Here is a 72,089-nt window from a genome sequence, read left to right as displayed (position 1 = left end):
TATTTTATTACTCAAACTTGAGGTGATCCAGATAATTAGAACGGAATAGAACAACCAGTATAACAAAAATCAACTAAAGCTTTTATCTTTAATGAAGCAAATTTTGTATTTTGTATTTCGTATAAACTCAACAATCAGTTGTTTTATTTCTCCACCAGATAACTCAAAGTCTTAGAAGATCTCAGAAGTTGTTTTATTTCTAAACATGTAGCACAAGATGCAAAAACAATATATTTTTCTTTTTGAATAAATTTAAGGGCTTATTTGTCCACTAGCCATATTTCGGTAACAAATTAAGAATATTGCGTTGATTTTGACGTTATTAGATCTCATAGCATTTAGGTAATATTTTTCCCGTTTTGTCTTTTTTTTGAACCGGTTGCCAGTAAAATTATTTCTTCCTCCAGTCATCCCAATTTATCTTAGAATAAAACGACGTTGATGATTATTGCGGCAGTAGTGGCTATCGCGCCGCTGGCGGTGGTGGTGATTACAAACATGGTGGCTACAATAGAAGTAATTAAGGATGAAACAGAGCTCGTCAAATCTAAAACAAGCAGAAGAAGATAAACAATAAATAGAATAAAACATTTTAAATAGTATAGTTCATATTAATAAAATTATAAATAGTTTAATAATAGTGGAGGTAATGTTTACCAAAACATCTACCCAAATCTTTCATAAACTAAATCTAAAACACTAATCATTAAATCTTAAAAAGAAATATAAACTTTAATCTAAATTTTAAATCTGTATATAGTGCATAATATGAAATATTGTCAAAATAGAATAATAACAAAAGAAATAGCATAGTACATAGTAACAAATGAAATAGTAATATTAATCACTAAACTTTAAAAAGAAATATAAACCCAAAAAACACTAATCATTAAACCCCAAAAAGAAATATAAACCTTAACACAAATATCAAATCTGCACATAATACATAATATGAATCATTATCAAAATAGAGTAGTAACAAACCAAATAGTAAAGAAGGTAATGATTACCCTAAAGTTAACCCAAACCTTCCATAAACTAAATCTAAAACACTAGTCACTAAACCCTAAAAAAAGTAAAGCCAAGACCCTAATCACTAAACCCTAAAAAGAAATATAAACTCTACACCAAATATCAAATTTTCACATGGTATATAATGTGAAGCATTATCAAAATAGAATAGTAACAAACAAAATATCATAGTATATATATTATTATTAATGTTCAAATTTTGACATATATATATGATTGCAGGGAAAATGATTATCCCAAAGTCAACTCAAATCTTCTATAAACTAAACTCAAAACACAAATCACTAAATCCTAAAAAAAAATATAAACCCTACTCCAAATATCAAAATATGGACGCATTATATAATATGAAACATTATTGAAATATAATAGTAACAAACGAAATAACATAGTATATATTGTTTAAATAGTATATAGTACAACCTGAAACTTATATCATAAATGAAAACGCTTCAACCATATCGTGATCTGTAAAATTCAGAAGCTTATATGATTTATGTAGCAGATATTATAGATTTGGAGATGCTTATGGTGACTATAGAGTTAGTGATGACGGAAGAAAGTGATGGAGATGGAAGAAGAGTGTGGTAGTTGATAATCGAAGAAGAAGAAAAAGAAAAAGTAGTTTCTCTTTCATTAACCGGAAGAGTAAAGGTAATATAGTATATAATACAGAAATAATGGAAGTGTTTTTTTTTGTTAGATATTTAATTATGGTTTATTTCGTAGCTATATAACCTAATTCCCCTAAATTTAACGTATATTCAAAAAAAAATGTAAAAGGTACGGTCCTTACGTATTCGAAGTAGAATACGTTCTATGTTATTTTGTGAAAATAAAAGATATAAAATAAATAAGAAGAGAATTGGTCAAACCAATTAATCTTGCTTAATTAGATTTTTTCTGTTATTATTTTTCGTTTTTGGATTTCCTTATGGTCGTTGCTTAAGTACTTTGACCAGATGTCGACTCAACAAAACGTGATGGATGGAGGAGATTTATAGATTGGAGACGCCTTTAGAAAATGGAGTATAAAAACAAAAGATAGTTCTAGTCTCCTTGATTAAATTCCATAATCACGAGCATCCCCACAAAGATGATAAACCTTCAAAGACTTTTCCACTCTCTTCTTCACACCATAAATTGTATACATCATTCTACTATTTCAACAAACTAAAAAAATATCTAAAAACAACAAACAATAAAATACAAAGTAGAGTCAAGAAGAAGCCATGTTCTTCAAGCTCCTCACCATCTTCTTCTTCAGCCTCCTCTTTCAATCCTCGTCTAAAACACTCAACTTCACTTACGATGGCTTTCCTCAACGGAGCTACATATCCATTCAAGGGATCGCTGCTGTCACACCCAACGGTCTGTTGAGGCTAACCAATACGACCGTTCAGCAAACAGGTCACGCCTTCTATAACAAATCAATCCGGTTAAAGAATTCGCCAAACGGCACCGTTTCATCCTTCTCCACAACCTTCGTCTTCGCAATTCACCCTCGTATCCCAGGATTAAGCGGCCATGGCATTGCTTTCGTCATCGCTCCTAACACACGTCTCCCTTACGCAACGCCAAGCCAATACATGGGTCTCTTCAACATCACAAGCAACGGTAATAAAACGAATCATGTGTTCGCTATCGAATTGGATACTATACGGAGTACAGAGTTCAATGATATCAACGATAACCATGTCGGAATTGATATCAATAGTTTGACGTCGGTGAAAAGTTCACCAGCTGGATGGTGGGACAAGAAAGGCCAGTTCAATAACCTTACTTTGATTGGTAGTAAACCGATGCAGGTTTGGATCGATTACAATGGTCGTACACATAAAATCAATGTGATGATGGGTCCACTGAACGAGGAGAAACCTAAAAAACCGCTTGTTTCCGTTGTCAGAGATCTTTCTTTTGTTATTCTCCAAGATATGTTCGTGGGTTTCTCCTCCGCCACTGGTACTGTTCCCGCGGAACACTACGTTCTTGGGTGGAGCTTCGGGGTCAACCGCGAGGCTCCACCATTGGATTTATCAAAACTCCCGAAGCTTCCTCTGCTCCATCCCACGAGAATCTCGTATTTTTGCAGGTTCGGGATACCGTCCATTTCCATCATTTTGATTTTCTCGTGTATCTTCCTTGTCTGGTTTATCGCAAGGAGGAGAAGAATGTTCCAAGAGGAGCTCGACGACTGGGAAACAGAGTTGGGGAACAACAGATTAAGGTTCAAAGATTTGTACTATGCGACCAAAGGTTTCAAGGAGAAAGATCTTCTTGGATCTGGCGGGTTTGGAAGAGTTTACAAAGGTGTGATGCTTGAGACGAATTTGGAGATTGCTGTGAAAAAAGTTTCGCATGATTCTCGACAAGGGCTTAAAGAATTCGTGTCGGAGATTGTGAGTATTGGTCGGATGAGACACCCGAATTTAGTTCCTCTCTTGGGTTATTGCCGCCGGAGAGGCGAACTTCTTCTGGTGTATGAGTACATGCCTAATGGAAGCCTAGACAAGTACTTGTACAACACTCCGGAGGTAACACTTGATTGGAAACAGAGGAGTAAAGTCATTTTAGATGTTGCCTCTGGATTATTCTACCTCCATGAGGATTGGGAACAAGTGGTGATACATAGAGACGTCAAAGCCAGCAATGTCTTGTTAGATGGAGAACTAAACGGGAGACTTGGCGATTTTGGTTTGGCTCGGTCTTACGATCACGGGGCTGATCCTCAAACAACCAACGTCGTAGGGACATTGGGATACTTGGCCCCTGAACACACCCGAACTGGACGTGCCACTACCGCTACTGATGTTTTTGCGTTTGGGGCGTTCTTACTAGAAGTCGTGTGTGGTAGACGTCCTATTGAGATCCAACATGAGAGTGATGAAGTTTTCTTGCTCGTGGATTGGGTTTTCAGGTTATGGAACAGCGGTAACATCTTGGATGCTGTAGATCCGAATATCGGTTCCCAGTATAACGAAAGAGAGGTCGAAATGATTTTAAAGATTGGTCTGTTGTGCTCTCACTCTGACCCACGGGCTAGACCCAGTATGAGACAAGTGCTACATTATCTAAGAGGAGATGCAAAGCTATCAGATTTGTCTCCATTGGATTTGTCCAGGAGTGGGATGATGTTTGGGGTCCAAGACGGATTTAGTGAACTAAGGATGTTGTATGCTTCCTCTGTCTGTAAAAGATTTACTAGTGGATCTTCCATTGCTGATTCTTTACTCTCCGGTGGGAGGTGAACGCTTTTAAATATTAGATCGTTGGAAATGCAAATATCCGTTGTCCAAAAATGGGTGTACAGAACTGGTTGAATCAATAAATCAAAGCTATAAATCTTTGCTTAGCCTCCATAAACTTTTAGAATGCTAAAACTGAAACAGATTAATGACTTAATTCAGTACACGTAACTTCGCATGACTGATGAAGTGACTGTTCTTTGGCAGTGTGGACTTAATATTTCATTGCTTTTATTTGTTTGACACATGATCATAGAAATATCTGTGGCATAATATTTGCATAGTCTTAAAATATATGATCAAAGGAAGTCATACTTGGTTTGCATGTTGCTAACTATGTTTAACTTGCTTAGCATAATTGAGAAAAAGGAAAACAGTACTAACGCTACTGACGCTTTTTTGCCGAAAATCTCACCAGGGCCACCTTTGAATAGTTCGCGGACCTCGAAGAAAACTCAATCGACAACTTCACCCAGTTGGTGTCTAGTTTCCTCAAACAATACTCGGTTTTCATAGAAACGAGAGTTACCAAGGCAGACCTCTGGAATCTCAAACAAGCGCCTTTCGACCCATTAAAGGAGTACATAAACAAGTTCAGGAAAATCAAAGCCAAAATCTCACACCCAAACAAAGTCGTGGCCCTGGCGGGTTAAAGAACGGCGTCTGGTTCTCATTCAAATTCAGGAAAGAAATGGCGGTGCAGGCACCAATCTCGGTGGACGATGCCCTACACCCAGCCTCATACTTCACAACCCATGAAGAGGAGGTCGCAGCTTTAAAAGAACAGTACAGCACAAACAAAAATAACGTCGCCAAAAAAAATAATACTCCTAAAGAACCAGCAACTAAAAGACAACACTCCTATGCGATAAACAATCCGCCGCAAAACAAATCATCGACGTACGACCCCAACAAACACTGCTCCTTCCATGACCGAAAAGGTCATTCGACCGAGGAATGCCGAGCGGCACTTCGCAATCAAAACGAAAATAAAAAGACCAGCGAGGATACCGAAGAAGAAGAGGAAGAGACATCGACTCCAAAATCTAATCAAAAAAATAAAGGTTCTTCGAATAAAAGAAGCAGGGAAACCGTGCCAGAATCGCCTAGCTCTCCACCCCCAGCATCGAAGAAAAGAGTCGACATGATCTCGTGGGGGTCAGAAAACCATACACCTAACAGAATCAAGGGACAGACCAAAGGAAGAGTATGCATCGACATTACAGTAATAGTCTGAACACTGTGAATGGAGTTCTCCTTGTTTCCTCAATGACCATATCTATGTCTAGAGCGGAGCTCGTCGCCATATGCACAATGGCGTGTATTCCTTTGAGCTCGACATTGTTTCTTTTGATATAATTCTAGAACGTTCCGATTTCGGCCGGGATCCCCAGATCTTCTTTTTGAGGATCCGCATCGATAGGTCTGCGGGGGTCGTAACCACGAGCTTGCCCTATTGGATCATTGAAACCCGTTTGCTGGGCGGTTCTCGCCGCAGAAGGAGTTCGATTATCGGAGGTTAAATTTCCCAGCGGTGGCATTCAGTTTCTAGGCTCCCCGGTTCTTTCCATATATATGTTTTGCGATTGGATCGGAGTACTTCTTTGGGCTTGTAGTCTGGTGTCTATTTCGTCCAACCCGCTGTAACTCAGGCTTCGCTGCGGCATGATCTGCTGCGGAGGTCATTGCGAGTTCTCTCTCGTGTAGCGTCCGGATCGAGCTCTCGGGATTTCTGGAGTACCGAAGGCTCCGGCGTTTTGAGGATTTAATGTTTCTCTTAATGGGTCACGCGGCGGTTGGTTTCTCTCTCGGGCGTTAGCTCGGTGCTCCACAAATTCCCGTTCAGCTTGATCCAGTCGGTTAGCAATGGCACGATAGGTGGCCTTTTGGTTGCAAGCTTCGTCGATTACTGAAGAGACCATTCTTCGAAGCTCGGTCACTTCTTCCCGAGTCTATGCTGGCGGGTCGGAGATATCAGCCTAGACGATTGAGGTCGGATTAGGTCGTCAGTGGCCTGTCTTTCTCCGGGGTGATTCCAGACTCGAGCTCCGGTTCGATCGGGGATTGAGGTCCTTTCCGGAACCGAAGTGCGATCTGGTGGTGAAGATCGATCGTGGACTGATGATCGCTCCTGGTTCGAGGTTCCGATTGGAGGGATTTGTTGTGTATGGGTCGTTCCGGTTGTCCCGTCGTTGCCCGTTGGTCCAACGTGTAAGGTTTCAGTTCTCGAGTTGGATCTGGCAGGATCGACGTTGTCGATTCCTGATGGTGTGGTTCTGATAGTTTGATTGGGATCCATAGTCGCGCTTAGGAAACTTAGATCGGTTTCTTAGCAAAGTTGTTTTTCGTTTATCTTCCCCACAGTCGGCGCCAAAATGTAGATCATAAAATCTACACTAAGAATTTGTTAGTGATTGGGAGTTTAATCAAAGGAAGATAAATGATGTAGGCAACGATATCTTTAGAACACAATGATGTAATCAGTTTCCAGTAGACAAAAATGGAGTTTTATTGATGAATAAGATTGAATATGATGAGTAAAACAAGATCGAACTTTACAACGAGATCATTAAGAGAAAAGATCTAAAGATGGATGTAAACAAGGTCAAAGTATGGGTGTTGCTCTCTCTAGGGTTTTCAACGTGTATTTTCCTTATTCGTCGATCTCTTTTTATAACGGGCTGCTCCCGTGATGCTCGCAACCGTTCCGCGATCTCCGTAACTTTTCCTTGATCTCTAGATCTTCGAAGTCTCTGTCTGTAGCTCGAGTGTTCACTATGGGCTTTAACTCTTTGCGGCCCATTTACTTGATTGTGGCCCATTAACGTATTGACTAAAATTGGGTCCAACAGATATGTTTTGTAGAAATTTGGGGATTATGAAGCATTTTGAAGCTTACAGATGAGAAAATTCGTAACTGTTTCAAGAAATTGAAGCCAGTGCCAAAATTTAGAAAATACGTCGACCGACACTGCACCCTTAGTGTGCTCGACACTGATGCACGTAGAAGGGTCCACATGTTTCAAGACCGACTCAAGCCTAGAAGATCCACATATTACCATATTACCTTTGGTCGACTTTATACCTAGTATTTATAATATTTATCATTGTTTTAGGCAAGGGAGAGGAGCCCATCACAAAACACCTTACACCATATTTACTTAGGCTTTTATTAGTAATTTTTTGAAGAGAAGATCAAGAACTCCTTCAGAGATCTTGTATTGGTACTCCAGTTTTTCTACCTTATTCTATTTATTCATTATATATATCCAGATTATTGATTTCTTTTGCATGATCATGCATGAGTAGTTCTCTTTGTTATTTGGGGTTTACTATGGTTTCGATGAATTATTGATAACATAGAATTGCTAGGGTGAATTATTAGGATCCTTCAACAAAATTGATCTTATTGCTTGTGTTGTAAAGTAGCTAACTAGAACCCTAAATTTAGGATATAGACAATTATGAAAGTAGGTTTATTACCTAATAATAATTATGATGAGCTAGGTTGATACGCGCATGCGAGAGCTGGTCTAAACATCTAGTGAACTTATCGATTATGACGTTAATGCTTGCCTAAGGAAGTATCGATCGACACTCTATAGTGTTGATTGACACTCTGTAGTATCGATTAACACTCACTTCTTGTTCGCATGCGAGCTCTGGAGCAAAGACTTAATCATCCAATTAGACTCGCAGTGAAAGCTGAATATCTTATTATGCATTCGAGTTCTAGGACGTTTATTACACACCTTTAGCTATACATCATAATTTTGGTTTCCTGAAACCCTAAGTCTAGCTATTTTTTTCATATAAGTTTACAACCAACTGATTACTTGTTTTATGCTATTTACTGATTTTATATTGATTTCCTAAATTAATCTTGATTTCTATAGTTCATTGTGTCTTCACGCTCCATGTGGATTGAGTCCATAAATACTACAATTGACCTTCTTATTTGAGAGAGCAAATTGCTCTACTGTAATTTGAGAAATATCAAAGGACCCAGAATAATCTTCAAGTGGAAGTGCAGTCTATGGAAGGACCCTCTCCGAGTAATCAAATGAAACGTAAATAATGGATCCATATTCGCGTACCCACATAATAGAATGTTGTGGAGTGCCTTCGAACCCAGATTGTTTAAAACCAAAATCTCGCCTACTACTAAGGGCCTGACTGGTGTAACCGCAGCGATTGCGGTTGTGGGAGTTTGTGGATGCGGGTGGTTGCGGTTTTACGCAGTTTTAAGAGATTTGTACCACTGGTATTGCGGTTAGAAATTGGTGTGTTTGACTGGTAAACCGCCAAATACAACATCGATTAAATAATAAATTAATAATTTTTACATTTTACATAATTATAAAAATATCAAACAACATAATATTATAATAAATATAAAAATTGTATTAATAAAATTATATTTTTAAATTTTAAAAAGTTAGAATATATTTTTATTTTAAAATTTTATAATATAAATTAAAATATAATAGATATATTTTAGTATTTCTATTATTTCAATTTAATTTTTTTTGTATTTATATTGTTAAAAAAAACAAATTTTATAGTTTGTGAGTTTAAGAAGTTTAGAGTGATCTGAAACAGTTTAGAATGGTTTGAGTGATTGTTGCGAAATGTTAACAACCGCAATTAACCGCAAAAGCTGCATTTATGGGTGGTAGTGGAGAAACAAGTCATGCTTTAAATACCGTCATTAAATAACTTGTTACCGGATTAATAAGTAAACTTGTTACCGGATTATTACGTAAACGGTTAACCTGAAGCTCAAACAGTCAAACCCAGAATAATTATCACTTCTTCATACTAGTTTTGTGTAGAATGAGCAGACCCTCTCCTTGTCGTTTTCGTTCTTTCTTTTATATCAAGATGAATTTCAACTTGTTTGTTGCATCCGTTTTCCTACTAGCTTTTTGAATGTTAACGTGAGGTGATGAGGTAGGGACGTCATTACTTCGTCAATAACGTTGTTGACCCGCCGGTTATGACCTGCTTTGGTAGAGTAGTTGAATTTTCTCGAGGTGGTGGGGTCCATTATTTTCTTGCCATTTCTATAATCTCTGTTTCTTTTGGGGCCTTTTATCATTTTCCCTTTTAGACGTTTTGCGAGCATAATTACGACAGAGCAAAATATTCGTAAATTTTTATTTGATTCGTTATCTATTTCTATTAAAAACGAAAAATTTGATCTATAACAATACGAAACAAAACAAATAATAATATAAAATATCTATAAAAAACGAAACAATCCACAAATACTAATATTTTTGCTAACGGATATTCGAAACGATCCGTTATATGCATATATATATATATAAGTTATACAAACATTATATTTTATATAAGTTTTATGGAATTTTTATTTACTAAATTTACTATATTAGTTACTAGGGCGGGTCCGCCCGTAGGCGGGATGTGTATATTTGTGTTATGATAATTTGTTTTGTTGGTTTTGGGATTTTAAATATATGGCTGTTTATGCATATGGTACATAGACTTTTTCGGAGTTTTTGGTTTTTTTTAACTAATGACTCTAGGAGAATGGTTCTGTGTTTATGGTGTTTTTTCTTAAAGAAATGTAGTTTATGTATTGTATTTTGATGTATTTATGTACTTAGATATTATCTGATGTGTTGAGTTTAATATTGTCACTATATTGAAACGTTTAGATGTTATGGTTTAGGAGGGTTGTATTATGTTTGTGTGTTGCTATTGAAACGCATTTGTTGTATATGAATCATATGATTTGAGTTACGTGGAATTTTTTGTTGCTATGAAATTATAGTTGAATAATATATTATAATTTTAAATAATATATTGTTTGATGGTAAATACTAAATTTTTTTTAAATGATATGTATCTGTAAAGAAATTTTTTTATTTTAGAATATAATAAAATGTGAAACTATATATTTATATACATTATTGTTCTATGTTTAAATTAACACTCAATTTACTCTTTATATTGTTGGATCGGAAGTTATTATAATATAATTCATGTGGTGCATATAATATTTTTTTAGTATATTACTACTCATAGATTAAATATTTAGAAAACTAAATCTTAAAAATTTATTGACTATAGACGTGAACCTTCTTTTAGTTAACATATTTTTTTATATCTACTAGGAAACAAACCCGCGCATTCGCGCGGATCTATTAAATTCTTTACGAAAAATTTAAATTGTTTAATATTAAAAATGTATACACAACAAATTTATTTATAAATACTTTATAAAAATTAGTTATTTATTTTTATTATTTATTAAATATTTTTTTGTTATACACAAGTTAAGTCTACATTATACTCGCCGCTATTACGGGAATCACTTTTGTTTTGTTTTCTTTTATTTCAAAATACCGATCAATCAAGGGATTTATGAAAAAGATAAAATATCGAGTGTTAACTCAAAAGAAGAACAAACAAATTTGAAGAGGTGTTCTATTGATCTACAAATTGTTTTTAGAAAAAATAGAAACTTGTAAACAAATCCGTTGACAATTACAAATAAAAGAATCAATGTTCACCTTAAAATTACCGGAAAAAGATTTTTAGATATGTAATTTTCTTATTACAACATATATTTTTATGGAGGTAAAAATATATGTTGTAATAAGATTTATCGAAGATTAAACAGCAGAAGACGGTTACAGAGATATAATGTTAAACAGCAGAAGACGGTTGCATAGATTTATCTAAATATATATTTGTAAGAATTGGGTATTATAGAATAATCAAAAGAATAAAGTAATCGTAAGAAATGCAACTATTTCAATAAAAGTATGCCTTCTTTTTTTTTCCAATATGAACCCTACATAAATTATGCACACTTATTATATTAATCTAAACCATTAAATTATATTTTCTTAAGAACCACGAAAGTATTGACACCGATAGAAGTACAACTTAAAGATGACAAAAATAGAAGTACAACTTACAATTTGTTAATTCTAAATGCATTTTTGGTTTCAATTTAGAGATATGTTTTTTATGTAATAACTCAAATTTTGTATTTTATTGTTAATTTTAAGCTATATTATTTTCATTAACATTACCGCATTTCGTCAGATAACCAATTATATTGTATTATAAAATTTAAGAAATATATACCAAACTTCACAATTGTTAGATAAAGTATCTTAGATATTCAAACAGAAGTAGAATAAACTATTTAAAGAAGCATATATTTAAAAAATTAAAACACTATTTAAAAGCAATTTTTCACACTCACATTATCGCACTATTTTATCAATTTTTGTTGGATCAAGATTATCATATTATATTATGTTTCTTTTACTTTTAGTTTTTGTTTTGTATTTTGAAAAGAAAAAAAAAGTTTATTTATAAAATCTTATAACAACATAATGCTCCATCCAAAAAAAAATCTACTATATTTTGGAAATATAACCTCAGACAATTTGTTCATGATTGTGGTCACGTAATTTGAATAATGTTTGAACTGCATGATTTGAAGATTTGAATTACACTAAATCCAGTTGTATGATAAGAAAATCAAAGTGTTCTTCTTTTCTTAAATTAAGATACAAGACTAACAAATATTTTTTTTTTTGTGTTTATACTTGTTTTTTCATAGATCTTTTAAGATTTTTGAACAACGAATCATTCTCTCTTTCTAACAATTAGATTCTAATATTTTTTTACATATGCTAATGTCTTACAACTTTTTATATAGAGAGTTCAAAATCGCAACCAACAGGGGCAATAGTTATTCTAAACTTATAATAGTTAGCACCAATAGTTGCAATGGTAACACCAATAGTTGTGATGGTTAATCAAGAACTATAATTATTAACAACAATAATTATAATGGTTAGCAAAGAGTTATGTCACCAAAGATTGCAATCGTTTATATAGTTGCAATTGTTTGGTTGCTGTAAATTATTACAACAATTCATTTAAATTTTAGCAATATAGAATTCTTACTGAATGGTATTTTGTCTGATTATAATACTTAATGTGTCACACTCTTTGGTGAATGGTTATATATTTAAGTGAATGCTGACGAATGAGAATGCGAGAGTGACGAACAATAGGTACATTCGTGAAAAGTTCCAATTCCCAAAAGACAACTGACTGTGGTGGTGAAGTTGCAGTGTCAGATAAGAATAAAGAGAACCAGGACGATGATGCTTGCCTTGAAACAGTGATTTGGCATGATCAAACTTTCTTATAACTTTTTGCAGGAGGCTGGATGGGACACCATGGAAATAACAACACTTGTGAATCATATTCGGGAGACTCGGGTTGTTTTTCAAACTCTGAGTGAGGTTGACATACTGTATGATGGTTATATGTGGCCCAAGTATGGGCAGAAAGTCGTAAGGGGAAACCAAATCCCAGGTTCGTATAACCACAAACCTCTTTCTTCTCAAGTGAACATACACAAGCAAAACTTGTATAACCACAAACCTCTTTCTTCTTAAAGTCTTGATTCCCTTTGGAACTGGGTTTGGAATATGGGAGATATCATCCTTTGTAATGTTCCTTTGGCTTTTTGGAGGAGCTACTACAAGTGCACATTCCCTGGATGCCCAGTGACAAAACACGTGGAGAGGCATCAGATGATCCAAAAGCTGTAATAACAACATACGACGGTAACCACAATCACGATGACCCCACTTTGAAGTCTAGCAGCGATCATGACACCAAGCCTCGGTTCAGACCAGATGAAACAGACACCATCAGCCTCAATCTTGGTGTTGGAATCTCGTCTGATGGACCTGACCACAGCCACAACACGTAAATATTCTCGTCAAAATAGTGAAAGAGTGATAAAGAGAAACCGAGATCACATGGATAATTTGTTTAAGCGTTCAACTTCACACCTCATATGTTAAAATCTAAACTGTTCGAGTAAGCCCGAGAAAAAGGCAGAGATATACCAAAACTCCGAACCAATGAATTTGTGAAAGAGAGACAGATAGGAATAGAGACAGGGCAACGAAAACAGCAAAATCAAATTCAATCCGGAAATAAACAGATACGATGACTAAAGAGTAATTCTCAAATAATCAAACACAATAATGGTTCTCAATACCACAAAAATCATACGGTAAGGCAATTAACTTTTAACACAAAAAAAAATCAAAAGTTTCAGAAGATTTACCTTCATAAACAAAGCTCCAATGATCGAGAATGTCAAATAATCAAACACAATAATTGTGAATGGTGGATGACGGGAGATACAATTTCTATAATATAAAAAACGAATCAAGAATCAGGACTAGTGAAAAAGGAGGAATAGCAAATTGGTTATCAAATATAAACAGAGGAAGAGCTTCGAACCCTGGGTCACAACTTCATTAACAGACACAATGTTTCACTACGGACGCAAAGCTTCGTTAGCGTCGGTTACAAAAGGTAAGTCTAATCTCGACCCGTGGATTTAAGGGTATGCTAATCTCAGCCATTGGATTAAATTCTGTTTTAAATAGATGGCATCACCTAGAAAGAACATGATCCTTGGATTAGATACCGAATCAATCTGAACCGTTAAACCTTCATTTTATTTTCCTATAAAAAAATGCTGAGATCAGAGGGAACAAAAAATGGGTTTGCTATTATATATAGATGTTTAAGTGTTAAGTTAGTGGAGTGAAAAATTTATATCATTTTTCTATTATGCAGTTGGCTTTTTTTTTTTGTAACAACAGCTTGCTAAAGATTTTATAATCAAACATCTAAATCTATTGATAGACTTGAGAAAAAACGTTTGATAAAAAAAAATTTGTAATGTGATCAGTGTAATCAAAAGCGATGACCATATCTTAAGAATTTTATTGGTTTTATTATGACAATTTTTTTCAGACGGAGACACTACCATCTACCAACCACAAAAGTTTCATTAACTTATTAGTAAGATAGTGTCTTCAGAATTCCTAATTGAAACAATGTGTTGAACCATGTACCAGGATCCACGGGTCCAAGAATAATTATTTTTTGTCACTTTTGGGTTCAAATTTTTGAGTAAACAGAAAGGCCAAACATGAAGCCCAAATATATTATGAACAATGAACGGACATGAAAATTCTCCAACCGATTACAGTGTAAACAAAACAAGAGGTGCCTATGGCGCAGATGTTCACAAGACAGACCATAATTATGATCGTGTGGACTGATCATTTGTGCAAATCTCAAGAAGTTTCAAATGTCACATGATTGACCAGGACACTGATCACGCGTGAAATCTTAATGTGACACACGGATGTTCACACGGTTGGCCAAATGACTGATTATGCGTGCATTTATATTACTTTCTTTTTGACCTAGTTCTCATGGGCCAAACGGGATTGTTTCTTAAACTATACAAAATACAATTATAAGCACACTAAAACCTTAATTTTAGTTTTCCTAAGTTTGAATATAGGTTTAAAACATCTCATAGTTTGAAATACAATTATGCAGTTATGCATAGTTTGTTGTCTTTGTTTGCTTTGGTTTTGCATTCCATGTGCTTGTAGTTGTCGTTGGTATATATGGATTGGAGTTTTAGAATATTAGGATGGTTTGATTAGTGATTGATTGTATTATGGTTAGATCCTTAGAGAATCTTTTGACTTGATATAAAATATTTTCATGTCTGAAAGTTATATGATAATGTTTGAAACAATCCCAAATTAGTTTCTCTTCTGTAACAATTTGATGTGAATTCTCATTGGTTGTCTAATTAACAAATAGATTAGCGTAATTGGATAACTAGTAAAGTGACAAGGGTTATGATTGTTCTTCCATCATTAATTATTTGTCACTAAACATGCGATATATAGCTCACCTTTATCAGTTCCAGAAGCTTTGCAAAACCATCAAGTTTGGACGACAGGTCTTCCCAATGGTAGAAGAAAATAGCTTCATAATGCAAAAAATGGTTTCTCACCAAATTTTCTTTAAGAAAAGGATCACCAAGCAAAGAGACGACAACACTAGTTTCTAAAAATGTTTCTACCTAATCAGTAATCACTATCTGGTTTTCTAGCCTCCTAAAGTGTTATTTCTGCAGCTTCTAACATGGGGATTATTACTCTTTATGGAACTCATCGTTTCGCTGTACTAGTTTATAAACGATAAGGGACGAAATTCAATTATTTGATACAGAAAATGAGTGAAACTGAGGTGGAAAGGTTAAATATTAAAAGATAGGTGGGCTACGGTCACTTAAAAAGATTGGTTATTAACGCCGTTAAAATCATTTAGAAAAGAGTAATTTAACTTCTTGAGAATTCATTTTGAGAAACTCAAAATTTAAACATCAGATAATGCATCACAAATAAAACTAAATTTAGTGTTATTGCTCATTCCTAAAATTTCAAGGATTTTAGACTTGTGTAAAAGAAACAACCACTTCCAAAATACTGTAAATAAAAGATGTATCAGATAACAGCCTTGAGCACACACCAACACTTTCATAACTAGCGTAGAATTAACAGCTTACATACAAAAGGGTAAACTTCTAACACTAGTCATCTCCCAAAATCCTAACAGATCACACACCTCACATCTTTGGGCTTTCTCCAGAACTTTTAACTCTTGTAATGTAAACCTGACAGAACAACAATATCAAAACATCAGTTTTTAGTATTTCTTGCCTATGGGTAGTAAAAGACCTAAGGCGTTTTACAAACCTTGAAGACGGTAGGACGAACTAACTCGAAGACAAGTGCATCACCATATACTAGGTTGTGAGAAACCGCAAAACCCAACCATCCCCCACTAAGTCCAGTCCTTTTCGCTAAGTACACGGTCTCAAACTCCTCGCCTTCTTCATCAATCAGTGTTATGACACCATCTTGTTTCTGCAGTTCAGATCTGCAGAAATGAACTGGAAGACCCTGTTTTGTAACAAAAAAAATGATTTTTATTTGTTGGGGGTTAGATTATGACATTCAAATGTACATAATAAACCAAAAGAATGCATATAAAAAGATTTGGTGTGTATCAAAGGCTGTTTTACCAGCCAGAATCCACCAGAAACATGTGACTGAAGCATGGATTTTACAAAACTTGGGAAGCGGTTCCGCAAATCAGCCTGCAACTTCTCAGCTTTTGAAAAGGCCTCTTCTCTTATTTCTTCAGAAACATAAACTCGATTCGACAAATCTCTCCCCTTGGACACCCTAAAAGGAATCAAAGTTATTGCTTATATCTTACAGTTTTACGACAAGAAGAAAGTGAGTTCGGTAATTTCACCTTCTGGGTAGATGCACTCGTTGAACAACAACCTTTTGATTGGAGAACAAAACAAAAATCAAAAACCCTAAATTAATAAGACAAACTAAAACCCTTTTAAAAAAAAAACAATCAAGATACTTGCTTCTTTGTAAACAGGAGAAGAAGAAGAAGCATTTGAGATACGGCTAGATCGACGAACAACCACGAGCTGTTTCTCTCTTGCCAGATTTGATTTTTTCATCTACCAGATTTGTATACAAACACCCAAATATTCAATCAATCAATCAATCAATCAATCATTTAAAAAAAGGGGAAAAGACAGGGATCAAAACCGGAGAAGTTTTGACAGAAGTTAAACGGAGAGTTTGGCAGAGATTTGGCAGATTCAGAGCTTCCATTCGTTTTTTGTTCTCTTCCACTCTTCTAAGTCGAAACTCTTCGTAAGGAGACTGTTTGGCGACAACCATTTTTCCGTCAGAAGACAAACTTATATTTTTGTTTCGTTTTGGATTGTGTAATCTGTAATGAAGGAAACTAGCCGACCGTTGGCAGATTATGATTTGAATCGTGGCACGGAGCTCCATGAAACTTTAAAAGCCCAACCGAACTCAAGTCTCTGGTCCATATTCAAGTATTAGTGCGCTAAAATATAAAATAAACAGTTTAGAATCTTTTTTTGGGCCCGTAAAGTGAATCTCGCTTAGTTGAATTGATACGTGATTAAGATATTGAGATGGACTTTACCGGTTGTAATCGCTTCCAATCGCGGGTCGAACCAGTAAATCCGGTGATCCAGAAAAAATCCGGTTTGGATTTTTTTAAAAATCCAATATTTAAAAACCCACAAAAATCTAGTAAAACCTAAAATCTGATACCAGTTGAACCAATAAACCCGCAAAAACCCAGTATATTTCATGATTCCAATATATATCGAGACATAATAAGACCAGAGCCGGCTCAAGTAATTTATGGGCCCTTGGGCAAAAAGAAATTTCAAAAAAAAATTACACATATTTTATGGATAATTTAAAATTTTTGGGCCCCTTTTCTTAATTTTTTTCTTCAAAATCGGGCCCTATTTTAACACTAATTATGCAAAAAAAAAATTGGACCTTGGGCCCACGCCCTCCTTGCCCTAGTACCTAAGCCGGCCCTGAATAAGACATTTAAAGTTTATTTTATTATCACATTAGACATTTAAATATTTATAAATTTATGTCTTGATTTTTTTAGATGTATGTCAAGTGAAAAAAAAATATAAAAACTAAAGTTAAGTATTTTCTAAATGCTTTTAAACATAAAATATATACATATCCAAACTATTATTTTATGTTTTAAAAAACATTTAGAAAATATCAAACTTTAATTTTTATATTTTTATTTACGTTGCTAATATATTATTATATAATAAAATTAATTTATTTATCAATCCGCGGTTCATTCGCGGTTGACCCAATAACCCAGCAACCCGGTAAATCGTTTGGTTCAGTGTCTGGATCGGGTTTAAAAACATTGGTTCCAAAATATTACGAGATGCTCCGCTCCTAGTAATTTTTAACCGGGCGGTTATTCTTCCTACTAAATTGATGATTCAAGGTTGGTTTGGTGGTTTATATCAATCAGTCAACATTTGGTTCGATAATAGTGCTTAAAAACTCCATGAGTTTTATGGAAGCACCGTGGCCAAGTAATCAAGGTTTAAAGGCTTCTACACTTAGGTGTGGGGTAAGAATCCTAGGCAACACAATTTCTACAGGAAGAGGTCTAGGTTTAGGCGAATTATGCAGAAAATTAGAAAAAATACTTGGCGCAAAAAGTACCGTCAGAAATGAATCTCATAGGACTCTACTCAAGGTGATGCAGTCTGGCGTGAATCCTCATAAGATAGGTGAAATTGTTGGCTGTAATATCGTAATAGCATAATTAACCAGACGAAAGAAAACCCAATCAGTTCCGTAATTTTGCAACTATATGCAACCTACCATAATCAATGAAACAATATATAATGTGTTTAATCGTAGATATTTTGGGCAGACTTTGATTGAGCAGTTGGCTATATGTATTTTGGATCTTACGTTCAATGAATGACAGATATAAAATTCTAGATTATGTTTGTTTTTATGGCATCAGAGTTAAATTTTAAAATATGTAACAATCCGCGCTCTAGTAAAACTTAAATTTATACAATTACAATAGTTGATCTTTAAACATCATCAGAATGAATCAAATCAAAGCAATTCTCATATATAGTAATTGATCTTTGAAACACAGTCTTACAATACTTTCTCAAAATACAAGCTTCACACTCATTGTTTTTAAATATGATACGTGGTAACATTAAGCTTAAGGTTCTAAAATGTGGATGTCCTAGCCTATAATGCCACAATGCACCCTTATTCAACATAGAACTAAACAAGCAACTAGAAATAGAAACAGGGGAAATGTCTTCAAGCATATAAAGATCTCCTTTGGTTACTCCTTGCCCAATCAACTTACTGCTCTCAATATCCTGAAACTTTACATCATTAGAACTAAAGATAACATTGCATTGAAGATCAGTAGTACATCTCTTAACAGATAATAAGTTTGAAGTAAACTCAGGCATGTAAAAAGCTTTAGATTCCTTATCAAACCGGTTAAAGTTTTCTATTCTTCTAATAGAAATTCTATCACCATTTGCAATCATTACATGTCCATGAGCAGGTTCTATGTTATTAATGAGACTATTATCACTAACCATGTGATTAGATGCACTAGAGTCAACAATCAATGGTTTTATCTTATTTTGAGCAATATAGGTTCTAGGAGATTCATTTCTAAGTTTTAACTCATCAATGATATTTAATAACCTATCATCATTTCTAGGCATCATATGAGTAGTGTATGAATAACCAAGAGCGTTTCGAATGTACCATAATCCTTAAGACCTTTGATGAGCTCATCAATGTCGGATTCCCTGATCACCTCATGTTCCAAGCTCTTTCCAGCCGTGTAATGAGAGGCCATTTCTCTTCCTGCACTTTCACCCGCTTGTACACTTGAACCAGCTCCTGATGGACCAGCTTCAATTGCTTCAGCAGACAGGTTAGCTCTTGCCTCTCGATCCTTTTTGAATTTGGCTGGCTTGAGATGAGGGTGTAGTATCCAACACTAGCTCCTCTTGTGTCATGGCTTCTTGCAATGATCATAATTGCCTCCAAACCTTCTATCCTCGCCATACTTCCTCTTATCAGATTTGTAGGCAGCCTTGTTAGCTTGCACAACTTCCTCGGCCTTGTTAGCCATTGATAAGTCTCCTTTGCCATAAAAGACACCAAGCGACCGTTCCTTTTTCTGAATCTGAGAACACAATTCCTCATGAATGGAAGGTTTGATGACCTTAGAATGTGCTTGATCACATCACTGAAGGCCGGATTTAGAGTCAAAAACAGCCCAAACACCTGATCTTGCTCACGCCTCTCCATGAGTATCTCTTGATCAGTTGTATTAGGCCTTAAAATTTCAAGCTCGGTCCATAAAGACCTATACTTTCCCAAGTGTTTGGTAAACTCCTCCTCCTCTTGCATCAGTGTGTTGATGGCTCTCAACTCAAACACACGGCTCAGATTGGTGATGTTTCCAAATGTCTTCTAGAGTGTCTCCCACATGTGTTTAGGAGTCTCGCAATAGCTTTAAGCTTCTAGTAGATTGACTTCAAGGGATCCTTTTAGCATGGATAGAACCATTAGATCTTCTTGAACCCATTTATTTTCTTCAACAACTGCAAGCTCTCTTCCACCTTCACCTTCAATAGCCACTGGTTTTGGAGCTTCATCGGTAATGTGGCTCCACAACCCTAGCCTCCCAATGGCTGTCTTCACAAGCCTAAACCACAAAAGGTTTCCCCCACCTTTGAGGGCAATCGGAACCGAGACAATCTTTTTTCCTTCCATCTTGTCTTGCTTGAACTTCACCTAGAACACAAAAAAACACAAACTTGAACGAAGCTGAAGAACACTAGATCTCAATACCAAAGCCAACCTTGCTCTGATACAATATGATTTTAGAGAAAGAGAATAGGTATTGACAGATTAATAGAGATTAAGTGAGATTAAGAGAGATTTATGTATAAGTGTTTGAGAAAACCATGATAAACTAAACGAGATTCAGAAAACTCGTGTATGTTTCATTAAGAGAGAGGTTACAACTTAAATAGAGAGTTTACAAGGAAAAGAATCAAAGTAGAGAAAATATAAGCATGTGAAGTCAAAGAGGAGTGGAGCACCCAATTCAAACTGGCCAATAAGAGTCCTCAAATTCTTTAGCATCTAAGAATCTTGGACTAAGATGCTTTTCCTTTCCAGCCCTTGACAGCCTGTCTAGAAGCGCCTCCCTTATCCTCTCCAACAGTCAGAACCAAAGCTGATGACCAAGGTAACTTCTCATGCCTTAACTACTTACCAAGGTGACAAATTTTCACTTTTGGTAGATGTTTGGTCGATCCAAACTGTACGGCCGGTACGGCCTAGACGGCCTGTATGGTTTGGTCGACCCAAACTCACCATCCTTCAATTCTCTTCTACTCTTCATTTCCTCATCTTTATCAAGCTCCAATCTCCTCATAACTCAACAGAGATGAAGGTGAGTCAATTAATCATTTCATGTGCCCGGCAGCTAGGAGGGTGTGGACGCAATCAAACTTCCCTTTCCCTCGCAGAGGTTTTGAAACATGTTGATTCTGAAAAAAATTAATTATCTCCTGAGTCCTCCAAAAGAGTTAAAGATCCCTGACGAGATAGGCCGGTTATTTCCATGGATATTGTGGATGTTATGGAAGAACAGAAATATGTTTCTCACTTAAGGAAAAGAGTTTGCAGCTGAAGATACTGTTTTGAAAGTGGTAGAAGATTCAAAAGAATGGTTTGATGCCCAGAAGCTAGCTCTTTCAGAAGATGAAGCTCTGCATTAAAACGTTGGGACTGCTGTTGGATGGGAAATCCCATTTGAGGGGGTTGTCAAGTTCAATGTGGCGATCTCGTGGTCAAGAAAAAAAAGAAGCTACTGGGAGCATCTTGGATTGTACGTAATGACCAAGGTGACTTCTTATTGCATGGCAGAAGAGCTTTTCGAAACATAAACTCAATTATGGATGCAAAATTCTTGGGGATGATGTGGGCTGTAGAATCCATGGTTAGTCACCATGTCCATAAAATTATCCTTAAAACGGAGGCGCTGTCATTTTAAAAAAGTCAAAATATAATATATAATAAAAAATCTAATTTTTTATTATATAGTTAATGTGATTGTTTAATTTTTTAATAATATAAAATTAAACAAAAATGAAGAAGGATGCAAAAATTATTATCAAATCTTTATTATTCAAGTCATTAGTTGTCATATATATGTTAATCATATTAGGTAATTTTGTAGCTTTTATTTAATGAAAAATACATGCTTCTTATATTTTGGGTTCATATAATGTTTCCTAGTAATTAAATTTAGACCAATATTTTTTAACTGATTCTTAAGCTGACACGTAAGCTAAATTGATATCATAATTGAGTGACACCTAAGCATGGTCTCTTATTAATTAGTACAAAACTAAGGTTACAACTTTTTAAAGGATCATCAATTAATATATAGGAGATTTCTAATAATTTTAACCAGAATAAATTAGATTAAAATAATGTATTAGTTGTTAGTTTCATTACATTTTTAACATTGTAGTATCAAAGTGTATTACTGAAAACTATACATGCTTAATTGTGCTTTAGAAGTTTCATATTAAACATTAGGATTAATAACTTTAATAAATAAATATGTATATTTTATTAAATATATCAAAACTTATATGGGATTTATTTAAGTAAAATTTTTGTGAAAATATATTAAACACATTGGCCTATCTAAAATCAATTGATAGCTTTTTAAGATCATTTTCGTTTATGGAATAGGCCCATTAAATCAACACATTTTATATTTGTTCATAAACAAAATTAGGCCCTTAACTATAACAGTTTTTTTTTCCGGGAACAATTTCGAATAAAAATAGTTGATGAGAAGTAATTTATAAACATATATTTAGGTTTTCTTTATAACATCATAATTTTATTGATATCAAATCAATGTAACATATTACATGAAACATAAATTACACTAAACATGTTGTTAGACATTATTGACATGATGCTTCATACCGCATTCGTAAGACAAGTTGATTTGCTAGGGTTCTAGGTTTTCGACAAGTCAATGTTCAAAGCACCAAAAGAAAAATCAAACTGCCATTTTTCAGCGACATCAAACTTCATCAATTGAATCGCGAATAAGAAAAGTACTTTGAATGTTCAACTAATTTGATAGATGGATTAAGTCTAACAAAAGGGTGAAATCACCTAGTATATTCCATGATTCCAATATATATCGAGACATAATAAGATCAGGGCCGGCTCAAATAATTTATGGGCCCTTGGGTAAAAAGAAATTTCAAAAAAAAAAATTACACATACTTTATGGATAATCTAAAATTTTTTGGGCCCCTTTTCTTAATTTTTTTCTTCAAAATTGGGCCCCATTTTAACACTAAAATTGGGCCTTGGGCCCACGCCCCCCTTGCCCTAGTGCCTAAGCCGGCCCTGAATAAGACAAACTCTGTTTTGATGAAGATTAGAAACAACCTTTACCTATCTGAAGGCTTTATCACAAACTGTATAGACTATAAAATTGACTAAAAGAACAGAGCTAGAGGTATAACATCTGGTAGAATTACAATTACATATGATATTTAGATGATGAATGTATATAGACTCAAAAGAACATAGATATCTGATATTGTTAATTGTAATAATCGTTTTTGTGTGTATCTCAGTAATATTATGGTTTTAATGTGTATCTTGATGTATCCAGCAAAGCTAATGATGCTCTGAATTAGTAGAAGTTGTCAATACCAGAGAAGAAATATCCACTTTTAGAATTAGATTCAACAAACATTCATAGCTAAGTCTTGCATTGTTATTTATTTTTTTGTTCTGATCTATATATATATATATATATATATATGTGAATGTAACTAATTGGTCATGTATTCTCTTTCAGAGAATGTTCTGTCACATTTGGATGTATCGAAGAAACAGAGACGCAGGTTAATTCACTAAAAAATATATTTAACTTAAAGGTTAGTTATCCTTTGTTGCACAATGTTTAAGGAATGGTTTGCAAATCTATAAATGTATTTTCAGTGCTTGATTCTCGGTTGCTGTATCTGTTTATTTATTCTTGTTTCTGTATTTGTGTGTCAGTTTAGTTGTTGATTCTCTATTTTTATATCTACTTCTTGATTTTCTGTTTTTCCTTTGGCTATGTTTTATGTTTGTAGTTCTTCTTGATTCTCTGGTTATTCTTCTTGCTCTGTTTCTGTTTGTTAGTTCTTCTTTATCATCCAAAAGACAAAATTGATTTCACTGACTATAAATAATTTATGGTTGGAACTCCCAAAACCCAAAATGATTTTACAGTTTATGCTTTGGTTACATGTCTGTTCGTTTTCTGATACTAATTATAACTGGACTTTAAAACCCTTTTGGAAAATATTTTAAAGTTTATGTGTAGTACTGTAAAATATTTTCTTTTACTTGAATGTTACAATTAGTATCAGAAAACGAGCAGACATGTAACCAACATGTTCTGGTTACCGTGGAGAGAAGATGTAGGAACCTTATTTTACTACCATAGAACAATTGATATTTGTAAAGAATAATAAGAACATAAACTAAAAATTCCAATACCGAAATATAAAAAATAAAGAAGAATTGCAGAGTCGAGATAATTAATCTATTTCCTTAAATCTTTAAACGCCCCGTAGTGTGACGGTTTTATGGCGCTCAGATTCCCAAGATACAACTGCAGCATTGTTTCTGTTTACCATCACCGAAAAACAAAATCTATCGAACCTTTTTTTTTTGTGATGTACTCTCAGACTCAAAATAAAAAATATACTAGCATAACTATTCTGAGTAGAGGAATGTGTTGGTGTGTGTGTTTTCTAAATGGCTCACAAGCCTTTATATAGAAAAATAATGAGAAGCACAAGTTTCATTTTTCAACACAAAAATAAAACATCCATGGTGCACTAATGGAGTTTATAATTCTTGTCATTATTATGTAAATTTATTCCACATTTTGACCAAGAAATTAAAGAATAAAATTATTATTGTTTTGACCAATTCAAACAAAATAGTATACTTTAAAATGGATTTCTTTTTTTTATTTTATCAATATAAAACATTAACATATATTTCATTTAAGTTAATGAACATGAAGTCCAACTAACAAATCAAAACTCAAATCCAAGTTCAAATATCCAATGAGTGTATTTGCTACTTTATATAAGTTTCTCAAATCACACACATTAGACCTCCATTTCTCATTCAAATAAAACTTCATTTTTGACATATGAATACACTATTCATAATGTTCAAAAAATAGTTCCAACAATCCCCCACATGAATAGAAATGACTCTAGACACTAGACAACTCCACAGACTTTCTAGACAAGACTGAACTTCCTAGACAAGACTCGACAAGACCTAACTAAGGACTTTTGAGAGTACAAACAAAAAATCCACTGCATGATGAGTTGGTAGCAATTTTTCAGCCTTGAACCAGTCATTGTTAATAGCTATCGGATTTACTCGGCCAGGAGGTGGCCATGATGTCTTGAACCCCCCGGGGTTTGGTGTAAACCTAGACAATAGCTATAACACAGCTTCATTCTCTCACAGAACTAGGTTCTCTATTGTGTTCAGTTTGGCCGTGAACAGTCCTGGTTAATCATGAGTGAACTTGGAGAATATAACATTTCCTTCATTCTCCTAGAAACGGCCCCATTTCACACTCACAAGGTGATTTGCCATTAGCTTTGTTTAGAGGAGTATCATGTACTACTCCATTCATATCTCAAAGCTATGGACACAAATCATTAAAAGCTAATGCTTATCCTATATTCCTTACATGTAGCACTGTTTAATCATCATAGGAACTGAGTATAGACCGAAGTCTTACAGTGCTTTTGGCAGATTTAGTTTGACTTAGTTGTCTCCTTTAACCAACTTCTTGGGATCTCCAGTCAGTTAGGTAGAGTTACCGCCAAACCTCATCTTAATTCACAGGCGACCCATTCCTTTAGATTATATTACAATTTGATCCATGACACACCTTTAATTTAAAGGATCCTAGGTTGTCATCACAGTGAACATAATCTCTTGAGATTAGTCGAGATCAATTTGTTTAATGATTTTTGTCATCTTTTATTCAAGATACAATTAACCATTATATACAAAACTCAATGCATGACACTAGTTTTTTTTTTTAATCATATTGGGATAACTATCACTAAGTTCATTTGACCTCTTGCCAACAACTTTATATGGTAAGCAAAGCTTCCCCCACATTTCTTGAAATAACTCAGAATATGCACATTTGCATTTAACATCTCTTAAGAGTTTAGAAAGTTAATCTACAACTCCTTTAGATTTAAATGAATAAAAAGCAATTTCGAAAAATTATTACAATTTTCTTGAAAAATGTGTTTCATTCTTATCAGGACACATTTTATATACAACTATTTTCATAGTTCTCTCAAGTTGATTTATAAATCTAACTTGTATGTTTTGGATCTTTTCCAAACACATATTTTGCTTCTTCTTTTTTTTTTTTAGCAAATATACATATCATTACAAGATATTATTTTTGCCATCAAAACCAATTTTATATGATTATTCTCAACCATATTGACTTTAAAAACTACAATACACATGTCAGTTTTAGTCATGTTAGTCTGAAAATTCTCATTGTTTTTGCATGATCAATCTTTTTACAAATTGCATTTAAGCATTGATGAAATATAAATGTTTGATCAATATCAACAAACATTTTATTTCCTATGGCAAATGATTTATATGTGGTAAACCTCTCCCAAATTTATTTTGGGGCGTCGACTCACTAAATCCATTTCCATCCATACAACTTGATCTCTCAAAGATCAAAATGCTTTTTATAACTATGGTATCACCATACTTGAAACTTGAATTCTTTTTCATTTCTCATGGTCACACATTTACTTAATAATTAAATTAAGTTATTCCAAGAAAAGAAATCTGAAACAAGAAATCAAAACGTTAAGCATTCCTGATAATTAAAGCAAATTAACACCATCAACCCAGTCAAAGCACACATTTTGACCAATATTAAAAAAACAAAAAAAACTGATTAAATAACCATTCAGTCAATCAATTAATTATTATGAAAATTAAGAGTTGGCAAACCCCATTCCAAAACGTTACCAAAGACGTTCAGAAAATGGTTTTCATTGTCGCCATTAAAGGTCTTGATGATATGATCGCTTAAGTTTCAAATTCCTTTTTCCGTTTGACGGAAAGATGAAACCTGTTCTTATGAAGAATAAAAGATATCAAATTCATTAGCTCCAAAATATTAATTATTTTAATCAATCTAACAAAAAAAAAAAATCTCAAATAATCAAGTTTCAGAAATCAGAAGAGATAATTTCCCAACACCAAGAATTCTCTAATTCTTGTTTTTCATAACCTGTTCTCAAAAAATAACTTTTAACAAATATCAGTATTGTTAGTGCAGAAGCATAAACAATATTTAAAGATTTAAGAGTGTAGGAACCTTATTTTAGTACCATAGGACAACTGATATTTGTAAAGAATAATAAGAACATAAACTAAAAATTTCAATACCGAAATATAAAAAATAAAGACGAATTGCAGAGTCGAGATAGTTAATCTCTTTCCTTAAATCTTTAAACGCCTTGTAGTGTGACGGTTTTATGGTGCTCAGATTCCCAAGATACAACTGCAGCATTATTTCTGTTTACCATCACCGAAAAACAGAATCTACCGAACCTTTTTTTTTTGTGATGTACTCTCAGACTCAAAAAAAAATATACTAGCATAATTATTCTGAGTAGAGGAATGTGTTGGTGTGTGTGTTTTCTAAATGGCTCACAAGCCTTTATATAAAAAAATAATGAGAAGCACAAGTTTCATTTTTCAACCCAAAAATGAAACCTCCATAGTGCACTAATGGAGTTTTTAATTCTTGTCATTATTATGTGAATTTATTCCACATTTTGACCAAGAAATTAAAAAATAAAATTATTATTGTTTTGACCAATTCAAACAAAATAATATACTTTAAAATGGATTTCTTTTTTATATTTTATCAATATAAAAGATCAACATATATTTGATTTAAGTTAATGAACATGAAGTCCAACTAACAAATTAAAACCCAAATCCAAGTTCAAATATCCAATGAGTGTATTTGCTACTTTATATAAGTTTCTCAAATCACACACATTAGACCTCCATTTCTCATTCAAATAAAACTTCATTTTTGACGTATGAATACACTATTCATAATGTTCAAAAAATAGTTCCAACAGAAGAAGGCTCTTGGCACAGGAGTTTCAGGAAGGAGCAGACAAGGTCTCAACATCAAGAGGAACGTGCTCGGATCCCCGTAGCCCCAAGAAGTGAAAGAGTTTCCTGCAGTGAAACTAGGATGGAAGTGGCAGATGAAGGTGAGATTCAGGTGCCGGTGAACCAACAAGTGGAGGACGAAAGAACACAGGACCAGAAACTCCCATCCCCGACTTTTCTTGTTGAGTTAAAGGATGAAGGTGAGATTCAGGTTTTGGCACTCTCAAGAGTTACATTGAACCCATACACTTTTCCAACGCAGTCACTTTATGCGAACATGGATTACCTATTTTTGGAGGCTTTGTCCATAATTGGAAGATCACCAGTTTGCTTGGATTTTATGGTATATATGGAAAGGGCAAAACAACAAAGTCTTCAGTAACTTGGATATTGATCCCATAGATACTCTTAAACTGGCGGAAACGGAGTCCTTACTTTGGGCCGAGGCGCATAACTCACTTACACGAGAAATCGACCAAACTCGTTCACCAGTAGAGGCGATTATATCGGTTATTCCAGGTCGATGGTGTTTTACGGATGGGTCATGGAAAAAATCAGGACACATTTTCGGGACAAGGGTGGTACAACACACTGGAAGGTTTTGTTGGTTTAATGGGAGCGAGAAATACAAGAGCAAGTCAGTCGCCACTTCATTCGGAGATGGAGGCTCTTATATGGGCAATGGAGTGTATGAGGAATCTACGACAATTTAATGTTACTTTGCAACGGATTGTTCTCAGTTGGTGAAGATAGTTTCAGAACCAGAAGAATGGCCCGCATTTACATGTTATCTAGAAGATATCAAGATCCTGAAAAGAATTTTTCACAGCTCAGAGCTCATCCATATACCAAGGACGCATAATTCAAGGGCGGACAGTTTAGCATGCAGTGCAAGAAAGCAACCCGCATTTGTTCACCATATGGATGCGGAGTTACCGGTTTGGTTTACAGAGTCTATATGAGTTTGTTTGTTGCTGACAAAAAAAAATGTAACCAACACATAAACTGTTTCATGTAACAGTTTATGTGTTGGTTACACTTCCTCCGTTTTCCTTTACTTGATGAAAGTTATTCCAATGTCTAGTCTATCCTTCTTTAATTGTGGTAATATGTAATTTACTTTCAATCGTAAATCATTAATTAGTCAAATGCAAGGTTAAATGAAGTCCAAAGTCATTATATTATGCATAGGATTTTGGAAAGCGTCATATATTTTGACACAAAATAAAAGTTCTAAAACGTCATATATAACAAAACAGAGGGAGTATATATTAAGAAATGAAACAGAACTCAAAATAAATTGAAGAAAAAACATTGACTATTTGTTTTGGAGGAAAAATGACATAGAAGACGTGAGTTGGATAAAGATCCATATCCCTGGATTATATGGTATATTTGGAAAGCAAAGAATGATAAATTTTTCAGAAAAATAGATAGAGACCCCTTGGAAACTGTCTGACATGCTGAATTCGAAGCAAACAACAAGTAAGGGGAACAAACAGTTAGAATAACCCCCATAGCACATAACAAATTCAGAAAGATGTCTAATAGATGGTTTATGGACACATGACGCATTCTTTAGTGGTTATGGATGGACATGGAAAACCTCAGGAGGAACAACTCAGCTATTGGGAGCAAGAAACCAACGCCAAAGAATCTCACCACTTTATTCGGAGCTTGAGGCTCTTTTATGGGGGATGGAGTGCATGCTTCAATTATCGACGTGTCAGTCTTTTGGCACCGATTTTAAGGATCTCGTCTCAATGATTCGATTGTTTTTATTCCTCGAACTGAAAATATATCATATGATTCATTAGCTAAGATAGTGAGATCCTTTCATAGGAATATATATTACATTGGTTGTTCTATTCCGGTTTGTTCCTCAGAACACTTCAAGTTTGAGTAATAGATCAGCCGTTCGATATAAAAAAAAAATAATAAATTGAAGAAAAAACTTATGGTTTTGGAAAATATTCTTTCATGAAAAAAGAACAAAAGCAGAATAAAAAACAAAAACGAAAGATTGAATCTCTATAGCAGCTTCAAGACAAAAACAAGAAATTGATGATGTAGCTTATTCTTAACGAGTAATGGTGTAGTTATGTTGTGAAAGTAGTGGTTATACCTAAATCACTAATCTAACTTTAAAACCCTTTGACGTTTGTTAAGAAAAAACAGGTAGAAACTCCTCTTGTATCTCTTCTCCTCCATCATGCTAACTAGAATCATTTTCCTCATCGCCGTCTCTACTTCTGTTATCGTCGTCCTTCTACTTGCTTTATTCTCGCCCGTTCCTGATTATGACCCACCAGAATCACTATTCTCCTTCTCTCTCTATGTTCAGCAAACTCAAATCCCGTCCTCCTCCTATATCTCTCGCAGGTCAAGTCAGCGCATGGCCGAGACCCACCGCAGAGGAGGCGGAGGAGGAGGAGCATTGATTTTCCGGCGTACTCTCACTGAGGGACCCGATAACAATTCTCGGATAGTGGGGAAAGCTGAGGGATTTATAATCCCGCATGAAGACTTTGCTAATTCGAATTTTAACGTTATATATTTGACGTTGGAGAGTCCTGAGTACACGGGGAGTGTTAGTATTAGAAGCAGAGACATGGCACATAAATTGGAAGAGGTTATGGAGGTTGTAGGAGGGACAGGAGCTTTTGCCTTTGCTCGTGGAATTGCCATGTTCGCTGAAGTTGGTGCTGAGGAAGAAGCTGTAACCACTTACCGTGTTAAACTTCTGCTTAGATTTCCACATACTTCTAAAATCGATCCACAATGATGGACACTTTTTGTTTTTACATATTAATAAATTTATATACGCATTAAATACTTATTCTGTAAGAACATTAGCATTGGTGAACCCCCTTTGTTATTTTTTCGTGGGCCCATGAACAGTTATGAACTCGGATATGCTGTTTTCTGTATTAGTGAACCCGAAGAAGTAGTTCATAGGAATAAAATAATAATATTAATTTAAAAAAAAAAGAAATTTAAAATATTCAAAAAAGATGAATAAAATATTAAAACATATTATTAAAATTATGAAAAAATTTTATTCAATACATTAAAAATACATTACATAAATTGAGAAATTTTTCTAACATACATAACTTATTTATTCATCTTCATCACCAAACATTTGCAAAATATTTTCCACTAAATCAGCTTTCAAACGATGATGCTTGTTGCCATCTCGAACTTCTCTCCGCATGGCTAACATATCAGGGGTGACATTTACACTATCTCTGCTTCTCGCCTGCGAACTTCTGCTAGACTGTCCTGTCTCAAACTCAGATGTATCAATTGGAGCGTATCCGTCTCGTTCGTCCTCTACTATCATATTGTGCAATATGACACAAGCTATCATTACTTTTCCTATCCTTTCCTTGTCCCATTGTAGAGCTGGGTTCCTAACATTTGCAAACCTCGATTGCAATACTCCAAAAGCCCGTTCGACATCTTTTCTGGCGGATTCTTGCATTTCTGCAAATTTCTGTGCTTTACGACCTTGAGGAAGTGGGATGGATTGGATAAATGTTGCCCATGGAGGATAAATGCCGTCGGTAAGATAGTAGGCCATACGATAAGTGTGGTTGTTGACCTTGAACTTCACTTTAGGGGCTCGACCATGTAAGATGTCATCAAAAACTGGAGACCGATCAAGAACATTGATATCGTTTAGGATACCTGGTAAGCCGAAAAAAAGTGTGCCAAATCCAAAGATCTTGTGATGCCACGGCTTCTAAGACAATTGTCGGCTTTCCCGAACCACGTGTGAACTGACCTTTCCAAGCTGTTGGGCAGTTTTTCCACTCCCAGTGCATACAGTCGATGCTGCCTATCATCCCCGGAAATCCCCGTACCTCTCCAATATCGAGTAATCGCTGAAGATCCTCGGCTGTAGGTGTTCGTAGATACTCATCCCCAAACAATTGTATTATTGCATCAGTGAATTTTGCCAAACATAAACGTGATGTACTGTCAGCCATCCGGAGATATTCGTCATATGTATCTCCTGACTGACCATATGCGAGCATACGTATCGCTGCCGTACACTTTTGAAGTTGAGATAGCCCGTTCCTTCCGGTAGCATCTCTTCTTTGCTGAAAGTACGGAACTTCAGTACTTAGACGGTCGACAATGCGAAGGAACAATGGCTTGTTCATTTGAAACCGCCGCCTAAACATATCTTGTGTGTACGTTGGATTATTACTGAAATAGTCGTTGCATAGTCGAATGTGTCCTAGTTCTCGATCTCTTTCAATATAAGCTCGCCTCTTTGGTTTGTTGGTTTGACCATCAATTACTGTATCGATGAAATTATCAACTACTTCATCGACCAATTCATCAAAAACTTCATCCGCTTCATCACTTGATGAGGAAGACATTGTTGATGATATTTATTGTAATATTTTTCCTACAAAAGGCAATAGGGAGGAATTTTTTAATAAACTTTTTTTTTTTGGGTTTTAACCTTAGTTTTTTTTTATATTATTTTGGTTTTAACCTTAGTAAAGTTTTTCATTAAAATTATAAATCAGTATATTTCTCTATTTCTCTTCAATTTTATTTTGGTTTTAACCTTAGTTTTTTTTAATATTATTTTGGTCTTAACCTTAGTAAATATTTTCATGAAAATTATAAATCTGTTTATTTCTCTTGAATCTTTTTTTTTTTGGGGTTTTAACTTTAGTAAATTATAAACTTTTTTTTGGTTTTAAATCTGATAATATAGAATTTAGAATTTCATTATTTAAGGATATGTTCATTACTTAGAATTTTTGGTTTTCAACTTACCTCTGTTGAATGGTAGAGATGATCCGTGGGTTGAGGAGTAGTAGAGTTGATTCCTTGTGTTGATTGGTGATTCTTGTTTGATTGTTGTTGTGATTCTCGTGGTGTTGGTTGGTGATTCTCGTAGTGGTGTTGGTTGGTGAGATTCCGAGATGGTGAGATAGTTTTGATAAAAGTATGGCTGATGGTAAGAAGAATCAAACTGATGTATCACATAGTTGGTAAGATAGTTTTGATAAAATGCATGAATGAGATAAATAGAATGAAACACATAGTCATTTATATAGAAAAACATTGAAACAAGTAGCATGTGGGTACATACACCCGTGAGTACAAAAGCAAAGCCGTGGGGACATACCCTTGATTTGATACATAAAACGAGTGTAGAAAGTTGAAAAACACTACACTCTCCCGTGATTCCATCTTACATAACCTACCACTACAACCACCTACTACTACATTACCACCCGTGACTTGATTTGATACATAAAGAAACAGAGACCTGCAACCATCCACGCATCCTCCTCCTTGAACCCGTGACCTACAAAGCACAACAGTTACAATATCAATATACATCAAGGAAAAGATTTAAACACAAACATCATACACTGCATTTCCTAGCAACCTACTATAAATTTCAAAAAATAAATAACCACTCACCAACTTAAAGCAATTCAGATATGAGTTTATTTTTTAGAGCAAGCTCTTGATCTGTAAGTGTATCAGCGTTTTTTCCTAGCAACCTATCAAGTATTTTCTGTTTGGATAACATATTCTTGGCTGCTAGAATGGTTTCGAACTGATCAAACGCTGCTTCATTGCCATGCTTCTTGCGTTTTGCTGCTTTGCTAGCCTTGACTCCGGGAGGTCTAACATCTTCCTCGCGACCCACCTCATCCGCAGTTTCCTTCCTTTTCTCCTTTGCACCATTTGATGTCAGACTGTGTGATCTCCATTTTTGATCAAACCGAAGCTCCCTCCAACAATGTTCAAGACTGAACTTGGCTTTGTAGTCATTAAAGAAGATGTCATGAGCCACCTTCATGACATCATTCTCGTTCTGTCCACTCGCCTGCTCCTTCAGAGCAGCTTGATGACATCCCACGAACTTACACACCTGCTCATTAACCCTTCCCCACCTCTGCTTACATTGACTCCACTCCCTAGGAATGGAGCCAACGAGCAGCGGGCTAGCATTCACGTATTCCTCTATTCTCTTCCAAAATGCTCCTAGCTTCTGCTCATTACTGGTTATTGGATCTTTGCTGGTGTTCAACCAAGCACTGATCAACACCAAATCTTCTTTGGTTGTCCACTTCCTCCTTTCCGGAGGTTTAGGAACCTCAGAAGATCCTATTTCTATTGGCTGAGTGGTCTGGGAAGTAAGCAGGTTAACAAAGCCGGGAGAGTTTAAAGGACCATTTTGGTTGAGTATTGAAGTTTTTAAGTTTTCGTTTGTGTTTTAAGATGTCGATTAGCTAGGTTTTTAAACTACTTTTGGGTTTGAAAGTACAAGGAAGTAAACACCTTCTAACCACCAAAAATTGATTACACTTAACTTAACTACACAACTACTTCACACAGACCATTCAATAAACATCAAATCAGGTTTTCAAATTAATTATTTCAAGTTTAAATTTAGTTTTGGTTCAGTTCAAGTTTAAATTCAAGTTCACACAGACCATTCAAAAATTGATTACACTTAACTTAACTACACAACTACTTCAGTTCTGGTTCAGTTCAAGTTTAAATTCTACTACTACTCTAACCTACTTCAAGTTAAAATTCATTAGGCAACAACTCTAGTTATAGTGTGGTTACCTTTGTGTTTTCAGTCGAAGCAGCATTTCTCCAAGTGATCCACCTGCACGGTCAGGTTATAAACCTTCCCAGTGAGCCTATTAACCTCCACAGTGAGGGCTTTTACCTCTGCCTGTACAAGGAAATGACAATGAGATGGTGTTAGTCACTGTATAAAATATAAGAAAAAAATTACAAAACAAAATTCAAAAGTGGGAAGTCAGATTACCTCCAGACTCTTAATCTTATTATTCACCTCCGGCAGCCACTTGATCACCGCCTCCACCTCCTCCACACGACTTGTGAGCCGTTCGATATGCTCCTGCACACCAATGACCCAAGGCTGACGATAATGAAAACCATCAGCCTTGGTAACAACACATAAACTATATCAGATTGTTAATTAACAGACAAAAACAGAAGACATAATTTAAAAGACAAGAACCCGTTTTTTACCTCGTAGTTTATGCAGGTGAAGAAACGCTTGCCGGGGAGAGTGTCGTATTCCTCCTTCCCACGAACCTCGTGAATTATACTCCCACCACAGGGACACCTCGTTGGAATCCCGTGTTCTGAATCACACACGTATGAAAGCATATCGATGTGCTCCTTTCTTCTCTTTGTGTCTCTTATCTCTGCTTCGGGATCCATCTGTATCAGGAAAACAAATAATTAGAACGGAAGCAACCGAGAAACAAAAAAAAAAAATTGAAAGACTAAATAAAAACCCCCAAATCCAATTCAAATCCACGATGAACGAACAGTAAAAGAAATCCGTATGTTGATTTAAACGAAGAAATTAAAACCCCCTTTTAGATTTTGAACCCTTACACAAAACCCCCAAATCGAAATGAAATCCACGATAAACGAACCCTAAAAGGAAACCGTATGTCGATTTTAACCAAGAAATCGAAACCCCCTTCTCGATTTCCAACCCTAAGACGAAACCCCAAATCGACTTCCTTAACCTAGAAACCTCTCGAGATCAAATCGAAGCTATCTCGTCCTCGGAGTGATTGAGACTCACCTGAGAGCGTTTACGAGTGACTCCGACGACGAATTGATCGAGAAAATCTCCGGCTCTGGACTCCGACACGAAATCGCCTCAGAGACGGAGAAACCCTAGATTTCGAAGAGAGAAGGGAAAATGAAATCTTTCACGCGAAACCCTTTTTTTCTCACTCAACACGCAAGATCGCGTAGCCACTCCCTCTGCGCCGCGTGGCATGACCCCGTATCATACGGGCTCACTTGGAAGACCCGGTTCACGGGTTGAAACCCATTTATTCATTTCTTTTAATCGAAAAGGCCTATGATACCGAGCCCATGACTCTCTCATAAACCCCCGATGCGGGTGGTCTAACGGCCAGGATTTTTAGAACCGGTTTGGTTTACTTTTTCTTTTAATTAAACTCACTAGTGGGGGTTATTGATTCTAGAATTGTAGTGGATTTTGAAAAAAGTTTTGGATTTACAAATCATCTACAAATCTCTTGATTTCAAAATTAAACAAACAGATTTCAAAATCAATGATATAAGTTTCAAAATCAAAATAAGTGGATTTTTATAAATGAATGAAATGGATTTGCAAGTATCATCATCTTCATGAGATATCTATATATTTCTTTCTTCTGAAGTTTATTGATGTCCAAGAAATTCTGCCTTCATATTTGATAATGTATACATTTGACAAAAAGCTTAAAAACCTATCAAAGCAAGCACGAAATTCTGGCTTCATATTTGCGTAGACAACTACAACAACAGAGTTGCTTCCTTTAAGTGTCAAAAAATTAAATGAAAACCCTAGAATATAATGAGTAAGGTGACACTTAAGGCTCTTTACCAATCCTTAAAATCTCAGTTTAAAGATTGGTTCTCTGATTTATTTCGTTTTTTCATTTTTTTTTTCACTTTTCTGTTTAGAACCTCATTTAAGAGGTCCCGATGGAGCTGGTCTAAGAGACTCTTCCACTTGCGGCATTGTTGCTGATCTGCATTTGTCTTGTTGAATGACCCGGAACACATCTTCTTAGATAAGGATTCTGTATTGGGACAACAAGTTTTATTTTTGGTTTAAGTTAATATTCTGATGGAACACCAAACCATAGCATATCAAGACTCTCTGTTACCTCCATAGCCGCTGTGAGTGATGGATTAGCTTTTACCGGTGGGATAAGTTTTCTTTCGTGTGATCCGTCTTGTCAGAGAGTCTTTCTTCTCCTGTGCCGACCTTTGTTGCCTCTTCGCTTCATCTCAATCTCTTTGCTTGGAGGATATTTTGGTAGAGAAGATGGATCACAAGCAAACGGCTACGTTCTGAAGTACTGCTCCACAATAACCATGTGTTATCATCAAATCACACAAAAGTAAAGATAGCGGTATCTAACATAAAGTTAAAAACCAGCTACTCAGTCTCAAGAACTATAGCTGCAGAGCCTCCCTGCTCAGGATCTATGGAGAGTAAAGCCTCCAAAAGAGAAAGCACTTTCATAGGCAAGTCCTTAAACATCTCTGCTACACGTCGTCTGTAAGGAAGCGCAGGTTTAAACGGAGCTGAAGGTGGTAGTTTCAGTTTCCTCCAGTAATCCTCTGTTGGTGAACCACACATCTTGAATATTTTATGCAGTTGTTCCACCTAAGAAACATTATATTATACCACAAACCAGTGAGTACCTGAGGCTGAGAGAACTTGATACCGGGAATGGAGGCAAGTCCAACGAGATCATGATCCATGTACTCGAAAAACAAGTAAAGAGAAGACGAAAGAGAGGCGGTGATCAAGCCTTGTAACTTAAGCACATTGGGATGATCAAGCTTCCTCATGACAATGATCTCTCTAGCCATAAACTTAACGCTTTCTAAATCGCTAAGATCGAACCGGACTCTTTTAAGTGCAACGATCTTGTTGTTGTTGAGAAGATCACGAGCCTTGTATACACTGCTATAAGTACCTTGACCAATCTGCATCCAAGAAGAACAAGGAGACTGAATCATATAATAATAATAACTAGATTCTGACCCGCGCTTGAAAAGCGCGGGTTTATTTTTGGTTTTCAATCTTTTTTAATGAATTTCTATATGAGATAGTATATAAAGTCTTAGAACATTTATCCGGAACCTAGGAACCAAACTGAAAAAAAAAAACAAAATTGAACCGAATTTCATAAATAACCGACCAAATCTTATATCTCTTGAAACCAAACCGAGAACCAAAGGGGTATATGAAATTTTAAAATAAAAAGTATTTTCTACGAATATTAATTATATTTAATTTCTAAATAAACAAATATCATAAAAATACTATTTATAAAAACAAATTACCCAAAACCTAAATTATCCTAATATTTTGTATTCAAAATATAAGTAATGTTTCCATATCAGATCCGATGTCGAGCCAGTAAACCTGGTTGCCATATATAATTCAGAGATGCTTATGTTCTTTATGTAGCATTCTATGAGAGGTTCTACCAACTCATATGTTTTCGCAAAATTTAGATTTAATGAAAATTCATTAATTAAAATATGATAAAAAAACACTGCTATTAATCCGTGAACCGATACCAGTTGACCCGGTAAAAACTTAGAAAAATCTGATAATATTTTCCTAAATTTTTATTTAACTTCTAATATATTTTATAATAGTACATAAAACTGAATAAACTATTTGATTTGTCTTGTATGGTAAATGCATTGTATTTATGTTATGCATTTTAATTTATAGGTTTTTAAAGATTCTTTTAAAGTTAAATTTATGAGTTTTGGAATTATGATATTTTTTTTATAAAAAAAATAGAACAATGTTATTATGCATTTGAACAAAAATATCTTATACCATAAAATAGATATGAGAATACAAATTTTATTATCGTGATCATGGTTATTTTACAAAATTATTAAACTTTTAGACTTTGAATAAGGGTTTAGGGTATAAGGATCAATAGGATATCAATGACACATGATACATGAGTTTTTATTAAATGGTATATGACATACATAGATTTTTTAAAAAAATATTATAATGTGACATTGTCCGTAAATGTGGCAAGATAGAAGAACGTGTTGGTAAAGATATATTTTGATTTTGAAATTAATTAAACCAAACCAGAGCATAAATCATAACTAACCGTATTTGTTTTGATATTAGATATCGGATCCATTAAGATTAGTTGCATTAAAAGGCTAAAAATCAAAAGACAAATAAGAACATTTATTATGATATAATTAGAGAAATATAAAGAATGACCAAAAATAATAATTAGTTAATAATGTATGTAACAACCTTTTTATGCAGATTTTTTAGATAATTTCCTTTTAATAATATAGATTCAAACTTTTGAATCAAGTTTTAAAACGCATGATTACTACTTAAAAAAAAATCTTTTTAACCTGGTATTCTAAACCTATTGAATAGTTCTAATTAATTCTCAATGTGACAGTTTACAAATTGACCATTTTCTGGATATTCAAATGAGGCCCTATATCTTTATGTAATGAAAATTATAAATTTTATACATAATAAATATATTTGAACAATTTCTATAATACATGTTTAAATTTGTATATAAAATTTATATATTTTTTCTTTTTAAATTTTAAGCGAACTATATAAAAATTAAAAAACCAAACATAATTTGCATAAACGTACATAGTTGTTTTTAAAAAGATTAACAAAATCTTTTTGATATAAATATTTGGTGTTGTCTGATACCATAGAACCTTATATGCAAAAACTATCTACGCTAAATATAAAAGACATTAATCCAATTGTAAAACTATGAGATTATGATATAATGCCATCATTTATAATTTTTTTTTGCCTATTCAATTTCATTGTGGTATACGTTCGTAAAGTTTGAGGAAAATATATTTTTGTTAACGGAAATGATCCATTACATAATAACATGTGGATCTCATAAAATTTTGAATCTAACAAAACCTAACAAAACAAACATGTACTATTTTGAAATAAATGAAAATGTAGTCCAGTTTGCTATGCCATGGTATTCTACGAGTTGTTATTAAAAATGGTAGAGTTAAGTTATGATTTATTTGTTTGTATATAATAGGTTAAGCTAGTAATAAAAGGATCCAACAACTTTATATAAATAGATTTTTTCAGAATATTTCTCTTTTAATAGTATAGATATCTGGAAAAAAAGTAACTAGCACGTTGTGGAGTCCAACCCACAGGACCATACACAAAATTATAAGTAATTGGAAAAGAAAAAACAATTATGCAAATCCAATGGTTTAACTCAATATTTGATCCATTGTATTTTACTCTTAAAAATATTCTCAAATCCAACTCAAATCTAAATCAAAATCAAATCCTCAAACAAATTATTAGTATTGAATAACAGTTGATTTTAAAATCTGTTTTAAAATCATAAAACCAATAACAACAGATTTGAAATTAGGTTTTAAAATGATAGAACCAATAACACTTGACTTGGATTAGATTTTCAAATCTATTAAAATACATAAACCAATAACACCCTTGTAAACGTTTCTTTTTGGGTTAATGAATTATCTCACCCTTTTGTTTTTGTGAACCAAACCGTGCATCACATATATATTAAGTATGCATCTCCTTCCTCAATCTAACCTAGCCGCATCTCTTGTTGCTAAAGAAATCTGAGTTTTTAAACACACTGCTTGCTATCCTTTCATACCTTTTTTTTTTTTTTTTTTTGGTAAACATGTTAAAGTGTTATTACCATTTTTGATTTGTGACAGAAGGTTACATAAGAGACTTGTAGCAGATGATTAACTAAATAGAACAAGAAACTAATCTAAACAACACTACTCTAAAACTTTAGTTTTAGGAATAACAAAATCTGTTGAGAAAAAATCTAACAAAATCTTTTTAAAAACTTAAATATTCTTTTAATTAATGCACTTATTAATTTCTCAATTAGTAGTATAATATTATTATAAATTAATTTTAATTAAATTTTTATTATAAACAAAATAATGAAATTATATGATAATTTTATAAATTTTATAAGTATATTCTACATTATATTAAAATAGAAGTAATTAATGAATTACATATTAAAATTATGGTTTTTGTGCAAACATATTAAAATTATGTTGAATTGGTAAACCAATATATTTTAAAAAATACTTTCATTAAGATAAATAAATAAAATATCATTCACCGTTTAAAGTGACTAAAATATCATTCACCTTTTAAAATGATTAATATTCATAAATTAAGTAATAATTTTTACAAAAAAATAAAATCGTTAACATATGTTAAATTTTAATATTTAGAATTATATATCATCTATTAAGTTATTTTTAAAATGACAGCAATATATTATCATAAATTATTATATACAAAATAATATAAAATTTTATATCAATAAATGAAATGTTACCCAAATGAATGTTCTCAAGTGATTTGCAACGAATTGTTCTCGAGTGGTGAAGATGGTTTCAGAACCAGAGGAATGACCAGCATTTGAAGGCTACGTAGAAGATATTATGCTTTTGAGAAGAAGCTTCAACAACTCAGATATTGTTCATGTACCTAGGACGGAAAACACAAAAGCGGATCGTTTGGCACGCGGATTCAGCCGTCTTTCGTCATACACATGGATGCAGAGTTGCCACCTTGGTTTACAGAGTCTACATGAGTTTGTGAATGTTTGCTGTCAAAAAAAAATGTTATCCGCAACGGATGTGCGGGTTAGAATCTAGTTTGTCATTATTGAATCTGACCTAAAGTTGATTTTTTTATGTTTTGTAGAGAGGAGACTCGAGATTTGAGGGTCATGAGATTTTACGTTTCACCAGAGAACAACTGCTTCATCTTAAAGAGGTAATTAGTTACCCGAGATGAATGGTTCTTGATGTAGTTCTTAACTTGAACTTGAGTCATTCACCATGTTTCTTGTGTGCAGGCAATCCAAGTCTCTGAGGCATCTGATCTTTCCGGCGAAGAGCAGAGCTGGGGCCGTTCAGAAAGCAAGGTGGGGAGATGAAGAATCAAGCCAACGAAGCTTTTAAGGGTTTGTACTTTTTCTTAAAACATTATCATTATCTTTTAACATCATTGTCGACTGTTGAGAGTCTTCTTTTGTTTAAGAGCAGCTCGCTAAGTATTGCTAGTTGCTTACAGGTCACAAGTTCTCCCATGCTATTGATATGTATACAAAATCTATAGAACTCAGTGGCAATAACGTTGTGTACTGGTTTCACTTGAGTGGCTGGAGCTTGCATAATGATAATTGAGTTTTAACAACTTTTGTGAAAGACGGAATACTCTCGTCTTTAGCAAAACGTGCAAAGGTTAGCCATTCACAGAGAACTTACTGACTAAACTTGCAGCTTTCAAGAATGTAGAGTGTTTTGTGGACTATAACAGACATTGGCATTTGCTTGACAGAAAACAATGGAAGCGGCGGTGGTCGTGAGCGAAGGAGACGACTGCGGTAATAGAAAAGGTTTGATCTTTAGATGTTGATAGACTTTAGGTTCTGGTTAGGAGGAAACTTTAAACCTTATAGTACATTGTTTTTGTAATGTTGCATTGTTTTGTCTGCTGAACAAGAAACTACATTGACAGGATCCATTCACTGAAACTGTAGTTTGCAGGAACTATCCCCACTTGATGCTCTGTTCTCTACAACGGTGTTACCTGGCTTGAAGAGATAGTGTTGAAGAGGATGTCGGTTACTGATTTGGTTTTAAAATGCGTTGAACAAGACCATGACTCTGGCAAACATATGCCGTGTATGTAGCCTACTCTAACAAGATCTTACAAGTGAGTTCATCAATGATTCTTCTTGTTCAATTTTGTGCTCTATCTTCTCTTTATACTTGCTAACACAGTTTCTTGTTGCAAGTTCGATGTAGGTATCAAATATCAGGGGAATGGACATACAACGAAGCTTGTAAACTATTTAAAGAGCTTGATTTCTTAACCGATAAAGTCCATAGACTTGGCAATCTTAGGAAGTGCTTTGGTGTATGTGTATTTTGGATGATATATAAAATAATGTGTTTTATAAGTTTAACTAAGTATAAATTTTGGATGATATATAAAATAATGTGTTTTATAAACTGATAAATACTAATATACACACAACAACACATAATATATTAACCTATAACCTAATACTACATAATACAATAAAATACTAAGTTATGCTTTTCACAAATAAATACTGACCACATAATTATATTATCCAAAAATATCATACTTAACCATAATAAACTAATATTTCGCGCAAAGCTTAGAAGTCCACCTAGTAAATAAGTAAACAACACACTTATAAAATTAAAAGACTAGCTAGATTTTTATTTGAATTAGAATCAATTAATATCTAAACTAATTGGTTTAGAGAACCGGAAAACCCGGTCGTTACAAATATTTTGTACCAAATTTTAGCAAAAAAGAAGAAAAACTCTAGCTTGAATCAGTGAGAACGTAGTCATTTCTCAGTCTCATTTTTATTTGAAACGTTATAAGCTAAAATAGCAACGGTTGTAAATAAGAACTAGATTTTTCACCCGCACATCCGTGCGGATAGATTTTCATTATATAAATATATAACGGATACTATCGTAAATTTTTAAAATATATGATTTACATTTTAGTATTATAACGTGTTATGTAAATCTATAGTGTTATTGGTTTGTTTCTTATTCAATATTATTAATGTATAATGATTTGTTATATACATTTACTTTATTAATAATTGTGATTATATATTAATATATTTTCATTTTGTAAAATAAATTCTTAATATGAAATAAACAAATTGAGAATCTTCTTCATTTTTTTTTAATCTTTACAAACTGAATACAATACCTTTTAATTTTTTTTAGTTATACTATAGAACTCATATTTTCTTAGCATAATTTATATTTCTATGTTATTTATTTTAGTATATTGTGGGATTTTATAAGTAAATACATTATAATAATACTATATTATTAATTATGAAATCAATCGCTGCATTAATTTAAAAATATTTTAACATTTTATTAAGATTTTGTTAAATTGTTTCCAACATATTTTGTTATAAGTAAAAATAAAGTTTAAATTTACATGTAAAATTTATTTATTAATATCTATATAAATTATAAGAATTTTTAGAAATTTTATATATTAAATTAATTAACTTAAATAATTAATCGATGAAATAGACCTGGTATGAATTTTTTATGATATTTCTTTTACTAAAGAAGATATAGAATACAATTATATAATTTGAAAAATAGCATACACTTTTATTTTATTATGTTTTATAATAAAAGTTTATTTAAATTAATGTATAATAGTATATATTATTATTTACGTAATTAATCAATGGTATTAATTTAAATAAAATATTTTAAAATTTTAGAAAGATTTTGTTAGATTTTTTCTCAACATTTTGTTATAACTAAAAATAAAATTTAAATTTACAGTTAAAATTTATTTATTATTAATATTGTTATATATTAATAGATTAATATAAATAATTAAATAAATGTAATTAATGAAATGGACCTAATAAGGCTAGTATGATTTTTTTTATGGTAGATAAAAATGGTACTTCTCTTTTAATAGATAAGATATTTTTTAATAAAATTCAATATTTTATTTAGAAAAATATGATAAGATAACAACTTTTTGATATCTAGTATAATAAAACGTGTAGGGTTGATTTTATTATAATAATAATACAATTATATAACTTATTTCAATATTTATATATAATAATTACAAAATGTCAACTTTCGCCCAAAAAAATCCCAAAACAAAATCAAAACCTAACCTACAAACAATTCCAAGATGTCCTCCATTTAAAAAAAAAAATCTATCCAATTTTCTGAAACAACTAAAAATCTGCCCAAAAGATCCAACCGAACCATATGATTTATACTTCACACCAAAAATGCTTTTTAAATTATATTCAAAAAATTGAATGAACAACAAACGTTACTCAATGAGTGAATGAGCACCAACACTTGCTAGATTTAAATACAAAAGTAATCCATTAATAGATAGTGGGATTTTGAAAGATTTCTCTCGAACATTTTTAACATAGATTCGAATCTATTTATACATGGTAGCAAATTTTGTTAATTCAAGACACTGGTTTATTTAACTTATTTTTGTCACTGCTTTTACAGAAATTGCACCCAATAACATACAATACAAGAAAAAATAATTTACCAAAAAAATATATACAAGAAAAATCAAAATTCATAAATTAATCAAAATTCCCTTTTCTCTTTTTTTCTTCTCTTCCTATATCTCTCTATCTTCTCTCTAGAAACTAATTTGAATTTTGTTTTGGTTATTTCACAGAAAACAATTTTTTTTTTGATCCACTCACAAATAAAATTAAATAACCCCTTGATTTAAGTGGTATCCGTTCAAATGCCGACCATAGCAAACTAACAAAGCATCAGCCTTGTTTCAAAGAAAACTTGTAAATAGAAAAATTGTTGAAAATACCAGCTCAAGCCTATAAAATTGTAGTATTTGCCTATGGCTGGCTGTATTACGTTTTCTTTGTCAAGAATATACATCTGTTATCGGTTATTATATTATTGGGGAATGGAGCTGTATAACCTTCAAACAATTAATAATTCACTTTCCGATGTCAAAAAAAAAAAAAAAAACAATTAATAATTCACTAGCTATCTAAATATCCTAATTCACTAATACACTGCTTTTTTTAATAAATAATAGCCATATTGCCTTTATGAATAACCGGAAAAACCTACAAACAAAACCAAAATTTAATAATAATTAATATGGCAAAGTTACTCGTGTCTTTTTGTTAGTCATACCTTTTGATAATCACACATATCTTTAAATGTTATTTTTATTAGTAAATATTAGAAAGATTAATCAATTTTGTTCAGATGTGTAGCTCCCGACGAACTCTATTGTGTTCATGGCGAAGGATTACAGTGAACAGACACAAAAACTCTTTCATTTCCTTTTTTTCTTATCTTAAATCATTGATTACTTACAATCATGCTTTTACCTTAATAATATGTTTTTGTTTCTGGTTTTGTTTTCCAGATATAGTGGTGAAAAATAACGATGGCGGATCGGTAAAAATGTCGCCTTGTCGGAAAAAGAAAGGAGATGAAGACACGCTCTATATGGTGATGAAGAATAATGATTGTGAGCATAGTAAATGTGTATCACCATCAACATGTCTAAAAAAAAGAAATGAAGAAGATAAACTCTCTGTCCATACTATATTCGGTGAAAGGAATAGTATAGTATATATATTTTAGTGTACTTATTTATGTAAGGATACCGTACTATTTGAGACATATTTCTATACTATTTCTTAAGGATATAATAATATGTCATGTTTTCAAATTTGATAGTTCTCTTTTCTGTAACTTTGTTTGACATTGATATATAAAAAAAAATTTCGAACGTTGGACAAATTTGATTATTTGTAAGATTTGCTTACTATACTACTTAGACTATATGAAATAAAAGATATACCACATGTTAACCAAGTAAATCTCATCCAAATGTCAAATATTGTAAAACAATTTATAGATTGTATTTGAGTTTATAGGTTCCTACTTAAAGTTTAGATTTACTAAGCATAGGTTTGGGTGTAGTAAACCATATTATATACATTCTATTTGGGTTTATGCTTCCTTGATTAGGGTTTAGTTTTACTAATTAGTGGTGTGTCTTGTATTGTTGTATTTTTCGGGTGGGGAGACTTACTGTTTTCATTTCATACTATGGATACATCACTGGACAAATTTGATTATTTGGAACATTCATTTACTATATTATTTAGACTCTATGAAATAGAAGATATGCAACATGCTAACCAAGTAAGTGTGCCTTCATGTGTCCAATATTTGAAAACAATTTATAGATTGTATTTAGGTTTATAGGGTTTTGCCTAGGGTTTAAATTTCATAAGTAGAGGTTTGTGTATAGTAAACCATATTATATACATTCTATATGGGTTTATGCTTCCTTAATTAGGGTTTAGTTTTACTAATCAGTGGCGTGTCTTGTATTGTTGTATTTTTTTCGGGTGGGAAGAGCTTACTGTTTGCATTTCATACTATGGATATATCACTAGATAAATTTGATTATTTGGAACATTCATTTACTATACTATTTAGACTATATGAAATAAAAGATATGCATTATGCTACCCATGTAAGTGTGCCTTCAAGTGTCTAATATTAGAAAACAATTTATAGACTGTATTTGGGTTTATAGGTTTCTGCCTAGGGTTTAGATTTACTAAGTAGAGGTTTGTGTATAGTAAACCATATTATATACATTCTATTTGGGTTTATGCTTCCTTGATTAGGGTTTAGCTTTATTAATCAGTGGTGTGTCTCATATAGTTTCCAGTAGAGGTTTGAGTGAGATACAATAGTACAAGTGTAATCGAGATAGAACAGTATACACGCAATCTGGTAAGCATTAACTTCTTCATGCATTCATCTTCTTTTATATATGTTTATTTATGTGGTAAAAAAATTAAAGTGACGTGGTTCCTTTTTCTTTCGTAAGTTATGCAAAGATCACTTAAATTGTGGGCCACATAAGTTGATGTCAACATCACTCTTTATCATTTGTCACCGGTAAATACACATATATCACACAGGCGACGTGGACTTATCTTTTTCCCTTCACCTGCTACTTGTAGGACAAATGATTATTACCGGATGAAAGGAGACACATTGTTTACTTCCCTAGTTATGTCAAAATCATTGACATGCACTTAATTAAACTACCAAACTAGATATCTCGCAAATTCTCTCATTATTTTGTGTGTGTTTTAATTTTTGTACCATGGTATTTTTTTTTCTGTTAGGAACTTAACAGATTCATACTAGCAGTGCAAACTAAATTGGTAGCTCCTCATCCTTATGGACAACAAAAGATGATTACTTCTTTGCTTTACATCTAAGACTATCCGTCTTTGAATTTTGCGTCCGTGGTATATGGATGATTGTCAAACTATTGAAACTTCTCTTTAGGATCTTTATGTCCTCTAAATAACTTGCAAAGATTGACCACTCTTTTGGTTCTGAAACTATTTTTATCAACTGTAAACAATCCGTTGCAAAAGTAACAGTAAACTGCTTTAGATTCAGCATACATTCCATTGCCCATATCATAGCCTATATTTCCGAGTGCAGAGGTGACTGACTCGCCCTTATATTTTTTGCTCCCATCAAACTGTCAAAACTTTACATGATGCTATACATACTTTTTCTAAGAACCATCTGTGAAACACAATATATCTCAGATAGACGGTAGTGTTGGATTCCCTCGTGATCCGCCATGGTATTTTATTTTGTGATTTGAATTTATCAACAAATGAGTTATTTTTGTTTCCAAATCTATTCAACTCTATTGGAATAAAGACTAAAACAGCATAATGACTAATTTTGAGATAACATCATATTTATATGCATAGATTTTAGATTTATAAATAAATAAATAAATAATTTAAGTTGGCCGGAAAAAGGAAAGCAAACAACTTTTATAAAGAAAAACGCAGTCAAAGCACGTGGCAATTTGAATATACCAGCTCGGCCGGTGGTCAGAGACTCCAATAGACAATAGAAGTCATCAATCTGCTATTGCTATACCCGAAAAGATAATCTTACGAATAGATCTCGTTTACCTCATTTCTTTATAAATAACATTTATAGTCGCTACTAGTTCTACACAACAACAAACAACCAATCAGTACTCAAACACACAGAAATGGCCTCTGCTTCACCTCATTTCCCTATTTCTCTTCACGCTCGGCTTCACCAAACAACCACCGCTCGATCAACACCACTAAAATTCTCCTCGACTCGAGTTTTAACCCGGCCGATCAAAGCCTCAACGTCAGAGACTCCTCCTGATCTAGCCGTGGAGACCCGCACCGGATCCGGATCCAAAGATCTCCCCATCCGAACCATCCCTGGAAGCTACGGTCTACCAATTATAGGTCCACTAAAAGACCGTAACGATTACTTCCACAAGCAAAAACCCGAGGAGTTCTTCAAATCACGAATCCGTAAATACAACTCCACAGTGTTTCGAGTCAATATGCCACCAGGAGGTTTCATAGCCGACAATCCCCAAGTCGTGGCTTTACTCGACGGAAAAAGCTTCCCGGTTTTGTTCGATGTTGATAAGGTCGAGAAGAAAGATCTCTTCACCGGCACTTACATGCCCTCGACGGAGCTAACCGGAGGCTACCGTATCTTATCATACCTGGACCCGTCGGAGCCGAATCACGCCAAGCTCAAATCTTTACTCTTCCATCTACTCAAGTCCTCTCGAAACCGAATCTTCCCGGAGTTTAAAGCTACATACTCAGAGCTTTTCGATTCGATTGAGAAAGAGCTCGCCGCTAACGGAAAAGCAGATTTTGGTGGTCCCGGTGACGCAGCAGCTTTCAATTTCTTGGCGCGAGCTATGTACGGGAAGGATCCAGCGGATACGAAGCTTGGATCGGATGCGCCGAGTCTGATTACGAAATGGGTCTTCTTCAATCTCCATCCTTTGTTGACTCTCGGGCTACCGTCAATCATAGAAGATCCTCTTCTCCATACTTTCCGGTTACCGTCGGCGTTAGTCAAGTCTGATTACCAGAGACTCTACGAGTTCTTCCTAGAATCTTCCGGCGAGATTCTAGTTGAGGCTGAGAAATTGGGTATCTCGCGAGAAGAAGCTGCTCACAACCTTCTCTTCGCCACGTGTTTCAACACGTGGGGAGGGATGAAAATTCTGTTCTCGAATCTGGTTAAACGGGTCGGGCGGGCAGGTACGAAACTCCAGATCCGATTAGCGGAGGAGATAAGATCTGTTATCAAATCCAACGGCGGGGAGCTCACGATGGGAGGGATTGAGCAGATGGAGCTCACGAAATCAGTCGTTTTCGAGTGTCTCCGGTTCGAACCGCCGGTTCCGGCGCAATATGCTCGTGCTAAGAAGGATTTCGTGATCGAGAGCCACGACGCGGCGTTTAGAGTCAAGGCGGGAGAAATGCTTTATGGATATCAACCGCTTGCGACTAGGGATCCGAAGATATTTGAAAGAGCGGAGGAGTTTGTGCCGGAGAGGTTTCTCGGGGAGGAAGGAGAGAGGTTGTTGCAGCATGTGGTGTGGTCGAATGGTCCGCAGACGGAGAATCCCACGGTGGGGAATAAACAGTGCGCCGGTAAGGACTTTGTTGTTTTGGTGGCGAGGTTATTTTTGATTGAGATTTTCAGGAGGTATGATTCCTTTGATATTGAGGTTGGCTCCTCGCCGTTGGGAAGCTCCGTTACATTCACGTCTCTGAGGAAGGCTAGCTTTTAGGGAGTCAAGGGTAAATTTGTAATGTATGTGCGCACGTGTTACTTATTATTATTATTCATTTTGTTCTGTGGTTCTCTTTTCTTCTAATTATATAAAAATAAAGTGTTTTTTTCTCTTTTTTGTTTAAAAAAACAAAAAGTGTTTTTCTCTTTTATTGATAAAAAAAAGAAGGCCTAATGAAGTCAATATACAAAAATGGGATGATAATTGCAGAAGTATGCAAATATAGTAATTATTCGCAGAATCGAGTAGCCAAGCATGATAAAATGATGAAATGATCCTTGTAGTCAAATGACAGGCCTACCTTCTTCTTTTTTTTAACACTAAAAGATTCATTCATTACTCAACAGAGGAGTACACATGGTGGGATACAAAGCTAACGAGTCATGATGACTGTTAGAAATATAGCTGGCAAGAAACAACCTTCTTCCAGAAGCATTAGCCGGCAGACATGAGAATCTCCGGAAACATAAAGACATAGAAATTTACGAACAAGGTTTTAATAACAGACAAGCAAACTAATCTAGATCAAAACAACTAAATACCCAAGACAGAAGAACCACCGAAAGAGAAATGAGAGAATAAGCACACATCATATAATCAAACTTTATTTGGAAAGCACATGCACCTCATTATATTGCTAGTAAGATCACTTCAACTAGCCACGAGGAAGTAACGCAGACAGCAACCCCAAGGAGATGAAGGACACACCTTTTAACTATCAATCTCCCACGACTTAATGCAGAAAGAGCCAAAGCCCCAATTCCTTGAACAAGAACCGGAGAACCCTTGCACGAAGCAGAATATAACATAAACAACCCAGGCTCAATCCCGTCGCAGACGAAGACAAGGAAAAGCACACCTCCAACCTCGGCTGAACCACCACAAGAGGCAACATCGAACATGCAACCAGATCCGAGAAGAGAAATTGTTGACACAAATAACACCGATTGAAACTCAAGAGGAAGAAACCACGCCGAATAAGGAGGACCCGAGACGGACAAACCGCCGACTGAACCTCGATCGACGAATCTCGACCTCTAAAAGCGAGATCTGATGATCTAGATCTAGAAAACTGTCTAGGATTCTAGAAACCCAAGCAAAAGACATGCAACCACATAGAAAATAAATCAAATCCCGACCGACGGTGGCTATGAAAGCCAACTCCGCCGGCCGGAAACGAAGAACACGATGAAGAAGATGCTAGAGAGAAGTGAGAGCTAAAGATTGGAGAGAGAAGGTCTCGTAAATGACATGCCTACTAAATGGCATAAACCCGATATAGTTAATAATTTGGGTAATCTTTTTGTCGGTAGATTTGCCAGAATATTGTCGAAATGTAAAGCTTGCGAATATATTCAGAGAACGAGAAGTAAAAATCTAAAGCTACTACAGCTCAACTTGCAAATGCAAATGATCATGTTTCAGTTCCTATTTCAGTTTGTCAAACTTGTAAAATAATAGCTCAGAGTGTCCTATGTCAGCTGTGGGAACTGACACATCTCTGAAACGATCAATACACCCAAAAACTGGCAAACAAAACTAAGCGTATATCCAGTATCAACACAATGCAGTTGGCGCATCCCCAGTCTCAGAGCGATCCCCACTAGTTTACAAACCAAGCATGAAAGTTCAGAGACTACCAGATATAGGAACTAAAACACAAGATACCAAGAATGTTTTCTTGTATATTAGAAATCTGTTAAACAATCTTCCTAGATCTATTTAATCCGAATTACTCTCAGTAACACACGACTAGAGACGGACCAATTCCTAATCTCACAGAACAGAAACACGAGCTGCACCCAAAGTCACTCGTCTTTCTTAAGCTATCAAGAACAAACCTCTTGCTCAAGCTTTTTAATCAATATACGGCTAACCTAGATCTACCCAAGTCAATCAGGTTAAATACCCTTAACACAATATCTTATTTTCCTAATATTATGATAAGCTCAAATCTTCCAGATCTTCTTTGCTTCACACCAAAGTAACATCCTGGAAACAATGTGACATTGACACGTCATCGTCTCATAACCGACTTGTAACAACAAGTTACACTTCCTACATCGTGTATAACACATCCTCTGTTTCACAATTCGACAAGCTCCTTTTCTTGAGCTTACATTCTCCCCCTTTTTATCTGAATGTGACAACCTATGAAACATGCAATGTAAACAACCACACAGAACAAATATCCAAGACGATGGAATCTACTCAACCATTAATCATGATCTGAAAACGCATTCTTAAATAAGTTGCACACAAGGTTGATAAAAGCACACATAGTCCGAGTCTTAGATAGTACAAGATAGATCAGATCATCATTAAGCTTGGAAAAATGAAATTCTGATATGACACAGTTGTCATTCAGTATGTCAGCACAATCCTCCTATTCGTCTTCATCATCTTCATCCTCTTCGTTGTTTTCTTCAAACCTAGGATGAGGAATATATTGCTCATAATCTCCCCCTGCATATGTGCACATTTAGAGAAAAACATTCGTTAGACATAGAGTAGGGAATGATACAAAAACTGTGCAACTCCCTTACTCCTCAGGCGGACTCGAATGGCTTTGAGACCCGCAATGGTGCGATTGATGTCGTCTTCAAGGCTGGCAGCACTTGAGTCTGCTCCAGACCCACGACCAGCGTTAACGTCCTTGACGACAAGCTTTGGTGTTCCCGTGAACTCATCATGAAGCAAGTCAGGAGGTATAGTACGCTGAAAGTGAATAACCTGCTGAATCAAGGTAGGGAACATGATGCACCGAGTCTTCTCTGTCTTCGTGTTCTCTGCCATCGCCATTATCTGATCGTAGACTAATTTCCCGAAGTCAAATCCATCATGATGATGAAGCATGTAGACAAACCTGAGTCGCCTTTGATTCATAGATGTGTAGTTTCTGGTGGGAATTCAGTTCGAGCAGACGAGTTTATACAAAACCTGATTCGTAGCAGTGAGATACTTCGAAATCATGTTCTCCCATCGTCTTATTCTTCCATCAGTGAGTAAACCACAAACTTCATCAAGGCGTTCATCCATCCAGTTAGGATCTTCTTCAAACCACGGAATGCAATACAGAGAATTAATCAGACTTGGAGAGAAGTCAACTAGAGATCCTCTGACATATACCGCTACACCATCGTCTCATTCCTCAGCTTCAGGAAGGTTAGCGATGAATTCTCGGATTACATTGGGCTGATAAGGATCGAGATCAGTGAGGGTATGAATCAAGCCTGCACCGGTCACAATTCTTCTGACATCAGAGACATTCTCGTCCGTGAGAGAGATAGACTGCTGAGGAATGAAATTCTGGCCTCGAAGGTCTTTGAAACGCTCAGTTGCCTCGATTGAGAAGAACCGTTCAGTCATTGACATCCTTTTAGGTCGCATAAGCTCTGGATAGAACTGAGATTTAGTTTGATACACACTCCGACTCTCCTCAAATATCTGTTCTTTGGAGCGATTTGTAGGAGTATCTACTGCCATCGGAGCTTCGTCGGGGTGGTCGTCAGAGGATTCCTCATCCGAGAGAGACTCAACTTCCGGCTCAATGTTCTCAGGCGGAGGCGCAGTGTCACCAGCTGAGACACGACGGCGACTCCTCTTGCGAGAGGATGAACCAGACCCAGAAGAGATGTCAGATGTGTTTATCAGAGCAGCCTCAACATTCTTCAGTTTCGAAAGCCGCGAGCTTCTCCTTGTTGGTTGCATGTTGCTAGTGAGAGAGATCGAGTGCGCCGGTGAGAGAGAGAGAGAGAGAGAGAGAGAGAGAGAGAGAGAGAGAGAGAGAGAGAGAGAGAGAGAGAGAGAGAGAGAGAGAGAGATATAGATAGAGAAAGTGTGACACTTGAAGACAGCTGAATCATTCAATCCACAAAAATAACCCTAACCATACTCACCAAGCCCGTTAGAAACATTAGCAATAGGCCCAAGACATAGGACCCAAACTAAATAAAGAAGAAACTTTGATTGAAAAATACCATGTACTGACATTACCTATGTCCGTGTGAGAGAGAGAGAGTTTGTGAGAGTGATAATCATGTGCTTGTAAGCAGTGCATCACACAAAAGAAACAGTACCTAAAACACCTCGCCAGAAGACATACTCCCGAATGTCTTTAGCGTCCAGAGGAGAAAGAAAGAGATTGCTTCCCACTTGTACTAAGCCACCAAGAAATTTTTTATAAAAAATCAGTGAGACCAACCCAAAACTGTAGCTGTTTCTCAGCCGAGTAGCTGTCACAGACATGATCCTATCATATAACTCACTCACACCTAAACTCCTACAGCACAGTCATTTGTATGGACTGGAAACACAGTGTTGACATCTTGTGTGTCTGTCTCTCCAACTCGACAGTCATTGTAACCCAGATCTATAGCTATTTCTCAGCAGAGTAGCTGTCACAGAAATTTTAATTTTTTTTCCTTCCATCAGAGTATATTTATCAACTCAAGTGAGTGAGACAGTTGTCAGTACTAAAGACACGATGGGGTAACATCTTGCTCCAGGCTGAGCTGTCTCGAAGAGTTGATATCAACCCTGCCCCGTCTGGATAGTGATCGAAATTAGAGACTGAAGGTTGTGTCTTCCAGCTCCAAAACGAGTGTCCATCATTCAGGGCCTTTATTTATTTTTCTTCCCACTAGTTTCACTCAGTCCCTGCTGTGATTCCTCATTCAATCCAGACAGTGATCAATACTCAGACCGAAAATGTTGTAGAATCCTGATCCAAGATGAGTGTCTTTCACCAACGAATCAAGTGACTGTACTGTTGAGGAGACAGATGAAATAAGCTGAACAATCGAACTTGTTGACTCAGGGTTTTGAGATTGTGGTGACATATCGACAAGCAGTAACACATATATAAAACAGCTCTCCTCTTCTGACATGACTTATTCAGAGATTCACAATTCCTAAGGCCTTTCGAAGGCCTAGGAACGTGTTGTAGTCCAGAGGTTTAGTGAATAGATCAGCCAGTTGTCTTTCAGTTGATACATGCTCCAAGATCACAATTTTCATCTCAACTAACTCTCTCACAAAGTGATGTCGAATGTCGACATGTTTGGTACGTGATTGCTGAACCGGATTTTTAGACAAGTTTATGGCATTAATATTATCACAATGAACAAGCATAGGGTCAGAGATGATACCATAATCAACGAGCATTTGACGCATCCAAAGTAACTGGGTGCAACAGCTCCTGAAAGCAATATACTCAGCCTCAGCCGTTGAGAGAGAGACGTAATTTTGTTTCTTGCTGTGCCATGCTACCAAGTTGTTTCCAAGAAAGAAACATCCGCCAGAAGTACTATGTTGGTCATCCAAACATCCTGCCCAATCAGCATCACAAAATCCTGCAAGGTTCACGTTAGTTTCAAAGGTGTAATGAAGACCGAAATCCAATGTACCTTTCACATATTTGATAACACGTTTGACTGCATTCATATGTGACTCTTTCAGATTAGCCTGGTATCGAGCACATATACCAACACTCAGACACAAATCAGGTCGACTTGCGGTAAGATACATCAGGCTCCCTATCATAGCTCTATACAGCTTCTCATCGATAGGCTTCCCATCATCATCTTGTGACAGATTTGTAGTTGTGATCATCGGAGTATTGGCTGTCTTACTTGTCTGCATCCCGAATCTCTTGATAAGATTTTTCGCATATGTGCTTTGTGAGACTGTGATTCCATCGTCTAACTGCTTGACTTGTAGTCCAAGAAAGTAACTCAGTTCTCCCACCATGCTCATTTCAAATTCAGAAGTCATTGTCTTTACGAACTCATCAACCATCGATTGAGATGTTCCTCCGAATATTATATCATCGACATATACTTGAATGATGGGGATATCTCTTCCATTCTCTCCAATGAATAGGGTTTTATCGACTCCTCCTCTTTGAAATCCAGCCTGAGTCAGGAACACTGTCAGGCGATCATACCACGCTCGAGGGGCCTGTTTAAGTCCATACAGTGCCTTCTTGAGTTTGTAAACATAATCTGGAAAGTGAGGATCCTCGAAGCCTTTAGGCTGTGTGACATAGACTTCTTCCTGTAGCACACCATTCAGGAATGCACTTTTCACATCCATCTGATAAAGCTTGATCTTCAGATTGCATGTCATTCCAAACAATAGTCTGATTGACTCTAGTCGAGCAACTGGAGCAGAAGTCTCATCAAAATCCACACTTTCGATTTGTGTGTAACCTTGTCCCACAAGTCTGGATTTGTTTCTGATCACGTTTCCTTTCTCATCGGTCTTATTCTTGTGAATCCACTTAGTGCCAATGATATTCACACCGTGAGGTCGTGGTACCAGATCCCAAACTTGTAGTCAATAACATGGTATAGAGTTGACATAGAGTTGTTGAGAAGATGATACAGAGTTGTTGTACCAGTAGTGAGCATTCTTACTCTCTTGAGATTGTCAGCGAGTTGATTCTCAAGTAATTTGCTCTTGTCCATCTCCTTGGTTAGTAGATCATTCAGATAATTCACCTTCAGCTCAAACTGCTTCTGCACCCTCTCCTGTTCAGTCATCGCTCTTTTTAGTGATAGTAACTCTTGGTCTGAGTTCTTCAGGATTGACAACTCAGTAACTTGATCCGAGGGTTTCTCCAATTCCAAAATATTCACCTGAGCTTTCAGCATCGCCTTATCTTTCAGTAGTTGTAGGTTCTCATGACTGAGTTCAGTAATCTTGTCGAACAGAGACTTGTATTCTGATTCAAGATCGTTGTTGAGATCATCTTCATCCTCTTCCACGCCTAAATCCAGTTTTGGTTCTTCTTCCTTACTGACAAGTGCCATAAAGTTTAGATGTAGCTCATCTCTGTCGCTGTCACTCTCTGAATCTGTATCACTGAAACACATAAGTGACTTGTACTTTTTCAGATTATTAGGACATTCACTTCGAGTGTGACCAAAACCCTTGCAGTCAATGCACTTCAGCTCTTTTTGTTTAGCTAGTGGACACTCATTGCGAAAGTGTCCATACCCTTCACACTCATGACACTGCAACTCCTTCTTCTTAGAGTTCTTCGAGTCTTGCCTGGTGTATTGAGAGCTGTTTCGATCTGAGTCGTTCTTCTGAAATCGTGAATTTGATCTATTCCCTCCTTTCTATGATTTTAGAGAATATAGTAGGTATTGAGAGATTAAAGGTAGATTAGAGAAGATTAATGGGAGATTTGTAGAGAGATTAGGTAGTAACCATGTTTAAGAGTATTTAAGAATCATCATGAACAAGAGAGAGAGAGTCTAGAGAGATAATCCCATACTTCTTAATTATTAATCTGATCAGAGTTTACAATATATATGAGGAGGCAACACTAGGATGAGGGTTTCATAAAGTGACACTATTACAAGAGATAAGGTTTGCTTTAATTCAAACCATCCAATGAGCTTCTTCCTTGTGTATAAAGCTCCTTTTGCTTTATCCAGCTCGTCTCCAGCCTGTCACACGCGCCTCCTCTTCCCTTGCAACGGACTGATGCCTTAGCAAAGGGAATCGGGCTTCTCTTCTTCTTCCAAAGTTACCCGGGTAACTAGTATAACTGATATACTAGTATTACTAGGGTAACTTTGGTTTACCCTTTGTAACTTACTCGGATAACTAGTATTACTATGGCCTCTTCATCATACTCAACTCCTCATGTCTTTCTCTTCCTATATATTGATCTCATCTCAACACTCCCCCTCAAGCTTAGCTTTGTATATGTCTAAGCTTGGATAGCCATGAGATCTTCCTCATTAAAAATCTCACCAAGGAAAACCCATTGGGACAAAACCTTGATGAGGGAAAAAGAGTAAAGACCTCATGACTTAGGGGATCAGCTCCTGCTCTTTCCAAGATCTATGAGTCCTAATCTGATGTGAATGGACTCCATAATCTTTTGTCTTGCTGCCTTGGTGAACACATCTGCCAACTGATCTTCACTTCTCATATAACATGGCAAGATCACTCCCAAGACTATCATCTGCCTTACCTTGTGGCAATCTACTTCAATGTGCTTCGTCCTCTCATGAAACACTGAGTTTGTAGCAATGTGAATAACCGCCTGATTGTCACAATGCATAGTCATTGGTGTTGCTTGCTCAATCTCCAAGTGCCTAAGAATCCCTTTGATCCATACCAACTCGTTGGTAAGCTTTAGCATAACTCTATACTCAGCTTCAACACTAGAGCATGATACAACCTTATGCTTTTTACTCTTCCAAGTGACCATGTTTCCTCCAATGAAAGTGCAGTAGCCTGTTGTAGACCTTCTGTCTGCTCTATCACCAGCCCAGTCAGCATCACAATAACCCACAACTTCAGTGCTTTGATTGCAGCCCATCCATATTCCAAGCCCTTGAGTTCCATTCAGGTACATGAGAACCCTCTCCACCAGGCGCCAGTGATGCTCTTTTGGAGCTTGCATATGCTGGCTTACTTGATTCACAGCAAAACAAATGTCTGGCCTAGTGATGGTCAAGTATATCAGCTTCCCCACAAGCTTTCTATACAGCTTTGGATCATGGAACAGCTTGCTGTCTTCAATCTCCCCCTCACGTGGAACCTTGTACCCATCCTCCATGGGCATCTTGGCTGTTCTTCCTCCATACGCACCAGCATCCTTCAATAGATCCAATGCATACTTCCTTTGAGAGATAAACAACCCTTCCTTGGATCTGCACAACTCAATCCCAAGAAAGTACTTCATCTCACCCAAATCCTTTATATCAAATACTGATTTCAGAAACTCTTTGGTGGCTTGGATTCCTTCCTTATCACTGCCTGTTATGATGATGTCATCCACATACACAAGCAAAACAATGATACCTGATGGAATATTGAGAGTAAATAAAGTGTGATCAAGCTCGGACTTCCTGAAGCCTCTACCATTCAGTGTTATGCTTAGCTTATTGTACCATGCTCTAGGTGATTATTTCAATCCATAGATGGCTTTCTTCAGTCTAAGAACATTTCCTGCAGTCACCATTCCTTCAAGACCCGGAGGTGGTAGCATATAGACTTCATCTTCTAGCTCTCCTTGGAGGAAAGCATTCTTCACATCCATTTGCCAAAGAGCCCACTCAAGATTGGTTGCAACTGATAGTACAATCCTAATGGTATGGAGCTTTGCAACAGGTGCAAAAGTATCAATGTAATCCTCTCCATAGGTTTGTGTGAAACCTCTTGCTACCAGCCTTGTCTTACGCCTATCAATCTTCCCATTAGGTAAATACTTGATGGTGAAGATCCACTTGCATGACACAACTCTCTTCCCCTTAGGCAACTCACTCTCATACCATGTATCATTTCTAATCATGGCATCAGCCTCATCATTGACTGAATCCCTCCACTCTTGAATCAGCATTGCTTCTTCATAGCTTCTTGGCACATAGATTTCATCTAAGCTTACCATAAAGGAGTAGTGTTCTTCCGGAAACTCAGCAAAGGAGCACACAGCTTGGGAAGGATGTTCCACAGCCTGGGCATTGTATAACACTCTCGTGTTTACCCAGTTTCTTGTGTTTGCCCACTCGGAAGCATCCCTCCTTACCCGTGTGCTTCTTCTCAAAGGAACTTCTACTTGTTCCTCAACAGCTTCCTCTTGTATCTGGATTTCTTCTCCAGCTTCCTGACCTTCATTCTGAACTTCTCTTCCTGATTCATTTCCACTTTGGACAGGAGAATCTGAGTCTTGATCTTCTAGACCTCCAGCTTCATCTGAACCTTGATCTTTTAACCCTTCAGCTTCAGATTCACTTCCCCCCTCATGTTCAAAGTGGGTTGGTTCTTTAGCGGCCACTTGAGTAGGCTCTTCACGCCTGCTCTGATCCTGGGACACGCCAATACCAAGTTCTTCTAGTATGTTTCTCAAACTAGCAGCTCTATATGATGGTTGAGACAGCCCTTCAAGCTCCTCCCAATTCTTCTCTTCATAATACCCTTTATCATCCATGAACTTCACATCCCTAGACACCAAGACTCTTCTAGCAGTGGGATCAAAGCACTTGTATCCCTTTTGAGATGCGGAATAGCCAATAAGCATAGCCTTAGTGCTCTTTGCTTCAAGTTTGTTTCTCATCTCTCCTGGCACCAGCACATAGCACACACACCCAAATGTCCTCAAGTGATCTAGAACTGGTCGAATCTTGTTGAGTACCTCAAATGGAGACTGGTCCTCTAGGATTCTGGTTGGTATCCTGTTGATTAGATAGCAAGCAGTCATCACAGCATCACTCCAAAATCTCTTAGGGACATTCTTGTGGAACATCATTGAACGGGCCACTTCCATGAGGTGTCTGTTCTACCTTTCAGCAACTCCATTCTGTTGTGGAATGTAAGGACAGCTAGTCTGATGTAGAATCCCATGTTTAGCTAGGTGATCTTTGAATGCATGGCCTATGTATTCTCCACCATTATCTGACCTGAAAATCTTAATCTTGGCATGATAATGGTTAGTAACATAGCTTTGAAATTTTTTAAATGCATCAAGAACCCTATCTTTTGTTTTGATGAGTGTTAACCAGGTGTATTTGGATTTTTCATCAATGAATGTGACATAATACTTATAATCATCCCTAGATAAACAAGGTGCAGTCCAAACATCAGAGTGAATCAAATCAAAGCAATTCTCATAAATAGTGGATGATCTTTGAAACACTGTCCTACAATGTTTGCCCAAAATACATGTCTCACAATCATTATTTTTAAACAAGACACCTGGTAACATAATGCTTAAAGCCCTAACATGTGGATGTCCAAGTCTAGCATGCCACAATGCATCTTTACTTAAGGAAGAAACATAACTAAACGACAAAACAAGAACTAGAGATGGGACTAAGATCTTCGAGCATATAAAGGTCGCCTTTGGTTGTTCCTTGCCCAATCAACTTACTGCTTTTAATATACTGAAACTTAACATCATCAGGACTAAAGATAACATTGCATTGAAGATCAGTGGTGCACTTTTTGACAGATAAAAGATTAGAAGTAAACTCAGGCATGAAAAATGCTTTTGAATCCTTATCAAACAGTTTTAGTTTACCAAATCCTCTAATAGGAATTCTATCTCCATTAGCAATCATAACATGTCCATGAGCCGGTTCTATGTCTTTAATCCGGTTATTATCCCTAATCATATGATGAGATGCACCAGAATCAATGATCAAAGGTTTATGCATGTTTCTAGTAATTTCAGTCCTTGATGGTTCATTTTGTTTTATCAGGTTTCCTAGTAATCCTAACATCTTACTAGTTATACTAGGCTCACTAGCAGTAGTGTAGGCGCTTTTAAAAATGTCTAGCAACTTATCAGTATTACTAGGATTACTAGCAGTAGTGTAAGAGCTTTTAAAAATGTCTAGTAATTTATCAGTATTACTAGGTAATGTATGAGCAGTATATGAGTATCCAAGGGTGTTTCCGAGGGTGTTACCAGACTCCTTGAGAGCTTTGAAGAAGGCTTCAAGGTCAGCTCTCTTAAACACCTCCTGATCCATACCCTTTCCAATCGGTTGATGAGACCCCAAGGCTCTACCTTCACTTTCACCCACCTTAGTGCCTGAGCTAGCTCCGGATGAACCAGCACCATTTGCTTCAGCAGAAAGATGAGCCTTTGCTTCCCTATCCCTGTTGACCCCACGTGGCCTGAGGTGAGGATGTAGGATCCAACACTCACTCTTCTTGTGACCGGTCCTCTTGCAATGCTCACAGCTTCCCTCATACTTTTCATACTTTCTTCCTGAGCCTCTGTATGCAGCTTTGTTTGCTTGCATTCCTTCAGCTTGATGAGCCATAGTAAGCTCACCCTTGCCTCCAAACAGGCCAAGAGATCCCTCCTCCTTCTGAAGTTGCGTGCATACTTCCTCCATGGATGGTAGGTTAGGCGATCTCAAAATGTGTTTGATGACATCCTTGTAGCAAGGATCCAATGTCATCAACAACCCAAACACTTGATCTTGTTCTCTTCTTTCCATAAGAGCTGCTTGATCAGTGGTGTTAGGTCTTAGACTTTCAAGTTCAGACCATAATGATCCAAACTTTCCCATGTGTTTGGTGAGCTCTCCTCCATATTGCTTCATGGAGTTAATGACTCTCTTCAGCTCAAACACACGGCTGATGTTGGAGACGTTTTCAAACGTCTTTGAGAGGGTCTCCCACAAGTGTTTGGGAGTCTGTCACAGTAGCTGTAAGCTTCAAGAAGAGGAACATCAAGAGATCCTTGCAGCACGGAAAGCACCATCAAGTCTTCTTGTACCCACTTCTTGGCTTCAGCTTTGGTGAGAGTCTTTTCCTCTTCACCTTCTCCAGTTTCTTTGGCCACTGGCTTCGGACCATCATCAGTGATGTGGCTCCACAGCCCTAGCCTTCCAATGGCAGTCTTCACCAATCTTGACCACAAGAGGTAGTTTGAACCACCCTTCAACGCAACCGGGACAGTAACTAGTTTGCTGAAGTTGTTTCCTTCCATCTTCTCTTGCTTGAACCAGAAATGACCAGAAAGCTTCAAACTTGCAACTTAGCTGAAGAATACACAGTACCAGACTTCAAGAACACACAAACTCAAAGCACAGCACCACAGGACTCAACTTTATCACACACCTTCACGGAACCCTCAAGAACACAAGAGCTAGAGAAAGGAAAAAATGGAACGAGGTTTCTCAATACCAAAGCCAACCTGGCTCTAATACCATATGATTTTAGAGAATAGAGTAGGTATTGAGAGATTAAAGGTAGATTATAGAAGATTAATGGGAGATTTGTAGAGAGATTAGGTAGTAACCATGTTTAAGAGTATTTAAGAACCATTATGAACAAGAGAGAGAGAGAGTCTAGAGAGATAATCCTATACTTCTTAATTATTAATCTGATCAGAGTTTACAATATATATGAGGAGGCAACACTAGGATGAGGGTTTCATAAAGTGGCACTATTACAAGAGATAAGGTTTGCTTTAATTCAAACCATCCAATGAGCTAATTCTTCTTTGTGTATAAAGCTCCTTTTGCTTTATCCAGCTCGTCTCCAGCCTGTCACAAGCACCTCCTCTTCCTTTGCAACGGACTGATGCCTTAGCAAAGGGAATCGGGCTTCTCCTCTTCTTCCAAAGTTACTCGGATAACTAGTATAACTGGTATACTAGTATTACTAGGGTAACTTTGGTTTACCCTTTGTAACTTACTCGGATAACTAGTATTACTACGGCCTCTTCATCATACTCAACTCCTCATGTTTTTCTCTTCCTATATATTGATCTCATCTCAACACTTTGTCCATTCACTTAATGAACTTGTTGAAGTTTCGAGCCATCAATCCCAAGTTCTCCTCGATCTTTGCGACTCTGTCCTGTTCGTTCGAGTCAGATACAAAAGCGATGCTCTTTTGAGAATTTGCAGTTCGATTAGATTTCTCCAGATCATGAACCTTCAAGATACCAGACAGTTGATAAAATTTCATTTCATCTGTATTGACAGCTATATCCAGTACTGCCTTGTATGCTTCAAATCGTGGAAGTAGACATCTTAACAGCTTTTTCACCAAGTCCTTCTCGTCATATTTCTTTCCGAGAACTGAAGCTTCACTGGCAAGTTCGCTGATCTTGGATATGAATCCATCAATTGGTTCATCATCAGTCATGCGAAGATTTTCAAACTTTGAAGCTAAGTGATCGATCCTTGTTCTTCGCACGCTAGTATTTCCCTCAAAGTGGTTGGTCAAAATATCCCATGCCTCCTTAGCAGACTCACATCCCTGGATGATTTTGAACTGGTCCAGATCCACTGAGAAAAAGATCACAGTAAGGGCTTTAGAGTTGAACTTCGATGCTGCCTTCTCTTGATCAGTCCACCTAATCTTTGGTTTTGGAGCAAAGGTTTTGTCATCAGTCATCATTGTAGGCACAGACCACCCTTCTTCTACTGCAGTCCACACATCCTCGTCAATTCCTCTGATCAACTGTCGCATCCTTGCCTTCCAATGACCAAAGTTGCAACTGTCCAGCATGATGGGTTTATGAATTCCGAATAGTTCCTTCATGGTGTCCATGAAATCCACAGGATCTCAACCTGTTAGTAGTGTATGATACCACAGAGGTTTCCCGCTCTGATACCAAATGAAAGTTCAGAGACTACCAGATATAGGAACTAAAACACAAGATACCAAGAACGCTTTCTTGTATATTAGAAATCTGTTAAACAATCTTCCTAGATCTGTTTAATCCGAATTACTCTCAGTCACACACGACTAGAGACGGACCAATTCCTAATCTCACAGAACAGAAACACGAGCTGCACCCAAGGTCACTCGTCTTTCTTAAGCTATCAAGAACAAACCTCTTGCTCAAGCTTTTTAATCAATAAACGGCTAACCTAGATCTACCCAAGGCAATCATGTTAAATACCCTTAACACAATATCTTAATTTCCTAATATTATGATAAGCCCAAATCTTCCAGATCTTCTTTGCTTCACGCCAAAAGTAACATCCTGGAAACAATGAGACATTGACACGTCATCGTCTCATAACCGACTTGTAACAGCAAGTTACACTTCCTACATCGTGTATAACACATCCTCTGTTTCACAATCCGACAAGCTCTTTTTCTTGAGCTTACAAAGCATATATCCAAAATAGTCAATATATGTATACACAAAACAATACATGCCAACCAATAGCTCATATACCTCACACCACATAATCTCTATTAACAAAAACACACCAAGAGATTGCTTGAAGTGGGGTAGTGGCAGAAACGTCACATATCCACTCTTGGATAACCTCGGAACAATGACCAAAGAAACTGATAAACTCATGAGCAATATGTCAAATAGTGACATCTTTCATCTGTCGAACATCTGGCTGGAACCCTGTTAGTTAAACGTCAAATGACAATGGTTTTACTCATTGGCATGAAAGAGACAATTGAGTTAGTAATTACTGGATAAAATGGTGCTAAAAGAATTTTCAAAAAAATATTATGTATATATATATATATTTTTTAAAACGTTGAAAACCGATAAAAACCAAATTCCTTAACCGCCATCCCGGGTCAGAACTGGGACAGAACCCCGCTCTGGTACCAAAATTGTGACACCCGTCACCTTCTACCTGGAGGACAACGTGTCATTCCCGACGCGTCATCATAAAACAATGTGACACTCGTCTCCCTCTCTCTAAGGAAGACGGGCCACCAATAATATCTCGTAATATAAAAATCCATAAACCCAAAATACACTCACCCAAGCCCAAATAAAATCCGAAAGAAAAGTCCAGTAGCGGAAATAAGAGGGGTGAGCAATTGGGGAGTCACACAGTGAGGTATGAGATGCTAAACCTGATGTCCTTGGACCCAAAAATAGAACTCCGAATGAATATAATTTAATTCTAACACATTTCAAGCACGGTACCTAAAGTACCCAAACAACAAACAATTGTCCTAACGAGGTGGGCACTCGCTGCCCACTAACGGGCAAAACAAAACACTGCCGAGAGAGTGCTCGGTGTCACCGCCCTCAGTTTTAAAAATATTTTTTCACTTAGGATCAAGCGGTTGCGGTCGCCCTTAGTCACAAGTCTCCTTGCAAAACACTTTATTGCCTTGCTAGAATTATTCATGTATACAATAAGGTGCCAAAGGACATAATAAAACCTAAACTAATTTTCAAATATTCAAACGTCCATAATCGTTTTAAAAAAAAGTCATTTAAAATTATAAAATGTTAAAAAATTTAAAATATCTATTTTGCGAATATACAATTAACTATTAAAATTGTTTGTTTGTACAATAATAAATTTTGGCTTGTATCTCTAAAATTAATAAGACCAAAGCGTTACTTAGAGTTTTTCAAGTTTACCTAGTTGTACAGAGCAAGACAACAGCATGTAACCGGCAGGGGAATCATCAGCTTTAAACTGGCCACCGGTTGTTGTTCCCTTGCCATCCATCGGCGGGTATATTGCAAACACATTATCGCCTTGCCGTTCTTTTTTTTTGGTTTTCTTTCAGGCCTGCCAATGATCCTAAGGTGAAAGAGGACCTTTTAAAATCTAAAAAGAAAATTCAAAATTTCAAGCGTAATTTTAAAAATATTTTTTGAGCTTGGATCAAGCGGTTGCGGTTGCCCTCAGTCACAAGTCTCCTTGCGACACACTTTATTGCCTTGCTATACTTATTGTTAGTTTTTAAAGACCTGCCTGTGAGATTAAGGTGCCAAAGGACATAATAAAAGCTAAACTAATTTTTCAAATTCTCAAGACCTAAACTAATATTTCCTTTTAAAAAATAATGGTACTTAACCGGTAGTATACAATAAGGTGCCAAAGGACATAATAAGACCTAAACTAATTTTTTAAAAATTTCAAGCGTCCTTAACCGGTATTTGCCTTTTTCAAATAAAAACAAAACAAAATGTCATTTAAAAATATAAAATATTTAAAAATTTAAAATAGCTATTTTGTGAATATACAATAAACTATTAAAATTGTTGGTTTGTACAAATATAAATTTTGGCTTGTATCTCTAAAATTAATAGGACCAAAGAGTTACTTAAAGTTTCTCAAGTTTACCTAGTTGTACAGAGAAAGACAACAGCATGTAACCGGCAGGGGAATCATTATCTTTAAACTGGCCACCGGTTGCTGTTCTCTTGCCATCCATCTGCAGGTATATTGTGAACACATTATCGCCTTGCCGTTGTTTCTGTTGGTTTTCTTTAAGGCATGCCAGTGATTCTACGGTGAAAAGGGACCTTTTAAAATCTAAAAAGAAAATTTCAAAGTTTCAAGCGTAATTTTAAAAATAGTTTTTGAGCTTGGACAAGCGGTTGCGGTCGCCCTCAGTCACAAGTCTCCTTGCGAAATACTTTATTGCCTTGCTATACTTATTCATGTATACAATAAGGTGCCAAAGGACATAATAAAACCTATACTAAATTTTCAAATTTTCAAAAGTCCTTAACCGGTATTTGCTTTTTTCAAAAAAAAAGTCATTTAAAAATATAAAATGTTAAAAAATTTAAAATATCCATTTTTGTGAATATACAATCAACTATTAAAATTGTTGGTTTGTACAAATATAAATTCTGGCTTGTATCTCTAAAATTAATAGGACGAATGAGTTACTTAGAGTATCTCAAGTTTACCTAGTTGTACAGAGGAAGTCAACAGCATGTAACCGGCAGGGAAATCATCAGCTTTAAACTGGCCACCGGTTGCTGTTCCCTTGCCATCCATCTGCGGGTATGCTGAGAACACATTATCGCCTTGCCGTTGTTTCTTTTGGTTTTCTTTCATGCATGCCAGTAATCCTAAGTTTAAAGAGGACCTTTTAAAATCGAAAAAGAAAATTTCAAAGTTTCAAGAATAATTTTAAAAATATTTTTTGAGCTTGGACCAAGCGGTTGCGGTTTCCCTCAGTCACAAGTCTCCTTGTGAAACACTTTATTGCCTTGCTATACTTATTCTGAGTCTTTTTTAAAAATACTTGTGACTAAGGGTTGCGGTTGCCCTCAGTCACAAGTCTCCTTGCGAAACACTTTATTGCCGTGCTATACTTAGATATGAGTTTTTTAAGGCATGCCTGTGAGATTAAGGTGCCAAAGGACATTATTAAAGCTAAACTAATTTTCAAATTCTCAAGCGTCCTTAATTGACCGTTATTTTCCTTTTTCAAAAACAAATGGTACTTAACCGGTAGTATACAAAAAGGTGCCAAAGGACATAATAAAACCTAAACAAAATTTTCAAATTTTTAAGCGTACTTAACCGGTATTTTCCTTTTTCAAATAATAATAAAAAAATGTCATTTAAAAATATAAAATGTTTAAAATTTTAAAATAGTTATTTTGTGAATATACAATAAACTATTAAAATTGGTTGTTTGTAAAAATATAAATTTCGGCTTGTATCTCTAAAATTAATACGACCAAAGAGTTACTTAGAGTTTCTCAAATTCACCTAGTTGTACAGAGCAAGGCAACAACATGTAACTGGCAGGAGAATCATCAGCTTTAAACTGGCCACTGGTTGGTGTTCCCTTGTTTCTTTTGGTTTTCTTTCATGCATGCCAGTGATCATAAGGTGAAAGAGGACCTTTTAAATTCTTCTAAAAAGAAAATTTCAAATTTTCAAACGTAATTTTGAAAATATTTTTTGCGCTTGGACTTAGCGGTTGCGGTTGCCCATAGTCACAAGTCTCCTTGTGAAACACTTTATTGCCTTGCTATACTTATTCTGAGACTTTTTTAGGTTTGCCTGTGAGATTAAGGTGCCAAAAGACATAATAAAAGCTAAACTAATTTTTTCAAATTCTCAAGCGTCCTTAATTAACCGGTATTTTTCTTTTTCAAAAACAAATGGTACTTAACCGGTAGTATACAATAAGGTGCCAAAGGAGATAATAAAACCTAAACTAATTTTTCAAATTTTCAAACGTCCTTAACCGGTATTTGCCTTTTTGTTTTTTTTAAAAGTCATTTAAAAATATAAAATGTTAAAAAATTTAAAATATCTATTTTGCGAATATACAATAAACTATTAAAATTGTTGGTTTGTACAAATATAAATTTTGGCTTGTATCTCTAAAATTAATAGGACCAAAGAATTACTTCGAGTTTCTCAAGTTTATCTAGTTGTACAGAGCAAGGTAACAGCATGTAACCGGCAGGGGACTCATCACCTTTAATCTGGCCACCGGTTGCTGTTCGCTTGCCATCCATCTGCAGTATATTGTGAACACATTATCGCCTTGCTGTTGTTTCTTTTGGTTTTCTTTCAGGCATGCCAGTGATTCTAAGGTGAAAGAGCACCTTTTAAATTCTAAAAAAAAAATTTCAAAGTTTCGAGCGTAATTTTAAAAATGTTTTTTGAGCTTGGATCAAGCGGTTGCGGTCGCCTTCAGTCACAAGTCTCCTTGCGGAACACTTTATTGCCTTGCTATACTTATTCATGTATACAATAAGGTGCCAAAGGACATAATAAAACCTAAACTAATTTTTCAAATTTTCAAACGTCCTTAACCTGTATTTGCCTTTTCGAAAAAAAAAATAAAGTCATTTAAAAATATAAAATGTTAAAATTTTTTAAAAACCTATTTTTCGAATATACAATAAACTATAAAATTGTTGGTTTGTATAAATATAAATATTGGCTTATATCTCTAAAATTAATAGGACCAAAGAGTTACTTAGAGTTTCTCAAGTTTACCTAGTTGTACAGAGCAAGGCAACATCATGTAACCGGCTGGGGAATCATCAGCTTTAATATGGCCACCGGTTATTGTTCCCTTGCCATCCATCGGCGGGTATATGCGAACACATTATCGCATTGCCGTTTTTTCTTTTAGTTTTTCTTTCAGGCCTGCCAGTGATCCTAAGGTGAAAGAGGACCTTTTAAAATCTAAAAAGAAAATTTCAAAGTTTCAAGCGTAATTTTAAAAATATTTTTTAAGCTTGGACCAAGCGGTTACGGTTGCCGTCAGTCACAAGTCTCCTTGTGAAACGCCTTGCTAAACTTATTCTGAGTTCTTATAAGACCTGCCTGTGAGATTAAGGTGCCAAATGACAAAATAAAAGCTAAACTAATTTTTCAAATTCTCAAGTGTCCTTAATTAACCGGTATTTTCCTTTAAAAAAAAACAAATGGTACTTAACCGGTAGTATACAATATGGTGCCAAAGGACATAATCAAACCAAAACTAAATTTTCCAATTTTCAAGCGTTCGGAACCGGTATTTGCCTTTTTCAAAAAAAAAAAAGAGTCATTTAAAAATATAAAATGTTAAAAAAATAAAATAGCTATTTTGTGAATATACAATCAACTATTAAGTTGGTTGTTTGCACAAATATAAATTTTGCCTTGTATCTCTAAAATTAATTGGACGAAAGAGTTACTTAGAGTTTCTCAAGTTTACCTAGTTGTACAGAGCAAGTCAACAGCAAGTAACCGGCAGGGGAATCATCAGCTTTAAACTGGCCACCGGTTGCTGTTCCCTTGCCATCCATCTGCGGTTATATTGCGAACACATTATCGCCTTGCCGTTGCTTCTTTTTGTTTTCTTTCAGGCATGCCAGTGATCCTAAGGTGAAAGAGGACCTTTTAAAATCTAAAAATAAAATTTCAAAGTTTCAAGCATAATTTTAAAAATATTTTTTGAGCTTGGACCAAGCGGGTGCGGTTGCCCTTAGTCACAAGTCTCCTTGCGAAACACTTTATTGCCTTGCTATACTTATTCTGAGTCTTTTTAGGTCTGCCTGTGAGGTTAAGGTGTCGAAGGACATAATAAAAGCAAAACTAATTTTCAAATTCTAAAGCGTCCTTAATTAACCGGTATTTTTCTTTTTAAAAAACAAATGGTACTTAACCGGTAGTATACAATAAGGTGCCAAAGGACATAATAAAACCTAAACGAATTTTTAAAATTTTCAAGCGTCCTTAACTGGTATTTACCTTTTTCAAAAAAAAAAGTCATTTAAAAATAAAAAATGTTAAAAAATTTAAAATAGCTATTTTGTGAATATACAATAAACTATTAAAATTGTTGTTTTGTACAGATATAAATTTTGGTTTCTATCTCTAAAACTAATAGGACCAAAGAGTTAATTAGAGTTTCTCAAGTTTGCCTAGTTGTACAGAGCAAGGCAACAACATGTAACCGGCAGGGGAATCAACAGATTTAAACTGGCCACCGGTTGTTTCTATTGGTTTTCATTCAGGCCCGCCAGTGATCCTAAGGTGAAAGAGGACCTTTTGAAATCTAAAAAGAAAATTTCAAAGTTTCAAGCGTAATTTTAAAACTATTTTTCGAACTTGGACCAAGCGGTTGTGGTTGCCCTCAGTCACAAGTCTCCTTGCGAAACACTTTATTGCCTTGCTATACTTATTCTGTCTTTTTAAAAAATACTCGTGACTGAGGGTTGCGGTTTCTTTCAGTCACAAGTCTCCTTGCGAAACACTTTATTGCCTTGCTATATTTAGAAATGAGTTTATTTTAGGCATGCATGTGAGATTAAGGTGCCAAAGAACATAATTAAGGAGGGCCTATTGGAAATGAAATTTGTGTGGAATCAGAAAATTTTTGAAGTTCAAAGATTTTTAAGAGTTAAGTAGATTTTATGAATTCTTGTCATATGTATTGTATAAATTGTCATTGATTATGATTGATTAGCATGAATTTCCATATATGTTTTTCTTTCTAGATTTATCTTTCTATAAAAATACTTCTAATTTTTTTTATTTCAAGAAATATAGTTATTTGATGTTAAAATAATTTTTTTTTCATTTTTTAATATTTTTTTTTTGAATGAATGCTAAATTTATTCATCAAAAAACCCTTCTTACATCAAGTGTATACCTTTAAATTGAAATAAACATTCTAAAACCTCCAACCTTAGAAAAAATTTTAAATTCTAGTACTAAACCAAAACTGCAAGCCACTTTCCCACCCTTTCACTCTTTTGGACCTCATAATACTCAGCTTGCTTCTTATACTTTTGTCCACCATTTTTATAATAGCTTCAATAGGAGTAGGCTTCTCTTCATGTTTGATCCTATTTCTCTCCCTCCACAAAGTATGCACAGCAATTTGCAAAGCATAGCACAGACAAAACCTCTTCTTCCTTTCCATTCCCTCATCCGATATAATCTCAAAAATGCTCGACCAAACATTTGTGTAATCACCAGCCAGAATCCCCTTAGTTAACTGCTCCCACAGCTGACTAGAGAAGGAACATTCAAAAAATAAATGGTTCCTAGACTCCAAATCCCTTTTACAAAGCACACAAATTGTGTCCGCACCAGGATCCCACTGAACGATTCTGTCCATTGTTGAGAGTCTGTTCCGAGCAGCCAGCCACGAAACAAACGCATACTTAGGAGTCGCCTTTGAGAACCAAATACTCCTAGCCCAACTACACCTCTCCTTTTGCGAACGAAGCAACATCCAAGTAGCATGTGTTGAGAATTTTTGTCTATACCCCGACCCATCCCTCCACATATTTACATCCTCATTCTCCACTCGTAGCTTCCTCCGAACAGTCTCCATTTCTGCCTCAATTTCCCTAAGAGCCAAAGAACGATAACTTCTCCTCCTTTTATCTCTCATAATAGCTTCTGCTACTGTGGCTTCACGTTTAATGCCCATATCTACTATACCTCTTTCCCCCAACAGTGTAATTAGAACTCCCTTCTCAGACCAATGATCAAACCAGAAAGA

At 35.5% G+C, this 72,089-nt stretch overlaps 7 protein-coding genes and 2 long non-coding RNA genes across 9 annotated transcripts; 4 read left to right on the top strand and 5 right to left on the bottom strand.

The window, feature by feature from the left end:
* The first annotated feature begins 2,093 nt into the window (after nucleotides 1-2,093).
* On the top strand, nucleotides 2,094-4,376 carry LOC106367430 (L-type lectin-domain containing receptor kinase IV.1-like). The gene has a single exon (XM_013807201.3). It carries the CDS (start codon nucleotides 2,265-2,267, stop codon nucleotides 4,278-4,280), a length of 2,016 nt encoding a protein of 671 aa, XP_013662655.1. The 5' UTR covers nucleotides 2,094-2,264; the 3' UTR covers nucleotides 4,281-4,376.
* A 7,904-nt stretch (nucleotides 4,377-12,280) lies between these two features.
* Nucleotides 12,281-13,760, bottom strand: LOC106364709. The gene is made up of 2 exons (XR_001273281.3): nucleotides 13,420-13,760; nucleotides 12,281-13,033 (listed from the first exon to the last, which is right to left on the bottom strand). It is a non-coding gene; the product is annotated as an uncharacterized LOC106364709 (long non-coding RNA).
* A 1,817-nt stretch (nucleotides 13,761-15,577) lies between these two features.
* Nucleotides 15,578-17,073, bottom strand: LOC106364710 (B3 domain-containing protein At5g42700). Its single transcript, XM_013804228.3, has 6 exons — nucleotides 16,811-17,073; nucleotides 16,621-16,719; nucleotides 16,497-16,528; nucleotides 16,261-16,423; nucleotides 15,932-16,138; nucleotides 15,578-15,849 (listed from the first exon to the last, which is right to left on the bottom strand). The coding sequence occupies exons 1-6, from the start codon at nucleotides 17,060-17,062 to the stop codon at nucleotides 15,802-15,804; spliced, it is 801 nt and encodes a 266-aa protein (XP_013659682.1). The 5' UTR covers nucleotides 17,063-17,073; the 3' UTR covers nucleotides 15,578-15,801.
* Nucleotides 17,074-23,590: 6,517 nt separating this feature from the next.
* LOC106364712 (dirigent protein 2) lies at nucleotides 23,591-30,839 on the top strand. Its single transcript, XM_013804229.3, has one exon. It carries the CDS (start codon nucleotides 30,174-30,176, stop codon nucleotides 30,744-30,746), a length of 573 nt encoding a protein of 190 aa, XP_013659683.1. The 5' UTR covers nucleotides 23,591-30,173; the 3' UTR covers nucleotides 30,747-30,839.
* Nucleotides 30,840-31,082: 243 nt separating this feature from the next.
* On the bottom strand, nucleotides 31,083-32,355 carry LOC106363279. The gene is made up of 2 exons (XM_048752999.1): nucleotides 31,752-32,355; nucleotides 31,083-31,654 (listed from the first exon to the last, which is right to left on the bottom strand). Exons 1-2 carry the CDS (start codon nucleotides 32,353-32,355, stop codon nucleotides 31,083-31,085), a joined length of 1,176 nt encoding a protein of 391 aa, XP_048608956.1.
* A 1,070-nt stretch (nucleotides 32,356-33,425) lies between these two features.
* Nucleotides 33,426-34,350, bottom strand: LOC106363280 (glutathione S-transferase T3-like). Its single transcript, XM_013803054.2, has 2 exons — nucleotides 34,342-34,350; nucleotides 33,426-34,136 (listed from the first exon to the last, which is right to left on the bottom strand). The coding sequence occupies exons 1-2, from the start codon at nucleotides 34,348-34,350 to the stop codon at nucleotides 33,426-33,428; spliced, it is 720 nt and encodes a 239-aa protein (XP_013658508.2).
* LOC106364713 lies at nucleotides 34,145-38,599 on the bottom strand. Its single transcript, XM_048759346.1, has 4 exons — nucleotides 37,235-38,599; nucleotides 35,018-37,150; nucleotides 34,791-34,928; nucleotides 34,145-34,694 (listed from the first exon to the last, which is right to left on the bottom strand). The coding sequence occupies exons 2-4, from the start codon at nucleotides 35,210-35,212 to the stop codon at nucleotides 34,593-34,595; spliced, it is 435 nt and encodes a 144-aa protein (XP_048615303.1). The 5' UTR covers nucleotides 35,213-37,150; nucleotides 37,235-38,599; the 3' UTR covers nucleotides 34,145-34,592.
* A 2,398-nt stretch (nucleotides 38,600-40,997) lies between these two features.
* LOC111200335 lies at nucleotides 40,998-42,600 on the top strand. The gene is made up of 4 exons (XR_002653980.2): nucleotides 40,998-41,387; nucleotides 41,470-41,577; nucleotides 41,688-42,332; nucleotides 42,415-42,600. It is a non-coding gene; the product is annotated as an uncharacterized LOC111200335 (long non-coding RNA).
* A 5,346-nt stretch (nucleotides 42,601-47,946) lies between these two features.
* On the top strand, nucleotides 47,947-49,995 carry LOC106367432 (allene oxide synthase, chloroplastic-like). The gene has a single exon (XM_013807203.3). The coding sequence runs from the start codon at nucleotides 48,291-48,293 to the stop codon at nucleotides 49,878-49,880; it is 1,590 nt and encodes a 529-aa protein (XP_013662657.2). The 5' UTR covers nucleotides 47,947-48,290; the 3' UTR covers nucleotides 49,881-49,995.
* The last annotated feature ends 22,094 nt before the right edge of the window (nucleotides 49,996-72,089 follow it).

The sequence above is a fragment of the Brassica napus genome, chromosome A2 (assembly GCF_020379485.1).
Source record: "Brassica napus cultivar Da-Ae chromosome A2, Da-Ae, whole genome shotgun sequence".
Taxonomy (NCBI): domain Eukaryota; kingdom Viridiplantae; phylum Streptophyta; class Magnoliopsida; order Brassicales; family Brassicaceae; genus Brassica; species Brassica napus.
This window is presented reverse-complemented; position numbering and strand designations above follow the sequence as displayed.

Bases quoted from the DNA above. Each gene is read 5' to 3' on its own strand.
- LOC106367432 (XM_013807203.3), top strand. From the start codon at position 48,291: ATGGCCTCTGCTTCACCTCATTTCCCTATTTCTCTTCACGCTCGGCTT.
- LOC106364712 (XM_013804229.3), top strand. From the start codon at position 30,174: ATGCTAACTAGAATCATTTTCCTCATCGCCGTCTCTACTTCTGTTATC.
- LOC106367430 (XM_013807201.3), top strand. From the start codon at position 2,265: ATGTTCTTCAAGCTCCTCACCATCTTCTTCTTCAGCCTCCTCTTTCAA.
- LOC106363279 (XM_048752999.1), bottom strand. From the start codon at position 32,355: ATGTCTTCCTCATCAAGTGATGAAGCGGATGAAGTTTTTGATGAATTG. The intron at 31,655-31,751 runs GTCAGTTCACAC...TCGGCTTACCAG, and splicing joins CTGCCCAACAGCTTGGAAAG to GTATCCTAAACGATATCAAT.
- LOC106364713 (XM_048759346.1), bottom strand. From the start codon at position 35,212: ATGGATCCCGAAGCAGAGATAAGAGACACAAAGAGAAGAAAGGAGCAC. The intron at 34,929-35,017 runs GTAAAAAACGGG...GTTGTTACCAAG, and splicing joins TCACCTGCATAAACTACGAG to GCTGATGGTTTTCATTATCG. The intron at 34,695-34,790 runs GTAATCTGACTT...TTCCTTGTACAG, and splicing joins ATAAGATTAAGAGTCTGGAG to GCAGAGGTAAAAGCCCTCAC.
- LOC106364710 (XM_013804228.3), bottom strand. From the start codon at position 17,062: ATGGAGCTCCGTGCCACGATTCAAATCATAATCTGCCAACGGTCGGCT. The intron at 16,529-16,620 runs GCAAGTATCTTG...TCCAATCAAAAG, and splicing joins CTTCTCCTGTTTACAAAGAA to GTTGTTGTTCAACGAGTGCA. The intron at 15,850-15,931 runs GTTTGTAAAACG...TTGTTCTGTCAG, and splicing joins TTCGTCCTACCGTCTTCAAG to GTTTACATTACAAGAGTTAA.